General features: G+C 41.2%; 3 protein-coding genes across 3 annotated transcripts in view; 1 reads left to right on the forward strand and 2 right to left on the reverse strand.

Annotated features, from left to right (window-relative positions):
* Positions 1-2,089: 2,089 nt before the first annotated feature.
* Positions 2,090-47,543, reverse strand: LOC134334804 (chloride channel protein 2-like). The gene is made up of 23 exons (XM_063017266.1): positions 47,406-47,543; positions 30,262-30,415; positions 24,255-24,386; positions 23,539-23,667; positions 22,032-22,165; positions 21,658-21,735; positions 19,026-19,104; positions 18,584-18,709; positions 18,066-18,150; positions 16,714-16,815; positions 16,531-16,615; positions 16,006-16,161; positions 15,443-15,512; positions 15,242-15,352; positions 14,513-14,726; positions 14,037-14,170; positions 13,309-13,490; positions 13,119-13,227; positions 11,855-11,919; positions 9,498-9,533; positions 8,809-8,913; positions 7,322-7,408; positions 2,090-5,996 (listed from the first exon to the last, which is right to left on the reverse strand). The coding sequence occupies exons 1-23, from the start codon at positions 47,454-47,456 to the stop codon at positions 5,802-5,804; spliced, it is 2,619 nt and encodes an 872-aa protein (XP_062873336.1). The 5' UTR covers positions 47,457-47,543; the 3' UTR covers positions 2,090-5,801.
* An 8,622-nt stretch (positions 47,544-56,165) lies between these two features.
* On the reverse strand, positions 56,166-63,408 carry alp3 (alkaline phosphatase 3). The gene is made up of 11 exons (XM_063016526.1): positions 63,342-63,408; positions 62,770-62,886; positions 62,325-62,440; positions 62,067-62,241; positions 61,804-61,976; positions 60,920-61,060; positions 60,748-60,817; positions 59,626-59,760; positions 58,792-58,983; positions 57,419-57,535; positions 56,166-56,573 (listed from the first exon to the last, which is right to left on the reverse strand). Exons 1-11 carry the CDS (start codon positions 63,406-63,408, stop codon positions 56,302-56,304), a joined length of 1,575 nt encoding a protein of 524 aa, XP_062872596.1. The 3' UTR covers positions 56,166-56,301.
* Positions 63,409-68,504: 5,096 nt separating this feature from the next.
* Positions 68,505-72,089, forward strand: part of LOC134334287 (chloride channel protein 2-like) — a 15,664-nt gene continuing 12,079 nt past the window's right edge. The window contains exons 1-5 of the mRNA XM_063016527.1: positions 68,505-68,558; positions 70,340-70,451; positions 70,992-71,123; positions 71,646-71,774; positions 71,856-71,989. Coding sequence (XP_062872597.1) covers positions 68,505-68,558; positions 70,340-70,451; positions 70,992-71,123; positions 71,646-71,774; positions 71,856-71,989 — 561 coding nt within the window. The remainder of the gene's footprint in view (positions 68,559-70,339; positions 70,452-70,991; positions 71,124-71,645; positions 71,775-71,855; positions 71,990-72,089) is intronic.

Below are 72,089 nucleotides of genomic sequence, written 5' to 3' on the forward strand. Positions count from 1 at the left end.
AATCAATTCTGATATAATTTTCTTTATTTGCTTAATATTTAATAACACCGTGTCCACGCACTGAGTCGGTCATCTTCTAGACCTTCATCAGTGGTCACTGGACGCTGCCCACGGGGCGCTGTTGGCTGGATATATTTGGTTGGTGGACTATTCTCAGTCCAGCAGTGACAGTGAGGTGTTTAAAAACTCCATCAGCGCTGCCGTGTCTGATCCACTCATACCAGCACAACACACACTAACACACCACCACCATGTCAGTGTCACTGCAGTGCTGAGAATCATCCACCACCTAAATAATACCTGCTCTGTGGGGGTCCTGACCATTGAAGAACAGGGTGAAAGGGGGTAACAAAGTATGCAGAGAAACAGACGGACTACAGTCAGTAATTGTAGAACTACAAAGTGCTTCTATATGGTAAGTGGAGCTGATAAAATGGACAGTGAGTGTAGAAACAAGGAGGTGGTTTTAATGTTATGGCTGATCGGTGTAAATGGCCAGCAGCTCAGAATCACCAGCTGTAGTCAATCATGCTTATTAATGATGAATTAGGAGCTTATGCATTGAAGTTAAATGATATTACAGCTCGTTCTACAGCATCACATCAGACCTAAACATCACATCAGCATCACATCAGACCTAAAGTCATGTAATTGGACAACGGTTCAGAAGAATTAGGCTGTTTAAATGACCTCGGGTTCAGATCTGAGAGTTCAGACTAGGTGTAAAAACCATGTGAAACAAAGTCAGAATCAGACTAAAGAATCAGGTAATGATCTGATAATTCAGGTGAGTTAGATGAGCCAAATGTCTTTGTTTCTCCAGGACTGACGTCTAAAGAGAGTTAAATGAAATTTGGGTTCGTCCAAGATGACCAAAACCTTTCTGACCTTTACAGTCTGGTCTGAAGAGCAAATAATTACATTTATTCTGATCTTTTAACTTTGGTGGCCTTTAAAGTCAGAGTCTGAAATAAAAATCAATTCTGATATACATTTCTCTATTTCCAGATTAATGTACCTGTTCTACACTGGAAATATCCAGATATTGAAGTTCTTAATAAATATTTTGTTCTTTAAATCGTTTTATTACAGAATAAGATTATTATAAACGGTTCTGAACTTTTAGTTCTACTAACTGGGTGTGGGAATTTGTGCCATGTTCTTCTGACTCCTCATTACTGGTAATAAGTGACCACAATTGGTGACTTCTGTGTCTGTGTAAGACTATTATAGATTATCTGGTGATTCTTGGATTTAATCTGACCACAGTTTTGATTCTACTTTTCCTCCCAACCTTGTAGTAGTCGAACTAGTTGTGTTTATATGGGCACAGAGAAATCCCAGTCTATAGTCAAAGTTAGAAGACATTACAGAACCTTCTACAACACAGCATTAATCATTTCAATTGCTGTGTGTATATTTTTGACCCAAAGCATTTTCAAATACCCCACAATCAACTTACACAGTCATGTGAAAAAGTTAGGACACCGCGTGAGAACCTTTGTCTTTTTGAACATATTTAAACATATGGACATTTAAGCTTCATTTGAACAGTACAGAGAGATGGAGCTTAAAAAAACTAAACAAATAAAACATAAAAAATTACTTTTAAACTCAAGTTGTAAATGATATTGAACAAAAATGGAAATTGTTTGTGAGGAAAAAGTTAGCACACCCTGTGTTCTAATAGCTGGTATCTCCCCCTTTGGCTGAAATAACCTCAATTAGACGTTTCCTATAACCATCTACCATCTCTGACATCAACTGGGAGAAAGTTTTTCCCACTCCTCCATGCAGAATTTCTTCAGCTGTGTGAGGTTTGAGGGGTTTCTTGCATGCACAGCCCGTTTCAAATCACCCCACAGCATCTCAACAGGATTAAGATCCGGGCTACATGAAATATGTACATGTTCCTCAGAAAGTGATGGACGCTTCATTCTCGCTTTCTGTCCACTCACAGCTTTGCAACCTCATATACTGAGTCAATCCTGACCAATCAGAAGCATGCGTGTGCAGCACGACCCGCCCACAATGCGGAAAACAGACATAAAAGAAGAAGACAGAAAAATCCCAGTAAACCCAGTAAAGCTTCTGTTAAATTATCTTTATTTTTCTCCCTGATATAAAACAACCGTTCAGTTCTCTGAGGAACAGATCACGTCTTCCTCTCCATCCGCACTCCTTCCCTGAAGTGACGTTCACCTGCTGACGGCGTGTAGTTCAGTTTCTTTACAAAAATAACATCGGAGTGGAAGCGCGTTTACACACACACGACATTAAAAACCAAAAAACGTTTCTTGTTATTGCACAGATTCATTATTTTATATCCTAACGACATTAAGAACAAAAATAAACTCCTATTGTTCTGCTCAATCAGCTTTTTCTTAATGATTGTTAATAAATATACATTTATAATCCAAACTAATGGTGACAAACGTCAAAAATAAAATAAAAAATACAGTCATTTATTCTGAGTTTTGTTGTTAGGTGATTGAAGCCTGGAGTCGATTTTGTAAAGAAATAATAAAAAATTTGCAGTTCTTTTAAGGTGAATTTACACCGATCAGCCATACACCTTACGGTCACAGCTGGACTGAGAAAAGTCCACCAACCAAAAACATATCCAGCCAACAGAGCCCCGTGGGCAGCGCCCTGTGACCATTGATGAAGGTCTAGAAGATGACCGACTCAAACACCAGCCATTGATGCGCGATCGACTTTACATCTACAAGGTGGACAGTGAGTGGACACGGTGTTTAAAAACTCCAGCAGCGCTGCTGTGTCTGATCCACTCACACCAGCACAACACACACTAACACTCCACCACCATGTCAGTGTCACTGCAGTGCTGAGAATGATCCACCACCTAAATAATACCTGCTCTGTGGTGGTCCTGTGGGAGTCCTGACCATTGAAGAACAGGGTGAAAGCAGGTTAAAAAAAAGACAAGCAGAAAAACAAATGGACTACAGTCAGTAATTGTAGAACTACAAAGTGCTTTTATATAGTAAGTGGCGCCGCCTATTTTATTTGTTATATATTTAGTTTTTAAATGTTGTTTATTCATTCATTTAATTTTTGGCACAGAATCGACTCCATAACTGAAGTAAAAAAAAGTAGAAAGTGTTAACGAGACGCGCAGGCTTGACGAATTGCATTCAATGAACTATACAGACAAAATCTGTGCTTCTATTGGTCAGAATAAACCATGTGACCATGCGCATTTCTGCAGCACTTGTCAAAAGGCAATTGATGTCAAAATACTCCCATAAAATGTTCAACAGTCCAAAAAAACCCAACACATTTTACAACGGAAAGAACAAAACACGACGATCGCTTTGATCTGAAGGTAATTCCAGTGCTGATTGGTTAAATGATAAATATATTACAATAACAAAAATACAAGCCCCGCCCACTTTCCATAGCCGAGCAGCTGATCAATGAGAACTTACTGATGAGAGATGAAACGACAGAGTCAGATCAATACTGAATCAAATCAATCGATTCGATATTAAAATAAAAAATCAAGAGATGATAAAGCCCCAACGATTTTAAAATCATTACATTCTTTTTATTTATCGAGCTGTCGAACAGGGATCATGATGAAAGAATAATAAAATTAAAAGTGCTGATTAAGTTTAGAACATAAATACTGCTCACAGAGCTCGAACTTTATCTCAGATTGTTAGAGAACCGCATCCTTAAATCAAGGGTATCAAAAAAAGGTTCCTTGAGATCTTCACTGATTTTGGAGAGTTTAGTTCCAAATCAGACGTCGGAGTAGTCAGTAGGAGGTGAAAGAGTGAGGGAAAAGACCAGGAAAGACCTGAATTTATTTAATAAACATACAAAAACGGAACATACTGAGAAAACTGGATCCTTTGAATGTTCAAATCTTCAATAAAGTTTCAATAAAATAATGGGTGAAGGAAAATGAGCCCCACAGAGTGAAGATCAAGAGCGTAATCACAACATACGATATTTAAATACGCTTAAGACGTTTCCCCAATTTCCTGACATAAACACACGTTCCAATCACTAGATTTGTGTAACTGTAGGAACCGTCTAGGAACCGAATGCTTTAGAATGGCAGGAACCCTCGTAGATTTGGTTCCACCCTAATGGTTTCACCCGCAAGAAAAGCAAACCGATATATTCAATATTACAAAGATCAATCTGTGTTCAGTCTACATCCTATGTTGGAGGATGCCTATGGGTAAAAGCTCTGTGAATACTTGATACGATCATCTAGAAGTCAAAAAGTTTCATAAATAAATAAAATATATTAATAAATAAACAAAAACCAGAACTAAAGTCCTGATCTGAACTCTCGATCTGCATCCTGTGATTGGACCCAAAGCTGTTAGTTCAGACGCAAAGATGAAATAAAAGCATGAAACATTCTGCATAAAAAACACCAACAGAAAAAAGATAAGAAGAAAATTATTTCTATGAATAAATAAATCATTTAATGAGATGTTTACACTGCAAAACTAAACGTCTTAGCAAGTGAAGACGGAACTAATATCTACACAGTTTGGCCAAAAGAATGTGGACAAAACCCAAAAACAAGCGCATTTACCTGGAGTTACTCCCCTCCAAATAAATTAGGAAGATAAAGGGGGAACATCCGTCAGTAAAATAGTTTTTATCTTTATTATAATCAGCAAAAATTGTCTGGAACTTCTGATATAAAATACGCTAGTGCACCAGAGCTGGGATTTCAAACACGTCGTATCGAATCTCAGCTCTGCCATCCGGCTGGGCTGGGCGGCCACTTGATCAACGATTGTCTGTTGTTCAAGGATGGGAAAGCCAGACCAGGGTTCCTCATAACTGGTGCAATTACGACCTCTGCTGGCTGATTGAGAGTTGAGGAATAATGCTGATCAGGGTGTGGCTCTCCGTACACAAAGCTGATCCGCATATGAACTCGCCTGGTGCAGGTGAAAAGAGGCAGTCGGTACTGCTCACGTGTCGGAGGGGGCGTGTGTCAGTTCGCTCTTCTCAATCAGAAGTGGAGAGTCGTTTCGGTAGAGGTGAAGCGTAATGCAATCAGGGTAGTCGGATACGACTAGATTAGGGGAGGAAATTGGGGAAAAAAAAGGTCAATATTTATGATGTTTGTACTTGTGGGCGGGGCTACGTCAGTTCCAGACACAAACGTTAATAAATATAATGACTAAAAAAATATATAAAACATAAACAGTGCCTCTTATAATGAATTCCTTCCAGAATTTGGAATCGTTTCATTTCTTCCCACTTGCTAAGAATTTATTTATTTATTTATTTATTTATTTATTATTTTGCAGTGCATGAATCTGATTGGTTAGTGGTTAGTGCTCGAGAGACCACATGATCAGTGTTAACGAATAAATTATTTCATTTACATTTCCTAGTTCCAGAAAAATATACACGTGCACGTTGGGGTGATTTCTTAAAAATAAAATACGATAAAAAATCGTAATCATTTTGTTTTGGATGCGAACGTCAGGAAGACTGAGTGTGTCTCTCTCCAAAACAAAACGAAACACTGGGACGCGAGCGCAGATTTAATCCGTCAAGGTTCTAAAAAGTCCCTAGCGTTAGCGTCAGTAGATCCCTTTAAAAAAACCGTCAAGGTTCGGAATCTTCGAGGAGAGTCGAAATCTCCTCACCTTCTCATACGAGGAAAAGAAGTCAGTGCAGAAAGGGCGGGGCAGGGCGTGGCGGGGCACCACAGTCGTCAGGACTGCCCAGGAAACCCGGGAACGTCGGAATCGGAATATTTTTCGTAGAAAAACGTTTCCCTTCGTGTTCCGTCACTGGGACTTTTCGTCGGAGTCGGAGGGATGCTGGTCCCCCGGGAGCGTGAGGTTGGTGTGGCGGCTCCACAGTTTGTGCACCTCGGTCACATCGGCGTCGCTGCTGCTGGTGCCGCTGTCCCTGAAGCTGGCCAGCGGGGGGCGCACCTTCACCCCCTTCACCGTCACAGAGCCCTCGATGGCCTTACGTAGCTGCAACGCGAGAAGAGCTTCGTTAGCGTTTACACAAGCAACCAACAGAGTTCCAAAAAACTGGGAACACCACTGTTCTTTTTCTGTGACTGAGTGATAGGAGCACTGCATGGCCAAAAGTCTATGGACACTGTGGTATTTCAAGTGGTTGTTACGATGTTGTTATGGTATCCCAGGTGGTTGTTAGGGTGTTGCTTGGTGCATGCTGTGGTATTTTGGGTGGTTGTTAGTGTGTTGCTACAATGTTGTTATGGTATCCCAGGTGGTTGTTAGGGTGTCACTACAATGTTGTTATGGTATCCCAGGTGGTTGTTACAGTATTGTTACAATGTTGTTATGGTATCCCAGGTGGTTGTTAGGGTGTCACTACAATGTTGTTATGGTATCCCAGGTGGTTGTTACAGTATTGTTACAATGTTGTTATGGTATCCCAGGTGGTTGTTAGGGTGTCACTACAATGTTGTTATGGTATCCCAGGTGGTTGTTACAGTATTGTTACAATGTTGTTATGGTATCCCAGGTGGTTGTTAGGGTGTCACTACAATGTTGTTATGGTATCCCAGGTGGTTGTTAGGGTGTCACTACAATGTTGTTATGGTATCCCAGGTGGTTGTTACAGTATTGTTACAATGTTGTTATGGTATTCCAGGTGGTTGTTAGGGTGTCACTACAATGTTGTTATGGTATCCCAGGTGGTTGTTACAGTATTGTTACAATGTTGTTATGGTATTCCAGGTGGTTGTTAGGGTGTCACTACAATGTTGTTATGGTATCCCAGGTGGTTGTTACGGTATTGTTACAGGTGGTAAGTAGGGTTTTTTGGTTTGGTTTGGGTTTTAACGCCATTATAAGCTCTATATTTAGAGCCATCTCTATGGCGTGCCATTTTTATCTTTTTCAGAGGGTAAGTAGGGAGTTACTACAATGTTGTTATGGTATCCCAGGTGGTTGTTACGGTATTGTTACAGGTGGTAAGTAGGGAGTTACTACAATGTTGTTATGGTATCCCAGGTGGTTGTTAGGGTGTCACTACAATGTTGTTATGGTATCCCAGGTGGTTGTTACAGTATTGTTACAATGTTGTTATGGTATCCCAGGTGGTTGTTAGGGTGTCATTACAATGTTGTTATGGTATCCCAGGTGGTTGTTACGGTATTGTTACAGGTGGTAAGTAGGGAGTTACTACAATGTTGTTATGGTATACCAGGTGGTTGTTAGAGTGTTGCTAATGATGTAAAAATTTTTATTGACAAAAAGCGAATTTCAGTTTGTGAGATTATAAACATATCAAACATTCGTTCAATATAAAGTCAGCAGTGACTCACTTCTCGTAGTGACACGACTCCTATGAGGCGTCCGATGCTGGTGACGTAGGCGTGGTCCAACCCCAGCAGAGAGAAAATGGTGTGTGTCTGAAAATAAAACAAATTGATTTAATTTTTAAATCATATTACAGTTTTTTTACTTAATGCCATAACACACGATTCATCACCCAGAGATGCCAGTCAACGTCCTGACTTAATCACACTGTCACTGTGGCTTCTTTTCTAATGATTTCTATGTTTTTATGGACAAAAAGAGGGCGGGGCTGGGAGTTATATGGTTGCTATGGTATGTATGGTAGCTTTAGGTGGGTGCAATGGTATTATAGGCGGTTGACAGGGTGTTAATCAAGGGTACTCAGGGGTAGGTACAGTAATGGATTGTAATGGTATCCCAGGTGGTTGTTATGGTGTTGCTACAATGTTGTTATGGTATCTCAGGTGGTTGTTAGGTTGTTGCTACAAAGTTGTTATGGTATCCCAGGTGGTTGTTAGGGTGTTGCTACAATGTCGTTATGAATCCCAGGTGGTTGTTAGGGCATTGCTTAGTGCATGCTATAGTATTTCAAGTGGTTGTTACAATGTTGCTACAATGTTGTTATGGTATCTCAGGTGGTTGATAAGGTGTCGCTAATGATTTAAAATTTTTTATTGACAAAAAGAGGGTATTATGGTATTATGGTATCCCAGGTGGTTGTTAGGGTGTTGCTTGGTGCATGCTGTGGTATTTTAGGTGGTTGTTAGGGTGTTGCTACAGCGTTGTTATGGTATCCCAGGTGGTTATTAGGGTGTGGTAAGGCCAGTACAGCTGATACTGTACAGTACATTCAACTTCCTCTCCTGGTATATAAGAAAACAGAGTTTTCAATTAAACCGCCTTACAGAAAACATGCTTCCACTGCTCCAGAGTCCACTGCCAGGATGCTTTAAACCACTTTAGGCAACAGTTGGTGATGTATATGATGATCTAAGACCTGTCTGCAACCTGAACCTCATGGAAACCCGAATCATGAAGCTCCTGAGGAACAGGTCTTGTTCTGATGTTGCTCCCACAGACAGTTTGTAACTCTTGAGTGTTTAACTGTGGAGATTTGGTGTCACTTGCTTTTTTATGCAGCTGTTAGACAGATATATGGCTTAAACAGCTACTAGTTCTAGAAGGGGTGTCCACATACTTTTGGCAACTAGCGTATCCACACACACTCACGACTATTTTTCACTGTCACACACATATACGCAAAAAGAAACCTCATTCCAGTTTGCTCGGGGCAGTGGATGTGTCTAATGAGCTCCATTCATTCCACACACACACACACACACACACACACACACACACACACACACACACACACACACACACACACACACACTGTGCACTTTAAAAATTTAGGGCCGAGATTTTTACACACATCATTCACAGCTACACGTGTGTGTGTGTGTGTGTGTGTGTGTGTGTGTGTGAGTGACCGAGTGAGTGTCCGGTAACCCACCTTGTGCAGCGAGGTGCGTTCCACCAGCTGAAAAGGGGCGGGGTCTATCTTACAGTTGTTGAAGTTGACCTGCTCGTCAAGCTGTTGCTCCTCCCACTCCGCGATCTGCACAGTTTCATATCAGCGTTAGTTTATATTAAATATTATTATTAAACGTTTTACTTTTTTAATGAAGGTCTTGGACTTGGTTTTGGACGATCTGGTTTCTGGCTTTGATGGCCAAAACGTCCCAAATCTGACCCTTGTTACGTGAATGTTCTTAGCTATTACCACAATTCAGTAAAGGAGACACGACCTGTAATTATCCACATATGATAATATACTCTAGGGCCGATAAAACACCTTTGATTGGCTTATATAAATACACACGTGTTCAATACAATTAAATAATTTTTCCTCATATCCCAGCTTCTCTGGAACCTGGGGTCAGAGCACAGGGTCAGCCATTATTTATTTATTTATTAGGACTTTAACGTCATGTTTTACACACTTTGGTTACATTCATGACGAAGGAAACCCACACAGACATGGGGAGAACATGCAAACTTCACGAATCCAGGACATTCTTGCAGTGAGACGACAAGGGCGTTATTATAACTCGCCCTTAGAGCTGAGGTAAAAACAGTTCATTCAACATATATGTGTGTGTGTGTGTGTGTGTATGTGTGTGTGTGTGTGTGTGCATGTACCTCTCTCATGGTCATGTCATCCACAAAGTCTGCATCCTACAGAAACAAACATGTCATGAATACATTAAATACACACACTAACGCACATACACACACATACAAACACACACACATGCACACACATGTACACACACAGTTGATGTGATTAGTGTTTGCTATAATGAAATAAAATTAATAATAAAATTAATAATAATAATAAATGTTCACAATGTTAATAATAGAATTATTACTATTAATATTCATAAGAACAGAATAAATAATAATAATATGGATAATATAAATAATAATAATATAAATAATAGTAATAATAAATAGAAGAAAAGGAATCTAAATAAAATTAATAATAATAATAATAATAAATAGAAGAAAGGGAATCTAAATAAAATTAATAATAATAATAATAATAATAATAATAATAAATAGAAGAAAAGGAATCTAAATAAAATTAATAATAATAATAATAATAATAATAATAAATAGAAGAAAGGGAATCTAAATAAAATTAAGAACTAAAATTAATAATAATAATAATAATAATAATAATAAATAGAAGAAAAGGAATCTAAATAAAATTAATAATAATAATAATAATAATAATAATAATAAAAAGAAGAAAGGGAATCTAAATAAAATTAACTAAGATAATAATAATAATAATTAATAACAACGACAATAATAATAATAATAATAACATAAATAATAATAACAATAATAATAATGATAACATACATAATAATAATAATAATAATAATAATATAATAATAATGATAAAAATAATAAATAGAAGAAAGGGAATCTAAATGAAATTAATCATTAAAATAATAATAATAATAATAATAAGTAGAAGAAAAGAAATTAATAACAAAATAAAAATAAAAATAATAATAATAAATAAGACATGATAATAAGACAATAAATTCAGTTCAGAAACAAAAAACTTCCTCTTTAAATTTCTAAGTGGAATTATTATTATAATAAATACTATTTACTTAAGTAAAAAGTAGAAATGAGCAGCAATAACAATTTTATTACATCTGAATGAATTTTTTGCTGCTGAAAGTTTATGATGCACAAAATAAATAAAATCTTTAAAGCTTTGAATGAACATGAAGCTGCTGAGCTCTAGAGCGCCAGAACTCTAAACGTCAGCAGGAAGCAGAGCATCATGGGAAACTAGAGTTACGTTCTAAACAACCAACAGCCGTGGGGTCATGATGAACAACTCGGCATGCTAACATCAAACTCGCCATCCTGTCCATCGATGCCACATCTGACCTCTGAACCTAAAATCATGTGACTTCAAAAAGCGTGTTTAGGATAAATTGGAACGTCAACTGTGAACCAGGTCTCACCCAACACCAACGTAAGTGTTTCTGAATGAGCACAAATTCCACAGACACTATAAAATCTATTAGAGTAGATAGGGAGGTGGTTTGCAAAGTTATATGGTCAGGTGTCCACATACTTTTGGCCACATCTAATGGTAATAAGAAGAATGTAAACAACATTTCTCTCTCAGCCTCGTTGATTTGACGGGTTTCGTTGGATCGATACAGGCGTCATTATGGTTTATTATCCGGGTGTCGATGGTGGGAGCACGTCGTTCCCCTGCAGCTGATTTTGGGGATGAAAAATGGGTGGAAAAAGTGAAAAGAAAAGTTTCTTTTTTAATAAAAAATGGGACAGAAATAACCGGACAAATTCTAAATAAAAAAGGCTCCTAGTGCTGGGATCCAGGGTTCGAATCCCCAGCCGTGCTATCGACCGGTCAGGGAGGACTCTGGACTCTTCTTTTCACCGACCAGTGGTGGATTCCTACACAGAGTCATAACACTGACTGGTGAACAAGCTATACTGAAGTATATCTCTACGCTCTTGACCCCATTTGACCTTCCCTCCCTCCAAGACTCGAACCCAGGTCTTAGAGTTGTGTGCTAGCATAACTGCACTGTGCCCAACGATTTTGAATAAGCCAGAGAAAGTAGGTTTACTGATGAGCCAAAACATTAGAACCACCTAACAAAACTCAGAAGTCAGAGGTCAGCAGGAGGCTCGATGGAGGAGGCGCTCAGGATTAGGCATGGAGACGATGGTCGGGTGCGGTCGGGTGATGGTTTGGTCACGGTTACGGTTCTTACCGCCACCGATATCCTCACACGTTTGGGGTTCCTGTACTGAGGAGCCACCGAGTTCCCCACGTTATTCATCTTCCACAAGAAAACAAGAGTGAACGTCAACACACCCCAAAAAAACACCCGACCGACTCACAATCAGAACTGGACGGCATCATTGCAGCAGCGTGTGTATTTTTTTTATCCACTGGTCGGTGTGTAGGTGGACGTGAACAGTTTCCCTACCTCTGAAGCTTCGATGTCTGGATGGGCGCAGAAGAGACTCTTTAAGGCCATCCCCGAATCTGGACCTGGTCAAGAAGAACAAGAACAGTGTATGAAGAATCTGTGGGTGGATTAAGTGGGGTCACCGTTTTTTACGGTGGATCCCAGCTCACCACCAATGAGACCTTGAATCCTGAGTTCCAATTCTGACAGTGCAACCAGCCGGGGTTTCAACAGATATAACAAAAGGCCAGATGGACTAAAACCTCCTTACTGTTTTAGTCTTACAACAGTGACCCCTACTGTCTGGCTGAGATGTCAAGATGACCACACACATTATTTGATGAAATAAAGGTCACATCAGCCAATCAGACACTGACTTTCGTTCATTCAGCCACCAGCTCTCTTCCAAAACTGTCTAATCCACCGATAAGAATCTATTTCCCCCTAAGAGACACAAACGCCCTGTCATACTATTCCTTTCCCTCCCTTTTTAAGCGCGTTCAATTGCCCGATTGCGTCATGCTTCCTCTCCACCAATGCCGATCCCCGCTCTGATCGAGGAGAACGAAGCTAACCCACGCCCCCTCCGACACGTGGGCAGCAGCCGTATGCATTTTATCACCTACACTTTGATGAGACACACCCTGAGAGCACTCTTTTCTCATCTCTGTGCAGGCGCCATCAGTCAGCCAGCAGTAGTCGTAATTGCACCAGTCATGGGAGAGAGACCCCATCCGGCTTAGTCCCGCCCATATCTGAACAACAGGCCAATAGTCGTTCATGTGGCTGCTCAGCCTTAGCCGGTAGGCAGAGCTGAGATTCGATACGATTCGATGTATTTGAGATCCCAGCTTTTCAGCAGCAGGGACAGGTAGTCTGATCAGGACTGGTCAGCAAAACAGCCTCATGGTATAATACTACCACCAGCATGCTTTACCGTGCGCATCCTTCTCAATCTGCTGCTATTAATAGTTAACAGTTTATCTGCTGCCTTTCTTTTATTTTTAAGAGGGTTTAAAAAGGCTTAGTCTGATCAGGACTGGTCAGCAAAACGAATTCAGGGTGTAACACTACCACCAGCATGCTTTACAGTGCGCATCCTTTTCAGTCTGCCTGCAATTAATAGTTAAAAGTTTATCTGCTGCCTTTAGTTTTTTGTTCTTTACTTTCTTTTATTTTTAAGAAGGTTTAAGAAGGTTTAAGAAGGTTTTTCAGCAGCAGGGACACGTAGTCTGATCAGGATCATCAGTGAAAAAAAAGTGTGTGTGTGTGTGTGTATTACTGGATGCTATGTGGTAGCTCCTCTCGGTCGACTGTCTCTTCAGCGCAGGTTTTAGCGGTTTGGGCGAGGCCGAGCGTGACGGACTGAACGTCGATTCCTCCGTCGAGATCTGAAATGCGGAGACACGTTCACAAACCCGACCTCCACCGTTTCAGTCATATCTAGCGTTTACGTCTGAACCGTCACCGACCTGGAAGCGAACCTCGTGGTTGACTTTATGACCCGAGTCCTCGTCGCTGGGCGTGTTGGCGTGCTTCCTCTCCATCTGGGCCTGCTGACGGAGGTACTCGAGTCTCCGCGGCCGGCCGAGCTGAGTGGACAAGATCGCCTGCAACTGAGCGCGCTCGATCGAGCCCAGCAAGATCATCGAATCTGGAAAATCACAAATAAATAAAATAATATGATTCCTTTTTTTAATTTTTTTTATTTTACTACCGATTTATCCTGGTCAGGGTTGCAGTGGGTCCGATTTCCCAAGAATACCCCGGACAGGACGCCAATCCATCGACTAAGACCTGAACCCAGATCTCAGAGTCTCAGGGCTGCTGCAACATAACAGACCGCTGCAGTGTGTTACTGCATTGGGCCAGTGTTTCCGGGGAAGTCGGACCCACCACGACCCTTACCAGGATAGAGCTGTGGTGTAATATGACAATGAAGTGACCAAAAATAAATAAAGGCAGATTAGAAATACTGATGAGGCAAAACATTAGAACCACCCAGCAAACCGGAGCTCCCGGAGGAAACCCACACAGACACGGGGAGAACATGCGAACCACACAGAAAGGACCCGGACTGCCCCACCTGGGAATCGAACCCAGGACCTTCTTGCTGTGACAGTGCTACCCACCGAGCCCAACTTTTCTTTTGCCTAGTGTGTGTGTGTGTGTGTGTGTGTGTGTGTGTGTGTGTGTGTACCCGAGGACTCCACCAGAGCCAGCGTTTTGAGCCGTTCTGTCAGCAGGACGTCGTGAAGGTCTCTGTAGGTACAGTTGAGCGTGATGTACCTCACGTCCCGCACCATGATGTCCTCCACCCGGATGTTGTACTTCCTACAAACGCAGAGAGAAATACAGACGGTCAAAAGTATATAGACACCCGATGATGAGCTTGTTGGACGTCCCATTACGAAAGCGTTCATAATGTTTTACTACTCAGTCTAAAGAGATGATGCCAGGGGTCTGTGTGGGCCCCTGGAGTCTTTCCACACCTCTCTACATGTGCGATCTCTCTACATAGACGCATTTACATCATCCTACACTCTCCCGAGAAGAAGGCATGTCTAAATTCTTAGATCCCTTATTAGAATCCTCTCTACTGAGGCAGTAAGCAGCTCACTAGGTGTTCACACGGACCCTGTGTGTTTACCGACCTCGTGAGGGGTGTGTACTCACTCGTGGTGTCCCCATCCCAGCTCCGGTAGATACGGCAGTTTTTTGATGCGAATGATGGAGTCGTAGATGGACGGCTGGAGACTCTGAGCCACGGCGTTGGCCAGGATCACCGCGATCATGATGGGTAAGATGTGGCTGATCTGACCGGTCAGCTCGAACACGATGACTGCCGTGGATACGGTGTGTGTGACCGCCCCGGACAGCGCCGCTGCACCTACACACACACGAACACACACAGAACATGCCAGATTCCTTAAATACCGCAGATACATCATCAGATCCGAACGTACGTGTTCCAGCATGACTATGCAGAGTAAGGTCCACTAAGACAGGTGTTGCTGAGTCTGATGTTCTGCAAAAATCCCCGACCTTAACCCTGTAAATAACATTGGGATGAATTTGTACGCAGATCAGTGGCTGACCTTACAAATACTCTTAAACCAGAATGGGCACAAATTCCCACAGACACATGAGTGAAAAGTCTTTCCAGACAAAAAGGGGCTGTTTTTACTACATAATATGAAGCATCATTTCGGAATGAGATGTGCAACAAGCTTATGGACAGGCGTCCACATACTTTTGGCATGTTAGGTCTGTTTGAAACCCTAGTGATCTCTCTACACAGACGCATTTTACGTCATCCTATGCTCCCGAGAAGAAGGCATGGCCCGAGGCTAGCTGGCTCTGCCTTATGAGTTCCATGTCTTATCACGCGGGTGTGTTCCTTACCCACTACGGCGTACCCTCCCGGTACGATGGAGTACACCACACCGTCGGAATGGATGCCCTCAGGAAACCACGCCGCCATGCTCTCGCCCACCAGGCGCCCGAAAGCTGCACCTGAAGGCCAGGTAAACTCAGGTGAGCTGTGCTAAACATGCTGAAGAGTTATGAACATGATTGGCATGGGAGTAACACAGAGGTGCTTACCGATGACAAAGACGGGCATGAAGGCACCACAGGGGACCGGGATGGTGGTGGCTAAAGCCGACATCCAAAACTACACACACACACACACAGAGAGAGCTTAGTTATGCTATTATGACTCAAAAAAAGTGAATCCTAGCAGTCATGTTCCAAAAACACACAGCCGAGTGAAGGCTGGAACGTCAGTGACTTCATAGTAATGCGCACGGTGCAGGATGTGATGTAAATAGAAGTATATATATATATATATATATATATATGGATCTGATGAGTCAGGTGTCCAGATCATTTCGGCCACACAGGGCAGCAGTCCCCATGGTGACACTGACGACATCACTTCCTGCACGGCTACAGGTTTCGGTCGGATTTGGCACAGGTTGCCAAGGTGACATGCAGATGCAGGTTGGTACAAGCAGATGTAAGCGCACACACACGCACAGAGCCAAACTATCCATATTTATATGCACAAGTAGAAGTACCAAGACTGGCATGGAACACTTGTTTATTAACAAGGGTGTGTTCGATTTCGGCCTCAGATGTATAAGAAACGACGGGGTGGAACCTACCTTCATCACGATGAAGATGACGAGCGTGATGAAGACGTTGACCTGCGGGTGTTTCCAGGCAGCGGCGTGCCCGATGTACTCGAACTCCTCGGCGATGCCCTGCTTGGCCCACGTCCGGTTATCCAGCAGCGTCACCAGGGATTCCTTCTGGGTCAACTGGAGATGATAAAACACCACAGTTATTGTTGAAGTGGAACAGTCGACCCTTTTGGTACTGTCCCTGTTTGGATATGCTCGATTCCTTTATGTCTAGTGGATACAGGGGGCTGTGCAGGTGGTGCAGAGGGCTGTACAGGTGTTCTGGGAAAGGTGCAGGTGTTATAGGGGGCTGTGCAGGTGGTACAGGGGGAGGTGCAGGTGGTACAGGGGGAGGTACAGGTGGTACAGGGGGCTGTGCAGGTGTTCCGGGGGAGGTGCAGGTGGTACAGGGGGCTGTGGGGGTGGTACAGGGGGAGGTACAGGTGGTACAGGGGGCTGTGGGGGTGGTACAGGGGGAGGTGCAGGTGGTGAAATGTGGTTTGTTACCTGTCCTGCCATAAACTGTCCAAATCCAGGTGGAAAGGTCAAGGTGGAGATCAGGAGGGTGACAAGAGCAGGATACAGGAGACGCCTACACACACACACACACACACACACACACAAAGAAAATTAAATACACACAAAATCAGATAACACACACACACACACACACACACCACACACACTCACTTCTTCATGAGGAACTTGTTGATGGTCTTCTGCTTCCTGATGAACTGGACGATCAGTCGATTCAGATACACGAAGAGGGCACCACCGAACCCGCTCGCTATCCTGCATGAACCAGGAACATCAACCCAGATTAAAGAAACAAACTCCAAAAACAATCACAGAACTGAAACTGTCCACAGTCAAGCAGGTTTTACATCGCTGAGGGCTTTGAGGCTTCCATAAGAAGCTGCTGCTTCAAAATCATCTTTAAGCTGGACTGAAGTTTACTGCACACCAGCTTTTAAGCAGAGCACTGTACAACGCTTGCTTGACTGTGGACAGTTAGACCCATATTTCAACCGCTTCTAATTCATTGAAGATCTGTTTCCTTTCATTTTTACAGGGTGCTGCAGGGGGGTGTGCAGGTGGCTCAGGGTGCTGTGCAGGTGTTCCGGGGGGTGTGCAGGTGGTACAGGGGGGTGTGCAGGTGTTCTGGAAGATAGCAGGTGGTAAAGGGGGAGGTGCATGTGGTACAGGGTGTGTGCAGGTGTTACGGGGTATGTGCAGGTGGTACAGGGGGGTGTGCAGGTGGCTCAGGGTGCTGTGCAGGTGGCTTAGGGTGCTGCGCAGGTGTTCTGGAAGAGTGCAGGTGGTACAGGGGGCTGCGCAGGTGTTCTGGAAGGAACAGGTGTTACGGGGGGCTGTGCAGGTGTTACAGGGGGGCTGTGCAGGTGTTACGGGGTATGTGCAGGTGGTAAAGGGGGGTGTGCAGGTGTTCTGGAAGGAGCAGGTGTTACGGGGGGCTGTGCAGGTGTTACAGGGGGGCTGTGCAGGTGCAGTCAAACTAGCCCTATTTACATCATACATCCAAAAGTATGTGGACACCAGATCATGAGCTGATTGGACGACCACTTTCAATTTTGAAGTGTGTCTGTGGGAATTTTTGTCCATTTAGTCGGAAGATCATATGTGTGGTCAGGCACTGATGTCACGTGAGAAGGCCTGGCTTGCAATCGGCATTCTAATTCCTCTCAGAGATGTTTAATAGGGATAGGACTGGTGTACAAATACTTCTGGCCATGTAGTGTACATAGACGCAAAGAAGTTAGACTTTAATTAACTATTAACAAAGAAGCTAATAGAAGTTTCCAGCGTATGCTAATTTCTTATGAATATTTATTAGCATCTGAGCAAAGTGTTTATAAATAATTGGACAGATTATAAAACAGAGACATTATGAAAGCTTCATGTTCTTCACAGTAATGGGGTAGCAGAGTGCCTGTTCCACCTTTGGGGAAGATACTTTCAATGGTTCCACACACACACACGCACACACACACACACACACACATTTACCCACACGCACAACTTACCCAATAACGGCGAATGCTGGAAGTTCCTGCAGGTCGAAGGGAAAGTCGAGGCGGAATCGAGTCTTGAAGAGAGCGGTTATCGTTTCTACACACACACACACACACACACACACACACACACACACACCCCATATTAATGTTCTGTTACAAGAGACTGTTACAAGGGACTGTGCTGGTGCTACAGAAGGCTGTGCAGGTGGTACAGGGGAGGTGCAGGTGGTACAGAAGGCTGTGCAAGTGCTACAGGGGGAGGTGCAGGGCTACCCACTGCACCCCCGTGCTGAAAACAGTTTTGTACTTGATGTTCTTCCCTGTCTCTGACCTAAAACTTCTCCTCAGAGGGATCCAGCGTCTGTTTGAATCAAAGTGAGAAACTCGAGGCACTTCGGAGAATAACGTTAACTTAAATCCGTCTGTCCTGCTGCTGCAAATCTTGTTAATTTTTAAATGTAATGTTTATTTAATATTCATTACTCGTGTCTCCATAAAATACAAATATAGAGGAGGAACACACCCACCTTCATCACGGTTCCACACTGCCAGCACCCTGAAGATGAAGGCACTGAAGGTAGCGGCGAAGAATCCACGCCAGTAGTTCCTCACAGCGAAGAAGGTGGAGGTAACCTCGATACTGAACAGAACACCTGAGCACACACACACACACACACACACACACACACACACACACACACACACACACACAGAAAGATAATTTATTTTTATTCCAACATCTGGATTCCAGCATCAAAGATGCTCTACTAGATTCTGATCCGCTGACTGGGGAGGCTGTTGAAATACACTGGACTCACGGTGCAGCTCAAGTGTGGTCATAAATGTAAGCACATGCTCACCAAGACAGTGATGTTCGAACCATGATCGATTCGTGATGGGGTCCAGTGTGTGTCAAGAACACAGTGTGTGTGTGTGTGTGTGTGTGTGTGTGTGTGTGTGTGTGTTCACCTCCGATTGGAGCGGCAAAGCAGCAGCCGACACCCACAGCACAGGCAGCAGCCAACATCTCTATATTCCTCGATTCATTCTGTCCAACACACACACACACACACACTTAATCAGAACTACACAAACTTCAAAGATAATCATCTACACACACACAATAACACACATCTACATACAATTAACACATAACTACACACATATAAACACACACACACGTCTAAACACACACATAACTACACACACACATAACTACACACACACAAGTCTAAACAAACACATAACTACACACACACAATGACACACATCTACATACAATTAACACATAACTACACACATATAAACACACACACGTCTAAACACACACATAACTACACATACACAAGTCTAAACAAACACATAACTACACACATATAAACACACACACGTCTAAACACACACATAACTACACACACACACACACACATACAAGTCTAAACAAACACATAACTACACACACACAATGACACACATCTACATACAATTAACACATAACTACACACATATAAACACACACAAGTCTAAACAAACACATAACTACACACACACACACAAGTCTAAACAAACACATAACTACACACACACACACACACAACTCTAAACAAACACATAACTACACACACACAAGTCTAAACAAACATAACTACACACACACACACGTCTAAACACACACATAACTACACACACAAGTCTAAACAAACACATAACTACACACACAAGTCTAAACACACACATAACTACACACACACACAAGTCTAAACAAACACATAACTACACACACAAGTCTAAACAAACACATAACTACACACACATGTCTAAACAAACACATAACTACACACACAAGTCTAAACACACACATAACTACACACACACACAAGTCTAAACAAACACATAACTACACACACAAGTCTAAACAAACACATAACTACACACACAAGTCTAAACAAACACATAACTACACACACAAGTCTGAACAAACACATAACTACACACACAAGTCTAAACAAACACATAATTACACACATCTACACAACCAATATCAAAACTACACACATCTAAATACACACACACACAACGACACACATCTACACAAACACGATCAAACAGCAAAGAAAACTCATATCAGGAAGTCATTCAAAGATTAATGCACACCTACACACACACACACAACAAACTAAACGACACACACACACCTGGATCTATAATTGAATCCGGAGCTGCTTAATTAAACCAGCAGAACAAAAACAAACAAAAAACAACATAAATACGTAAAAACTGAGAAGCTTTTTGCTGGGTCCAGCTCTACATTTCATTCACTGCACCTTTAAGCTCTTTACTGAATAAAAGGCCTCATTTTTCATGCAACTGTTCACTTTAGTCAAGTGCATGATGGGAAATGTAGTCCCACAGCAGTGTCTTACCTCAGTACCAACCAGGTTAGGATCCTTAGAGAGCAGTAAAGTAAAGAAGAGAGAGACAGAGACCTGATCGTACCAGCTGTAATATCTAACTGTGAAAAAATAATCACACCCACCACTGTGTCTCATTCTCACTTAAATTATACATAAAATAGTCCAATTTAACCTTAAAACTATCTAAAATTGTATTTATTTATTTTAATTATTTAAATAATATATGTTATGTATGTATTTACTGTTTAAATAATCTAATCACATAATACATTTTATTATATAAATACATTGTATAAATTTGTGTTATTTGAGTATTTTATCACCAACTTCATTTTACATTTTTAATTTTCATTCTCATGTTCTACCACTGCTTTATCCTGGTCAGGGTCACAATGGGTCCAGTTTCCGCGGAATCACTGGGCGCAATGCAGTAACACACCCCAGACAGGACACCAATCTATCACGGGCCCTCAGCCGCACCCCCTTTCCAAGACATAGACTATTATGTCTTTATGTTGTCGCCCAACTGTCCGATAGCACCCCTGTGGGTTCAAACCCAAGCACCTTCAACATCATTTAATTCATTATGTGTTTTAAATTTAATTAAAATAAACCAGTAATGCTGAAAATAAATAAATAAATAATAATAAATAATAAACTCTATATTTAAGCACTCATTTCATTTTAAAATTTTAGTAGTAATTTGTAGCTCAATTGCAATTAATTAATTTTTCAAATTACAATTAAATTAAAATTTTTACAAACTACTAACAAGTATTTATTGTATTTTTTATTTTTCATGTAGTCATAGTTGTTGTTTTTATTTAAGTAAGTAAAGTTTTAACTGTTGATCTGATAATTCTTTAAAATAAATAATAATAATAATAATAATAATAATAAGTAATAAACTCTACATTTCAGCTTTCATTTTAAAATGTTATTAGTAATTTGTAGCTCAATTGCAATAATTAATTAATTTTATTTTTAATTTTTGTAATTTTATGTAAAATTTTTACAAACTACTAACAAGTATTTATTATATTTTTATAATATTTTTATATTTGTGTAGTCCTGTGTGTTGTTTTTATTTAAGTGAGTAAAGATTCAAGATATCTTCTTTGAAAAATGAATAAAATAAATAAATAAAAAAAATTTATAAGAAAAAATAATAAATATTTTGTGATTACCTCATAATTTCCCCCGCAGAGCGACATGAACTTACAGAGCAGCGCCGCACACAGACTCGCGATGTGTACGAACGGACCCTGAGGGGTAAACACACACACACACACACACACACACACACACACACACATCAATTTACTCTGAAGGAAAAATGTACAAATCAAAGAAAGTTAAAGAGTTAAAAAACAGACAGGAGTGTGAGGGGGCCTGTTGCCACCGTGACCCTCATCAGGAAAGTGGATGAAGGGTGAGATAGGAGAAACACTGACAGGAACAGAAAGTACACGAGAACGTTTATTATTCATGATGATTCGTTTACAGAGAAGCTTTTGCTCTGATAGGAACAGACAGGACGTGCGTTATGGGAAGCGGGTACCTCTTTGCCCAGTGGCATGCCGCTGCCCAGGGCACAGGTGAGGCCGATCACTTTGGCTACGAAGGTCTTGAGGGTGAGGTATTCCTTCAGCACCACTCCCCTCAGGATGGTCTTCATCTCCGGGATCCCTGAACCTGATTCACACAGAGAGATGCGACGTTAAAGGGTTTGATAATGAATTTAATTTTACAGACAGATAAAACTTTTATATAAACGTATAAACAGCAGGACTGGAAGTTGTCATTTGTGTAAGTGTTCTTTTTCTGTGACTGAATGATAAGTGAGCTCCACACCGTCTGTAATTTAGACTAAAGACGTCTTTCATTACTGTTCTGAGGAGCTAAATATTTTTCTAAATATTTTCCCTTTGTTTTAATACATCTGTTCCTCCTTTTAATGTTTTCTTTATTCCTTTCCTCCCGTCCATCCGTCCTTTCATTCATGCCTTACTTTCTTTTATACCATTAATTCTTACCTGCTTTTATTATTTATTAAATTTTTTCTTTATGCATTCTTTCATTTTCAGGTTCTTTATTTGATAGTTTTTCTATCCTTTTCTTACTTCAATTTCTTCCGTTTCCTTTTGCTCCTTCCTCCCTCCTTCTGCTCCTTTATTCCATTTTCTTTTTTCCTTCCCCTCCCTGTCCTTTTGCTCCTTCCTTCCTTTTCATTCCTTTCATTTCCTTTTCCTTCTACCTACCTTCTGTTCTTCCTTCCTCCTGTTTTCTTTTGCTCCTTTCTTCCTTCCTTCCGTCTCCTCTTCCTCCTTCCTACCTTCTTTCCTTCCTTCAGTTTCCTTTTGCTCCTTCCTTCCTTCCTTTTCTTCCCTCCATTTCTTACTTCGTTACTTTCTACCTTTATTTAGTTTCTTCCTTCAATTCCTTCCTTCTGTATCCATTTGCTCCTTCCTTCATTTCCTTTTCCTTCTCCCTACCTACCTTCCCATTCCTTTTTCCTTCCTACCTTCTCTCCTTCTGTTTCCCTTTGCTCCTTCCTCACTTTGTTACTTCCTTCCTTTAGTTTTGTTTCTTCCTTCAATTCCTTCCTTCTTTTATCCTTAATCAATCCATCAGTCCACCCGTGCAATTATTTCTTTACTTAAAGACGACGTTCTAAACGATAAAACCCCGGTTCTGCTGAAACTCTCCGATGTGAGGCAGCACGCGGTGTTAAGTGTTTACATCCTTCGCATTCTGTTCCTTTTTATTATTCATTACAGATTTTTCATTTTTAATCCGCTGAACTGATGATTAAGCATGAACGGCTGAACAATGGTTGAGGACGTGAACATTGTGTGCTCATCAGAACAGTAGTACAGTCGGATCTCCGGGGATACGAACGTGCCAGCGTCCCCAGTCTTATCTATCAATCATGATTATACAAAAAAAAAACACATCCACGACATTTCACTGCTGTTTTACTCCGTCACAGAAACAAAACAAGCTCGGCTACAGAGATTATTTTATATGTTTGTTTTTAACATCTGGCTGAAACATCAGACTTTTACCAGCCGCTTGTGGAGCTACGATGTGTGTGAAACCAGCAGAGAAGCTGATTAGAACCACAGGATACGTAATCCAGGCCAGATACTGCAGCACCACGTTACTGTCCAGGCCTCCGTACATCCACTTCTGAGCTATAGACACACACACACACACACACAGATTTAAGATAATATAGGCACATTTACATTTCCAGCATTCAAAGAGACAGTATACAGTCTAAGCAATTGAGGGTTAGGGGCCTTGCTCAAGGGCCCAACAGTGGCACCCTGGTAGTGGTGGGGCTTGAACCAGCAACCTTTCGATTACTAGTCCAGTTTCTTAACCACTAGGCTACAACTGCCCACAATCATTGTATCAAAAGCGACTTACAGTAGTGTGACCGTGTTTTGTATAAGCAATTATGGGTTAAGGGACTTGCTTAAGGGCCCAACAGTGGCATCCTGGTAGTGGCTGGGCCTAAACCAGCAAACTTCCGATTACTAGTCAAGTTTCTTAATGGCTAGGCTACAACTGACGGCATTTATCAGACGCTTGTATCCAAAGCAACTTACAGTACTGTGACAATTTACAATCTAAGCAATTGAGGGTCAGGGGCCTTACTCAAGGACCAAAAGTGGCATCCTGGCAGCGGTGGGACATGAACCAGCAACCTTTCGATTACTAGTCCAGTTTCAGCATTTAGCAGACAATTCTCCAGACCAGGTATAATTTATCTCACCTTGTAGGCAGATGGCGATACAGAAGTCCATGATGAAGCTGACGAGGGCCATGACGAGGCCCAGCAGGATGAGGAAGATCCAGTCCTCCCCGACACGAGAGATCAGGAACTTCTGACAGTGTACTGTACAGACTGAAGAACATACAGGACACTACATTACCCACAATGCACTGCCTAGTAGTGATTATGAAGGACTTGAGCACAGACTCAATCCAGGCTGTAAAAACCTCGGGGCTCAGACGCTTCATCTCAAGTAAAAAGATAAATAAATATACATCTAAATTCATACATTAATAATGTTCAGACTGAATAAATCAGCCGGGTGATAAATAATGAATTAAAACGTTATTACAGCATCATCATCCCACAGTTTGGCTAGCTGGAGGGGATTTGGGGCGAGACGCCGGAGATTAGCATCAAATGCAGTTTAAATCAAACGCATCTCACGTAACGCTTCCCCCGTTCAGGTTCAGGTGTAAAACAGATCGGCTCGGATCAGGTGAAGATTTGCAGGGATTAGAACTCATTAGCATGAGGTGAGATTCGGCCCAGACATCCTGATCAAACACAGAAATCAAAACCTGCAGATCGGCGCTGATCAGCATCTGTACGACGTTCATACGGAGCCGAGACGTGACTCACGTCCACCCACCACCCATCTGTGTTCTAGCGGCCCTTCTGTCGGCTGTGTGTGTGTGTGTGTGTGTGTGTGTGTGTAAAATCATCTGTCCACGATTCACCTCACGGCACGTCTTTGGACTGTGGAAGGAAACCGGAGCTCCCGGCAGCCAGGCTTAGTACCCACTAACCGCCGACAGGTTGCTGGGCGGCCAAGACTCATTGATGCAAGAGGGCACGACGGCTGTGGCGTCTGGTCCAGACCAATTTTATTTCTGGCATCAGAACCAGACATCGGAGATCATGAGCATGAGGACGATCATGCACGTGTGTATCGTTCACCCAAGGAAGAGCTGAACCATCAGGACCTGCTGGTAACGTCAAGGGGTATCAGAACAGGTATCAGAAAGGACCTCTACCGCTCCACCTGGGGATCGAACCCAGGACCTTCTTGCTGTGAGGCGACAGGGCGACCCACTGAGCCATCGTGCCGCCCTTAGGTAAAGATAAAGATCTGAAATCACTCAGTGTGGTACCGGGGGGCGCTCACATTTTCTAACCTCTGTAGATCAAATTCTCGTGGTTTTACGCCTGTGTGGGTTTCTTCTCCCGGCGTCTTTCCGCTGGGTACCGTCGGTAACCACGGCAACCTTAACGAGAACTAATTGGTGAGTCAGAGTACACTAGCGCCGACGGGATGGAGCGATGGGTGAAGCGAGGACGAGAGGAAACAACGAGAGGAGCGTTGTTCTGGTAATAACAGTCCACAGACACCTTGGATCATCCGACCATTCCATATCTACAAGATCCATGCGGTATGTGTCCAAAAGTATGTGGACACCCGACCATGAGCTTGTTATCCATCCTATCCCGAAGCTGTCTGCCGTATTTGTGGCTATAACGTTGCATGATGTCGGCATTCCAATTCATTCCAAGAGTGTTCTACAGTTCTACAGTGGTCTCTGTACCCACCAACCGCCGACAGGTGGCTGGACGGCCAAGACTCAATGATGCCAGAGGACGTGACGGCTGTGACGTCTGGTTCAGACCAACAGAAGATCAAACTGTGGGTCAAACTGCAGGTCAGTTTATTCCTGGTGATTCCTTTGTGATGTCAGGAAACGATGTTGCGTGATGTCGGCATTCCAATTCATTCCAAGAGTGTTCTACAGGCTTGAGGTCAGGGCTCTTCACTTTGTGCTTGGAGGAAATGACCTTCCTTAAACTGTTGACACTATTAAAGGTGGAAGCAGGTCATTTACACACCTGTATAAACAACAGTGGGTGTGGTTCCTGAATGATACCTTTCCTTGTACAGAATTCTTTGGGTCTTTTTCTATCCCAACCTTGGCAAACAAGACCACTGTTCCATGTAGTACTTATAAAAGACAGTTGGTCTTATAGATGATCTTAAAACCTTCATTTAATTTAAAGACCATATTAAGCATCTAAGCTGCTGTCTGTATATTTCTGACCCTAAAAAAATCCATTTATTAATTTTATTACTTTTATAAATTTTAACCTTCTATTTATTTCTTGTTTCCTTTTATTATTTATCCAGTTTTTCCTCTGAATTTATTGACTAGTATTTTTATTACTTCTGAACGTTTATCTCTATTCATTATTGATTTTAGCTAGTGTGTATAAGACCTGGTGACGGACTCACTCGGGGCGGGAGGACATACAGATGTTGCGGCAGAATAATTAATGCTGTTATTAATAGCTGCCGTTTTAATTATTGATCAGCGTTAATGAGTCGAGCACCTGTAACGACCTTCATTCTGCTCTAATGGCTTTAATTAAAGTGGCAAAAATCATCATATTTACCCCGAACCGAAAAGAAAAAAGAAAATCTCGAGGGGGGCGAGTGCAGGATGGACGAACAGCCTGAGAAGAGACAAACCATAAAGAAATGGGACAGTGCGTACGACATGAAACAGCTCGAGAGGAAAGTCACTGATTACCGCGACTGTAGGAAGTGAATACAATCCTGGACGTGAGTGGACGTTCCAGCAGCAGGTTGTGGAATTAATAAGTGTGACCAAAACAAATCTTCTGGATTAAAGTCGTGACCTCAGTCCTATAAATAATACAGGAGCTGCACTGAAAGTCATTCAGCTCCACAGAACCAACAGAACCTGGTCGACCTGCGGCGATTCTGACCAGTAAAGAGTCGAGGGTCCAACCAGAGCCGCACCGGAGACAAGGTGATCAGTCAAAGATCATTTAACCAAATATTACATTTACTGTCTGTGTGTATATATATATACACTTGTTGTATGCAATCACTTTGTTGGCATTACACTTCCTCTGTACTGATGCTGATCACCACTGCTGATTGAGAAGAGCGAGACTGCACAAGGTGAGTTTATATGCGGATCAGCTTTGCGTACAGAGAGCCACACCCTGATTAACGCATTATTCCTCGACTCTGGGTGTGCAGTGCCATCAATCAGCCAGCAAAGGTCGTAATTGCATTTATGAGGAGTTAATTAAATAAATGATTTGATTTCGGAAACTAAATTCATAAATGTGATTTTTTACCACAACTGTACCAAGAAATAAAGAACAAAAAAAAAACTCCTGTTCGAAACTCGGCATTGCCACCGGTCGGCTGGGCGCCCTCTAGCGGGCACAATCGGCAGTGCCTGCAGCAGACTCCACTGTGGCCACTGTGTCTGCTAGGGCGGGATGACCGGACTAAAAGTGGGTGGGGTCTTTAAACGCTGTGTAGGGACAATGATTGGCAGATAGAGACAATTCCCAATTGTGAAACTGTTGCAGGAACAGCTGGATTATCACCACACCCACTACAGAGAGAGAGAGCCACACTAAGCTCCATGTAACAACCCCCCCCCCCACACACACACACACATACACATACACACTTGTGCAGGGGTACGGATCAGTCCCAAGATTGCATATCTCCGAGGTGGCAGGAAGAGACCCAGTCTGACCCTCCCTCCCTCTTCTAATGCTGGCGAAAGAGAACTGCACTAGAACTCATCCCCTTCGACACGTACGCTGTTACTGGGCTTCTTCACACCAGCAAGCGGTGGAGCTGTACCACATACAGAGTCACGCTATACTCTACATATGTACATATGTACACACTATATATGTGCAAGGAGGAGAACCCCAAACCCACCATCCCACCGCCGCTTCTGTTTCCTCCATCAAAACCTCTATTTTATTTAGTTTTTACTTAAACTTTAGCGATTCCTTCCTCGTTTTCTCTTCTCCCTTTTGCCAGACCCCCTCACAGCCCCTGCGCCCGTCGTACCCCGTGCTTTATTTTGAGAAACAGCCGGGGGAGAATAAATGGAACGTAGGACGGGAGGATGGATGACAAGAGACGGAGAGAGATGTGGGACGGGAACCTGTAACCATGGTAACCTGCATCAGCACAATGCAGAAACTCTCCTATCCTGTACACACAAGCATTATAATTATTATAAATAATTATTCACATGTAGCACTTCAACACCAACACGTGTTTCCCCTGCTTTAGCCACTCAGCCGTTCAGCTCTGTTTAGGCATTCAGTGTGGTGCACGTCTGCCCCCTTGTGGCCAAACACACATACTGCAGGATGCATTAAAGAATCCGACAGAAGAATCCGTCGCATTTATCAAAGCTTTATTATTCTCTTAGCCATGCCTACACACAACAGAGACGAAAAATAAACAAAAAAGTAAAAAAGCAATACATAAAAAGAGAGAAGAGACAGAAAAAGCTCATTTATATAGTTTAGATTCCTGTACTTCACAGTTTATGCTCCAACATTAATTCCTGACACTAGTTCAGGGGGATTCTTGAAAGATCTGGCATCACACTATCATTTCTACTTTCACAAAACGATATATAATTATAATATAATTATAATATAATATGATTTCACCAACTGGGTCCTGAAGTTGATGTGGGCAGCCTTGGCCTAACAGTTAAGGTGCTTGACTACTGGTCAGAAGGTCACTGCTTTAAGCCCCACCACTGCTGGACCCCTAAGCGAGGCCCTTAACCCTAAATCAATGCACTGTACTTAGTAGGAAGTGTAAGTTGCTTTGGATAAAAGTGTCCGTTTGATGCTATAAATGTCTGGTAACTCCAACTAACCTTTTAATGATGTTAAAATATTATAATATTTATAAAGCCACTAAAATTAAAGCTTAAACAGTTAATATGATTAAAAAATGAGATATTTTAAGCCTTAAGAAGCAGCTAATGTCTAAGTGTGATCTAAAAATCTACAGACATGCTGTTATAAATATATATAATTAAATAAAAACATCCTGGATCGCTCTCTGTGGATGAATATTGGCCTGTAATATTAATATATGATATAAAAATACATTATTCATATATAAAAAATAAAGATTATAGAGATGAGAGTACTGCTGGTGCTAAGTAGTCTGTTAAGCCGGGTTCGAATCTCAGCGATGCTATCGGCTTGGAAGAGTGTCTACAGAGACACGTATGACCTGGAGCCCTGTCCCTGGTGTTCCTGCCTTGCGAACAGAGTTTTCTGGTTATACCTGACCCGCTGCGACCCTGACCAGGGTGAAGACGTTAATGATAATAAAATGAAATTAAAAAATTACTCTGCAAGCGAACCAGCAGAGAGAAATCACTACAGTACAACTTCTGACCACAAGAGGGCGACACGCACCCATAAAACTCATTCATTCCTTCGCGTTCATTTCATCCTGGTCAGGGTCACGGTGGGTCAGAAAGTCAATGCTTTCCAAATGCTACTGTTCTTTTTCTGTGGCTGAAAGGGTCAGTAATATGCAGACAGCAGTTTAAATGACTAATGTGGTGGTGTAGGAAGTTCATCATGTCGCATAACTGTTTATCATGGACTCCTGATAATGATTAAATAAAGCTAATGACTTCTCTGTGCCCATATAAATAGGGTTAGTTTGGCACACAAAACTCAGTACAGACCTCCCACCGTGAATCGTAGACTTCAAAAGTCAGAAATGTTTCTTAAAGCCTTTTTAAGTGACTTCACAAAAGCATATGGAACAGTGGTCTCATGCCAAGGTCAGAAAGAAAATATGAAGTCATTTTAAGCTAAAGGGAATATTTGTGGACGATCAGACGTCATTCAAGAACCACTGAAAAAGGTCTGACATGAATTAGGAGCTGTTGGAACGTACTAACACTGACACTGTCCACAGTCGAGCAAGCTTCACGTCGCTCCAGGTTGCTGTGCAAAAACGTTCTGGAGGATTTTTGAGGTCAGACGGAGTTATTTGGTGGTAGTATCAGACTCTAGGACTCTCTAAACCTCAGCTGTACCCAGAACATATTAAAGACCCCTATACCAGGTTCTTGGACTGTACGAGGGACCCTCTGATTTGGGTCAGCGTGGGTACCAAACTCACTTCTGCACTTGGCGCAGCGGCTCTTCTCGTACTCGAGGAGGTCGAGCGATCTGCTCCGTTCGGTCACCAGTCGTCTGTACGCCGCCTCCTCCCTCAGCCGAGCTGCTTCTTCTTTAGCGTACACACCCAGATCCTGTGTGTAGCGCCCATACATCTACAACACAACGACACAGCAGGTTACACACACGCTCACACGTTACACACACACTCACACACACTCGTATTTATTATCTACACGTGTGTTCGATGGAGGAAGGAGACGTTTCCTAAAGGTCCAAGCAGTTCATGGGCAACTCCCAAATCCAGCAGCCCATGCCAGTTTATCTCCCCAGGATAACAATCAGTGTGTGTGTGTGTGTGTGTGTGTGTGTGTGTGTGTGTGTGCGGGTAATGCTGACTTGGTGTTTTTCCAGCCGTATTGCTCTGCTAAGCACGACGCTCGCAGCCAAGTGAGCAAAGGTCGAGGGGTATTTATGATATTACTGTACTATCGTCTATTGTACTCGCATACACACCCGGGCACACACACACACACTCACACACACACACACCCAGGCACACACACACACACCCAGGCGCACACACACACACTCACTCACTCACTCACTCACTCACTCACTCACTCACTCACTCACTCACTCACTCACTCACTCACTCACTCACTCACTCACTCACTCACTCACTCACTCACTCACTCACACACTATATGACAGGCTTGGAATTTCACTTATTTCTTCAACTGTTTTTTTCTCTTGATTTGAAAGCATTGAAACAAATACATGGAACAGTCGTCTGACATCAAAATTACAAAAAAACCAAACTGTACACCACCATTAAAAAGCTCTGCCATTTAGTAACAGTTTCTGGAACAGCTACCACTGTCCAAACTCTCTCTGTTTTTTATTATTATTATATTTTAATATTATAATTTGTACTATTATTATTGATATTATTATCATTATTATTATTAGCATTAGTATTGTTATTATTATTATTATTACTACTATTATTATTATCAATATTATTATTATTTACATTATTATTACTATTATTATTATTATTATTATTATTGATATCACTATTATTATTACTAATATTATCATTATTATTATTATTATTATTACTATAATTATTACTAATATTATTATTATTACTATCATTATTAATAATATTATTATTATTATTATTATCATTATTATTATTATTATTATTATCATTATCACTATTATAATTATAATTACAATTATTATCATTATCATCATGATCATCATGATCATCATCATCATCATCATCATCATCATCATCATCATCATTATTATTACATGTTCTCCACAGGAAACAAACTTCTGCACATTTAATGTTGATGCGCAAATACAATGTGCAGAATCTCTAAAACTTTGTACTTAATGTTGTTTGTTTCTTTTCAATACGGCAGGAAAATTCCGTATTTAAGTTTGTTCCCAGTAAAGAATGTGTTTTTGGTTGGTTTTATTTAAGTGTAAAATGGTTTGTGTGGGTGAGAACCTGAACCCTGACTGTAACTGAGGACCAGTGTTCACTACAGCGCCGGTCATTAATCACCACCGGACACAAACACTCACTGACGGTGAATCAGTCCAGCGCACAAGCCATCGAGACGAGAAAAGGTTTAAAAATAGAGCTGAAACAGTAACAGTGAGGACAGGAGGTAAAATACAGCCAGATGAATACAGAGTGAAGGATGAGGGTTAGAAGGAAACGCTTTGGCACTCTCGCCAGCTTGCCATGCCAACTGAGGGCCAACCGAGGGCCAACCGAGGGCCTCACCGAGTGACCGAGTAACAGAAAACGAGCGTATCGGGGACAGACGAGCGTGGACTGATCAGCTCTGAAAAGAACAGAGACAGAACAGAAAGAACCGGACTGAAGGAAAAAGAAATATTGCAGCCCAACACGATCAGGACAAAGACTGAAGGTTTTTTGGAGGGGGTGTGTGGGGGGGGGGGTATCGCTCCCATCCCGCTCTTTTGTTTCTCTCTTCCTACTCGGTGTGAAACCCAGATCCTCAGATGCTGTGATGAATTAGCCTTTTAATTCCACTGCTGACATCTCACCCAGCACCCGAACATCTCAACGCTGCACTGTGTGTAATACCGCGTCTGACCAGTGGGGGCAGCACAGAGCAACACAGATTAAACTCAATAGATTGTGATTTTAAGATTAAAACGTAGAATTTTGATTGGAATTCTAATCGTTTGTTTATTTTTTAATTAGATTTCAGTCACACAAATCTACACAAAGACCCGCCTCCTTTAATCTACAGCCAATAAACTAAAGCAGATCAAAGAAGGAATGAATAAATTTGGGGGGTACAGGAGGGTGCAGTCAAATTCTCTAACATATACTAAACTGTTCCTATAGAGGATAAGTGCACACACACACACACACACACATTTGTACACACATTTATATATATATATGATATGTACACACACTTAAACTCTCACACACATATTTACAGTCACGTGCACACACACTCATAAACACATGCTCATATTTAGTCAAACACACACACACTCATTCACACTCACTTATTTTTACATATACACACATACGCGTATTTATACTCACATGCACACACACTTACAGACTCATACACACACACACACACACACACTTATACATATGCCCACACATTTACACTCTCTCCCACATAGTTACACGGTCACATGCACACACACACACACACTCATAAACACATGCTCATACTTACACACATACACACTCACACATTTGTACACACACACACACGCATATTAACACTCACATTGACACACACTCATAAACACACACTCACATATGCACACACATTTACACACTCATATTTAAACTCACACACACACATTTACAAATTTACTCACATACACATACTCTTAGAAACAAATACACACACACATTTAGACACTCACATGCACACACACTCGCACACATTTAAACACACATTTTTTCATACACACATACACACACATTTTACATATGCACACACACACTCGTACACACACTCATATTTACACATTTACACACTTACAACAAGTGTATACACACACACACACATTTACATACATACACTCACACACATCTTTACACTCTCACATGCACACACACTCAAGCACACACACACACAACTAAATATAAAATTTGATAGTGTGTGTGTGTGTGTTTGAGCGCAATTGGGTTATATTCTCACACACACATTTACTCACGCATACACACACATTTACACTCTCACAAGCACACACACACATTTACACACACAACACACAACTAAGTATAAAAATCTGATATATTTTAGTCTATTATTTTAAAATAGTGTGTGTGTGTGTGTGCGTGTGTGTGAGATTGGGTTATGTTTACACAGACTTACACACACATTTATACATATGCACACACATTTAAACACAGTTACATTACACACACACACACACACACACACACACACACACACACACACAACCTCCCGACGGTATAGATGTAGAAAGCACCTGAGGGCCCGCCGTTCCACAAATGCAAACATGGCAGACTTCTGTGTTACCTAACCAACACCATTTAAGGGTCAATACGTTTGTGTGTGTTGTTTACTTCTAGCCACCTCTGGACTAAAACTCTCCCTGAAACTGAAGTGACCGCCAGTGACCGGACGCTGCAGCGAGTCCTCCAGACGGAGAACAAACCCAATCGTACTGGAGTGTGTGTTTGTGTCCTGGTGTGACTGGTACTGTACAGTTTGTCCTGAGAAACTTCACACACAGCTGTAACAATACAGAGTGTGTGAGAGATACGAGCCTGTCAAGGTCACTAACAGGTCATTAGTGGAAGCCGGAAAACGATTTTAACGAGTTCTGATGAGGACCGAGGACTTCTGAATCCACTTAACGGCCACTTTATTAGGTACGGCTGTGTCGTACATACACCTACTATATGGACGCACTTTGCTGGTATACAATCACTGACTGTAGCCCCTCTGTTTCTAAAGGGACTCCTGCAGGACCCCATAATTGTTTGTACTGTACTCGGTCAGATTTGCGAGTTGCTTTGGATGCACACGTCTGCTACAAATGCGACTGCTCATTTTAAATGCAACACCTACCATATAGATGCACTTCGTAGGTATACAAGTACTGACTGTAGCCCCTCTGCCCCTACAGAAACTCCTACGGGACCCCGTAATTGTTTGGATTGTACTTGATCACATGTGTAAGCTGCTTTGGATAAAAGCGTCTGCTAAGTGCTGTAAATGTGAATGCTCAGTTCATATGCAACACCTACTATATAGATGCACTTTGTAAGTATACAATTACTAACTGTAGCCCGTCTGTTGCCCTGAAAGAGACCCCTATAGGAAACACACTGAAAAGACGATGTCCGAGCGCTGCATTGACACTAACATGATAACAACGTGGTAGTGTGTTGTTCTGGTATAATATATGAGTATAGCAGGTGCAGCAGTGTTGTTGGGATCTTCCTGATCACTGGGCATTAAAACTAAAGTGTTTAAAATCCCAACAACACTGCTACACTCATATATTATACCAGAACAACACACACTACTACGTCATTATCACTGTGTCATTCCAGCGCTCAGACATCGTCTTGTTTAGCGTGGGTCCTATAGATGAACTACAGTTAGTAATTGTATACCCAGCAAAGTGCAATAATATAGTAGGTGTTGCGTATGAAATGAGCATTCGCATTTATAGCATTTAGCTGACGCCCTTATCCAAAGCAACTCACAAATCTGACAGAGTGCAGTCCGAACGATTAGGGGATGAGGTCCTTGGTCGAGGGCCCAACTAGGTTAACATGGTAGTGGAGGTATTTGAACCAGCAGCCTTCTGATTAGAAGCCCAATACCTTAAGCGTTGAGTGGGTATGGTAATAATACACAGTCTGCATTCTGATTCATTTATTACTTTTCTTCCAGCAAACGAGGTGACCAGACAGTAGGGGTCGCTGTTGCATCCGATCGTTCCTTCCATTTTTCTTCCAAATTCACGTCCATATATTTTTTACCCAAAAGATCTTCAAAATCCCACAATAAACCTAAAAGAGAATTAAATTCCATGTTTTTTGTGTGTATAAATGCAGAAAGAGTTGAGCTGTATGTAAACGTTTGGGCTCCGCTTGAGGTACGAGCGGCGAGAAGAAGTGAGGAGATGAAACTGGATCAGTGTGGGACGTTCAGATCACAGCGAGAGAAAAAACAGCCGTCAGCTCTCCACCCACCGAGAGAGAAACAAACCCGTGTCAGTGAGAGCGCAGCCTTTACGCAACATCCACACATCACCATACATCATTCTGTCTGAGTGTGTGTGTGTGTGTTTCCCACTGAAAGAGAAACAAAGCTAAATCACGAGCTCAACCGTCATACAACATCTACTCATCACCATACATTGTTCTGTTATTGTGTGTGTGTGTGTGTGTGTGTGTGTATATAATCATACCCACACAAATATATATACACATATACTCACACACACCTACTCTCACACGACACACACACATACTGTATATGCCCACACCTACTTTCACACACAACACACACACATATATACACACACACACACATGTACACACACACATATGTATATATAATCATACACACACAAATATATACACACATATACTCACACACACACAACACACACACCTACTCTCACACGACACACACACACACACACACACACACATACAGTATATACAGTGCACATATATATATACATTTACACACACACATATACACACACACACACACATATACACATAAATATATACACACCTACTTTAACACTCTCTTTTACAAAACACACACATATATGTACATGTGTATTACACACATATACACACACACATGTATTTACAGAAATACACACACACACACACACACACACACACACATCTCTTTCATGTCGGATTTTGGATGATGAATATTTGATTAGTCCTGACCCCTGTACACACACACACACACACACACACACACACACACACACACACACACACACTCAGAGCCTCCAGATTTAGCAGCAGGAAGTTTTGTGTTAGTAATATTTTAACCATGAGGATTTTGAAGGTGTAAAGCCACACGTTTGAATCACTTCCTGTTCGATTCATCATGAGCTGCACTTAAATAAGGGGGGGGGAGATGAACCCTGACTGAATTTTGGTTCGTGTCTCGGGAACTTTCTGCTGTAAACAGTCTGTGAGCAGGTGCAGCAGGTCAGAAGATCAGAGGAACACAGCGAGTCCTCGTGTGTTCGTGTCCTGGACGTTCTCACAGCAAAGTGGGAAAAACAAATCGGGACGTTCACTTCCTGCTCCGAAAAAACAACAAACGCTCTTTATTTTAGTGAAAATATATAAAAAAATACTACAGCTTGTATTTCTTTGATCAGATGGTCCTTTGAATGGATGAACAGGCACAAATACCTACACACGCACTCCGAAATCATGTGGAAAGCATTTCAGGAGGAGTGGAGGCTGTCGCAACTTCATATTACCGTCCACGATTGATGATGATGAGTCTAACACAGTGGCAACACTTTAGGAAAGGGCCATTTCTGCGTCCCATGTGGGGTACAGAAACCCCAGACGTGTTTTAATTAGGTGCTACGTGCCCATCACACCCATTTTTACCCTAAATTCCCCAGAAGTAATCTCACGGACGTCTGTGGGACCTCGTTTGCTCTAAAGTTTGTACACCCCCTGATCAAATCCCATATTTTATTAACACATCCCCTAAAAAAGGGCGCTGGGGTGGAGCACCACTGAGATGTGATCCGGGATCAAATTACAGCCGTGCTATCGGCCGGTCGGGCGTCTACACAGACGTGATTGGCTACGTCATTGTATTCCTGAATTGTGGCCAGTGCTTACTGGTGGAACCGGACACACCACGATTAATAAAAGTCAAAAAATGAAATGAAAGTCTCTGTTGATCTTTGGCATGTTCTCATTTTGGATATACTCAATTCCCCTTGAGCATTCTGGCGACCTCTACTGGCTTCTCACAGAGTCTCAGCCTGTCCTGAGGACCGCGCTACTCCTTAGCCACTAGGGGGTGCTGTTGCGCCACGGAGGTGCTTCAGTGGCCTGCACAGAACCCTGAACACCTTTGGGGTGAATCGGAATGTCGACTGCACGCCTGGCACAAATACCCACGCACAGTCCGAAATCTTGATGATTATCACGTGTTTCAGGTGCACACATTGCTTGCAGTTGCATGAAACAAATATATAAGAGTCCAACACTGTGGCAACACTTTAGGGAAGGGCCTTTTCTGCTCCGGGAATGACATCCAGCGTCCCGTGTGGACAAAGCGAGGATCTTAAAGACGTGGTTCGACAAGTGTGGCGTGAAGAAACTTTATAATCAGGCGTCCACATACTTTTGGACACGCTTTGTCGCTTTAAGATCTCAATCGAAAAGAAAAGCTTTTATTTCTTTACAGAGCCGCAGGAGGACATTTAAGGTGTACAAATGAATTGTGTTAGGAGTATTTAAGGTGGAAGGGACTGTGAGGTCTGGGCCTTATTAAAAACAACGGATAATAGGTGTAAACATGCGGATCCGGACGTTTGCACCTGCGAGCGCGAGAGCAGAACAGAGACCCGATTCATCCCATTCATCGTTATTCCCGTGAGTCAGTCCGAGCTTCCCGCTCACAAAAAGCGCTCCGAGAAAACACACGTAACGTCATGATGTCGGGATTAAGAAAGACGAGAGGTGTACGGGCCGCTGACGTCGTCCTCGATGATGATGAAGGTGATGATGAAGAAGATGATGATGAAAAGCAGGAGCGCAGCTGGACTGGATCAAGCCGAGAGGACGTCAGCGGCGAGTTGATCCCGAACAGTAGCTCTTATTCAACCGGCTCCAAAAACACGGAGGCGTTTATACCGTGGCCCGTTTCAGCAGCTGCACGTTAAAGAGGTGGAAACGAACCAGCGCTGGTGGAGCCGAGTCACACTGACACACACACACACACACACACACACACACACACACACACACACACACACACACAGCGGTGCGGAATCGCCTGAATATTGCTTACAGTCATAAATGAAAAACAATTATTGACAAAAAGCTTTTCTGGATATTTACAAACATTTGTATGAGTGATGCCGAATATGTAAATGAGTCTGTGTTCTATTTATTCAGGGGCCTTGCTCAGGGGCCCAACAGTAGCAACTTGGTGATGATGGGACTTGAACCAGTAACCTTTTTGTTATTAGTCCACTACCTTAACCGCTAGGCTACAACTTTTATCCAGTACTTTGACAGTATATTGTGTAAGCAGTTAAGGGTTTAGGGAGTCTGTGTGGGAGTCTGTGTTCTATTTATTCAGGGGCCTTGCTCAGGGGCCCAACTGTAGCAAATTGGTGGTGGTGGGGCGTGAACTGGCAACCTTGTGAATACAAACCGGAACCTTAACCGCGGAGCTAGCACTGTCCGAACTCCAAACATACTCAATCATCCACAAAATATAAAAAAAATGCCTCCTCTGCTGCTGACTTCTCTGTGCCCGTATAAACAGTGGCCAAAAGTATGTGGACACCCGGCACATCAGCCCTTAGATGTGGAGAAACCTCAGCCCCAACCTGAGCACCTATGGGACGAATTGGAACTTGATACACAAGGCGCCAAGTATTCTTAGTCCGACACAAGTGAAGTGGGCACAAATTCCCACAGACACAACACAAAAGCATCACCTCTAAAATGGGCACAAGTTCCCACAGACACACTCCAGAAATCTCAAATGGGCACAAGTTCCCGCAGACACACTCCAGAATCTCCAGCAGAGGCTGGAACGGTTCTGGAATGGCCGGGTGCTCCCGCCGCCCCCTCGTCGGCCCACGGTGGGCCCACCGTTTGAGTGGGCGCAGCGTGGGACCCACACCGGACCCACCGGGCTGGTTGCCATGGTTACATTTGAACCTGGTTACGCAATGCCGAGTGTGAGAGAGAACAATCAGATCGCAGACGTGTTTATACGGGAACGGACGGTCGCGGTGGTGCGGCGGGTAACATTTCAAAATGATCTACCTGGTACAGGTAGAGGACACACACACACACACACACACACACACACACAATCAGGAATGCTTCTTATCCGCGACTAATCTGATTAGACTGTAAACACTGAAGTCACCTTCAAACAATACAAACAGAGACGTTCCGATACAGCCCGGGTCAAAAGTTTACATACACGCGCTACAGGAACAACCTCAGCAAGCTCGAGGATTTCTGCACCTCTGCTTTTCCTCTGACTGAGACTAAACCTTTGGGGTCAATATCTCTGGGGTTAATACTACCACCACCATGCTTCAGAGCAGCTAGTAAAGTATAAGTGTGGATAGACTTTTCACTTCGAGTTTCAGCACGTCCTGATTTTACAGCCAAATAAATACTAACAAGAACTAATGCTAAACATAAGGTTAAGGGCCTTGCTCAAGGGCCCAACAGTGGAACCTGGTAGTGATGGGACTTGAACCAGTGACCTTCTGATTATTAGTCCAGTACATTAACCACTAGGCTACAACTTTTATTCAAAGTGGCATTCAGTACTGTGACAGTCTACTGTCTAAGCAATTAAGGGTTAAGGGCCTTGCTCAAGGGCCCAACAGTGGCAATGTGGTAGTGATGGGGCTTGAACAAGCAACCTTTTGATTGCTAGTCTGTAATCTTATCCTAACTGCTAAATTACAACTTTTATCCAGAGCCACTTACAGTACTGTGACAGTATACAGTCTAACAAACATCATTTAAAAAAAGTCTCCTGTGCTGCTGACTTCTCTGTGCCCGTATAAACAGTGCTGGTTTGACTGTGCTGATTAGAAAGTACATGGAACAGTGGTCTCAGTTTCAGCACGTCCTAATTTCACAGCCAAATAAAAGCAAACGCGGATAACGTTAACAGAGCCGCCGCAAAACACGCGCGTGTACTAGAACGTCCTGGACTTTTTGCGCCCACTGTTCCTCGCTGTAATTGGCGGCTTTTAAGGTCAGAACATCCTGAAGTTCACTGACTGAAGCAGTAACACCTACAAGTCGTCACCTGTAGATCCTGCAAGTGCTCACAAGTCCGAGTCTGTAAACAGATACAGAACGTACGACTGCACGAGCCGATAAACCCCGAGTCAACAGAGCGGGTCGGCCGTGTCACTTCAGAGGGAAAAAATAATAATTCTATTCTTATAGATTTAACTTGTACAGGTTCTAGTTTTAGAGCTTCAACTTGTACTGGTTCTAGTTTTAGAGCTTCAACTTGTACTGGTTCTAGTTTTAGAGCTTCAACTTGTACAGGTTCTAGTTTTAGAGCTTCAACTTGTACTGGTTCTAGTTTTAGAGCTTCAACTTGTACTGGTTCTAGTTTTAGAGCTTCAACTTGTACTGGCTCTAGTTTTAGAGCTTCAACTTGTACAGGTTCTAGTTTTAAAGCTTCAACTTGTACAGGTTCTAGTTTTAGAGCTTCAACTTGTACAGGTTCTAGTTTTAAAGCTTCAACTTGTACAGGTTCTAGTTTTAGAGCTTCAACTTGTACAGGTTCTAGTTTTAGAGCTTCAACTTGTACTGGTTCTAGTTTTAGAGCTTCAACTTGTACTGGTTCTAGTTTTAGAGCTTCAACTTGTACAGGTTCTAGTTCTAAAGCTTTAACTTGTACAGGTTCTGGTTCTAAAGCTTTAACTTGTACAGGTTTTAGTTTTATAGCTTCAACTTGTACAGGTTCTATTTTTAAAGCTTCAACTTGTACAGGTTCTAGATTAAAGCTTCAACTTGTACAGGTTCTAGATTAAAGCTTAAACTTGTACAGGTTCTAGATTAAAGCTTCAACTTGTACAGGTTCTAGATTAAAGCTTCAACTTGTACAGGTTCTAGTTTTAAAGCTTTAACTTGTACAGGTTTTAGTTTTTGGGCTTCAACTTGTGCAGGATCCAGTTTTAAAGCTTCAACTTCTCATAGCTGCGCTCTTAATAATTCCAGGCTTTTATTAGGTTTTATTTTTAGTCTAAAAACAGTTTTCATTTTAGTTTCTACGCGTCTCCATTTCTTTGGTCTTCAAATTCTTTAAATTCTTTACATTTAAATTTTTAGACTTAATCTATAGACTTAAAAGTTCTTGAAAGGCCTACAATGTTTAAATTTTGAGCTTTAAATGTTTCCAGACTGAAGTCACTTGGCTTAATGATGCAGATTTTTTTTATTTTAGGCTTTTAAACCATGAATGTTTGCATGTCTTTATAATAACAGGGACCCATTTAAGTTAATTTTAAAGTAGAATTAGGAGTTCAGATGATTAGAGTCGAGTCTTCCCCTCAGCTTCAAGTTCCTGATTTTGGTGCAGGAGCTTCATTCTCCAGTATTATCCAGGCCAATTCATCCCTTGGCAGAAGAACACTGCTCCATGTACTTTTGTGTTAGTGCTGATGATCTGGGCCACCGTAGGTAGATCTCAGCCCAGGAATTAGGAGGTCATGGAACAAGATTAAAACGAGGCAGAACTTTCTACACCACCACGCTAATCATCCACACTGTGCTGATTGTTTCCCTCGGTCCACGTGTGTTCATGTTCCAGTCGCAGAAATCAATCAGATCTCAAAACTGAACATGAACCACCTGACTCACAAGCGTATGTGAACTTTTGACCTCTATTGTACTTCTATTGATCTCACCGCATCAATAAATGAATGTTTTTCATTCCGGATTTATTCTTTGGTTTCGGATCAATACTGAGGGGATTGTGTGCCAAAATATGTGTTATTAATTCACCAGATATGAATAGTAGTTACCATGGGTTACCATAGTCATTTTCCACGCCAGCTGACCCTGCACCACATGTTTACACTCCTGTTCTGGAGTGTTTTGGAGTGTGTCTGTGTGAACTTGTGCCCATTTAGTCTATAATTCAGTGTCAAATAGATGTACAAGTGCACACACACACACACACACACACACACACACACTGAAATACATACTGATACACATGCAGAAACGCACGCAGCAACACACAGACACACACATGCATGTGCACACATACAGATACACACGCACAGAGATACACCACAAAAACACAGATGTATACACACAGACACACGCATGCACGTACACACAAATACACACATACACAGAGATACACACACACAGAAACACACACCGACACACCCACAGAAACACATATGCATGCACACACACATGCACATACACACAGACACACAGAGATACACACACACACACACACACACACACACCGACACACCCACAGAAACACATATGCATGCACACACACATGCACATACACACAGACACACACAGAGATACACACACACACACACACACACACACACCGACACACCCACAGAAACACATATGCATGCACACACACATGCACATACACACAGACACACACAGAGATACACACACACACACACACACACACACATACCGACACACCCACAGAAACACATATGCATGCACACACACAGCTACACAAACACACAGATACATATGTACAAATGCAAACACACACACACACACATACAGATAAATATGCACAGACACACACGTTATTCATTAACAGCCTTTTACACACTTATGAACAATAAAATATACAACTCTGTGGAAAACAAATGACAGACAGACACACACACACACACACACACACACACACACACACACACACAGCCAGCATTTCAGTCAAATGTTTAACAAATCACCACCATCTCCTTCTTTACCCAAAACAAATGATGACTAGTTTAATCAGATCTGTAAACACACACAGAGAGGAATCTTACACAGCTACTGTGATAAAACGGGGTCACGTCTCTTTGATCTGTGCGTCCCCTGCAGGAGAACAGGGGTGGATCCTTCACCCTCACGTCCCGAACATCAAACGCCTCCGAGTCAAAATCATGGGAACAAATAACAGCCCGAGAGAACGAGCTGAAAACAGCTCAATTAGCATGCAAAACCTTACAAAACGGTTCAGATTTAGACATACCCCAGGTCAGCACATGCCTTGTCCAACACGTAAGAAATTAATGCATGGAGGAACACACTACACTCTCTGTGTTCCTCCTCCTCTCCCACTGATACCTCAACCAGACAACAGGAGCAAACATGCCCAACTGTGTCTGTACGGTACCCAACCAGGGTGGTAGCACATCAGAGACTCAAACTCTGGTCTTAATGGTGCTGGGCGGGCCTGTCAGAAATATGTGGACTTGTGCTAAGAAGTCACGTCTGTTTCTGAACACCAATAAATGTAGTGGAACTCTGGAATGGAATTCTGGTGGTAATCTGATGGAGTTTCTAGAATTCTGGTGGAATTTCTAGAATTCTGGTGGAAATCTGATAGAAGTTCTAGAATTCTGGTGGAATTCTGGTGGAATACTGGTGGAGGTTCTAAAATTCTGGTGGAATACTGGTGGAACTTCTGTATATTTTTAATAAGGCACAATTAGGATTTTTTTAGGATTCACAAAAAAAGATTAAAGCAATTTACAATCACAAACATCAGAATTCTGAAGGAATTTAAGAATTTTGGTGGAAGTCTAGTGGAATTTAATAATTCTGGTGGAATTACAGAATTCTGGTGGAATTCTGGTGAAATGTCTAGAATTCTGGTGTAGAAGAAAGTTCATGGTTATCAGAATTGGTGGAAGTTCTAGAACTAAAGTGGAATTTTTAGAATTCTGCTGGGTTTTCTAGAATTTAGGTGGAATTTAAGAATTGTGGTGGAACTCTGATGGAATTTCTTGGTGGAATTCAAGAACTCTGGTGGAATTTCTAGAATTCTGGTGGAATTTTGCTGGAATTTCCAGAATTCTGCTGGAATTTCTAGAATTCTGATGGAAATCTGGTGGAATTTAATAATTCTGGTGGAATTCTGGTGAAATGTCTAGAATTCTGGTGTAGAAGAAAGTTCATGGTTATCAGAATTGGTGGAAGTTCTAGAACTAAAGTGGAATTTTTAGAATTCTGCTGGGTTTTCTAGAATTTAGGTGGAATTTAAGAATTGTGGTGGAACTCTGATGGAATTTCTTGGTGGAATTCAAGAACTCTGGTGGAATTTCTAGAATTCTGGTGGAATTTTGCTGGAATTTCCAGAATTCTGCTGGAATTTCTAGAATTCTGATGGAAATCTGGTGGAATTTAATAATTCTGGTGGAATTCTGGTGAAATGTCTAGAATTCTGGTGTAGAAGAAAGTTCATGGTTATCAGAATTACAGCCCAAGTGAAAACAGCTGAGGAACACAAATAAGCACGTATTTGGTGTGATGTCTGTATATTTTTGATTAGAAATGTCCCTTTGGGGATCAATAAAGTAATCAATCAATCAATCAAACCCCAAGGCTTCAATGAAACATGTGTTTTTACACACGTGTCTTTAAACTTTTGACTACGACTAAGGTCCTACCTGAAAATCACGCCATGTTTGTAGTGTAATCTGCAATTTAACATTTTCCACTTGCGTAGCGTTCAAGTGCCTCGTGTTTACAGGTTAATCTGCACTATGAGGCGTCCTAGCAATCCTACGGCAATTCAGTTAGCAATCGCTCAGTCAAAACGTCCAAGATGTGAAAGTAAAGCAGCTAAGAACACGACTCGGGGAACTGAGTTTGGAAACCAACAACCAATTCTGGGTCAAAACACGGACGAGAATTTTCGTATTTGAGACGGTCGCTGGATGTTCTAGGTTTACATTCAACCGTTAGGGTAGCTGTGCTGTGTATCGTAGCTTCATTTATTCTATCGTTCAGTTTATGAGTGTAATTTAATGACTGCTGTAAAATGTGGCTCTTTTTAGTGCCAGTTTTACCAAACTGTGAGCCGTCTATAAATCTGCAGCACTAGTGTTAGGACACACAGTCGCTGTTGTCAGCATTCGCACGAGAAACTGTAGGAGGCTGCAGTGTTCAGCACCATCACTGTACACTGAGAATCCTTTCAACCCACCATCACACACACACACACACACACACACACACACACACACACACACACACACACACACACACACACACACACACAGAGACACTCCAGCTGCAAGACAAAGACACTGAGTGTGTGTGTGTGTGTGTCTCCATCAGGACAAACACAAAAGCTTGTACGCTTACACACACACTCGTGCATTAACACACACACACACCTTTATAATTGTATATGAAATTAATAAATCCTGTACATGGCAGAACTGGCACGTGTTTCTGACCGATTCATACAAATTCAAGAAGCACAAGTGACACTGTCCACAGTCAAGCGTGTTCAGCGTCATCAGCGTGGGCTTAAAAGCTGGACATGAGGAAACTTCATTCATGATTCATTTGCTGAGAATATTATGAAGATATTCACACATACAGCGGCTGAATTTAATCTAAACATACTAACATGTTCAGAACAACAAGATAAAGAGAACAGAACAGATAAGAACAGCACAGATCAGAACAGAACAGATAAGAACAGCACAGATCAGAACAGAACAGAACAGAAGAAACTAAACAGATCAGAACAGAAGAATATGGACACATCAGAACAAGCAGATCAGATCAGAACAGAACAGAACAAACTCAACAGTTTAGAACAAAACAGATCAGCTAAGATCAGATCAGAACAAAAAAAAACAGATCAGAACAGATCAGAACAGATCAGAACAAAACATATAAAAACAAAACAGATCGGAACAAATCAGACCAGAACCAATCAGAACAGATCAGAACAAATGACATAAGATCTAAATAGAACAAACAGAACAAGCCAGAACAAAACAGATTAGAACCACTAAGAACAGATCAGAACAAAACAGATCAGAACAGATCAGAGCAGAACATATCAGATAAGATCAGAACAGATCAGAACTGATCAGAACAGAACCAATCAGAACAAAACATATCAGAACCGATCAGAACAGAACAGATCAGAACAGAACAGAACCAATCAGAACCAAACAGATCAGACCAGAACCAATTGGAAGAAAACAAACAGATCAGAAAAGAACTGATCAGATAAGATCAGATCAGAACAGAATAGAAGAGAGCAAACAGATCAGAACAGAACTGATCAGATAAGATCAGATCAGAACAGAATAGAAGAGAGCAAACAGATCAGAACAGAACTGATCAGATAAGATCAGATCAGAACAGATTAGAAGAGAGCAAAACTGAAGAAAAAGAAATAGAACAAAACAGAACCGTTTAGAACATATCAGAACAAAACAAATCAGAACAGATCGGAACAGATGAGAACAGATGAGAACAAACAGATCAGAACAGAACAGACCAGAACAAAACAGTTTACAACCAATCAGAACAGATCAGAACGGATTTATAACAGAACAAAAAGATCAGAATAGAAAGAATCAAAACAGAACAGATTAGACCAGAAGAGAACAGAACAGATCAGAACAAAACAGATCAGAACAGATCAGAATAGAACAAATCAGAACAGATCAGAATAAAACAGATCAGAACAGATCAGAATAGAACAAATCAGAACAGATCAGAACAAAACAGATCAGAACAGATCAGAACAAAACAGATCAGAACAGATCAGAATAGAACAAATCAGAACAGATCAGAATAAAACCGATCAGAACCAGTCAGAACAGAACATATTAAAACCAGTCAGATCGGGGCAGATTAAAACAGATTAGAACCGATCAGATCAGAATTTATCAGAACAGATCAGATCAGATCAGATCAGTAAAGAGCAGAACAGAAGATCCAGTTATATGCACTTATATTCATGTTGCCTGTTTCATGTCATTTAATGAATAAAGTATAAACACATACAAAATAAATAAATAGGAAAAAGTTTTAAAGCATTAAAGCAATAATTTACTTAAAAGACAAAACGACAAATATTCTAAAGCAAAGAAATAATAAAAGCACAAACATGTAGAAATAAATGAATAAATAAAAGCATGAAAGTAAATCAGAGCTGCTGCAGTTTGGTGTCACTTTACTGCTGAACTTCATTCAGAAAGAAAAATAAAATCAACAGTTTATTACATTAAAATCAAACAAAAATCCTGCAGCAGCAAAACAAACAAACAAACAAACAAACATTAAAGCCTGAAGGTTTTTTCATCATCTCTGTATTCATCACTCACCAGAGTCTGCTCATACTGCAGCGCGCGCTGGTCCGTGCAGTCCCCCGCCATGGCTCGCGCTGTCACCGGCCGAGTTCACCGAGACGCGCGCGCACACACACACTCAAGCCGAGGCTCGAGACCGGAGTGAAAGCGCACCGCGCGTGGGAACCGGTGCAAGTGTGACGTCAAGTCGGTAAGCAGCTCGCGCTCGCGCTTACCGGGACAGAGTGTGCAGCGCGAACTCGGTGTTCAGTCATTTCTACACCGCACACGTTCAGAGCTCAGAGAGTCGGTTCAGCAGAGTCACACTGACTCTGACTCTGAATCATCAACACTCTGATTCACTGGTTCAACAAGTTTGGAAACGAGATTTAAACTTTTAACTATCGCGTTTTTTGTGGTATTTATTAGTTTTTATGTTATTAAAGACTTTCTTTTAGCTGTATTTAGTTTAAATGTGGATTTTTAAGTTCTGTTTCAGGTTCTTCTTGGTTTTAGTTACGAAAAGATATATTGAATATGATGTTTTAGTTTTGTACAGTATAACGTAGATCGTTATTGTAAATTTTTACTTATTAATATTTATTCTATTAAAAAATTATTATATTTTTTAATTTATTAATTAAATGATTTATTATTAAGTTATGTATTTAAATTAAATGATTTACTTTAATTATTTAATTTAAATATTACATTATTTATTAATACATTTAATAAATAATGTAAATAATTTATTACATGTATTATTTATTATATTTAAAAGATTTTTTCTTAATTTAACTCTTGGTTAAAAATAAATGTAGTGTATTATTATTTTGTTATTTATTAACATTTTAGTTTTTATTCATTATAAAAATAAAATTATAAAATAATAATAACTGTAAATGAAATCTCTACTTTCCAGTTCTGCATTTCAGCCTTAGGAATCGAACCAAAGAATCGACTCGATTAAATCCCGTTGTAGGAATCAGAATAAGAGTCGATTCCAAAAGTTTTTGAATCAAACAGGAGTACAAATAGTTCATTTCTCAGCTGATCGGAGACGAAAATCATTGGTTCCTCCAAAATAACAAAACCACCAAGTATTTCAAAATAAAAGCGGAGCTAAAAGTAAAAAATACAAATATATATATAAAAATAATAGATGTAAAAAAAAAACGAATGACATAAAGCATTTTTTCTGAGAAAATGAGAAAACATAACTCAGGTTTGTAACCTGAAGGTTTTTTGCTTCCCCAGAGTGCATTGATATTCTTAACTTAGTTTGGTTATATATATATATATATATATATATATATATGTATATATATATATATATATATATATATATATATATATATATATATATATATACACTGTATATATATATACAGTACAGTGTATCACAAAAGTGAGTACACCCCTCACATTTCTGCAGATATTTAAGTATATCTTTTCATGGGACAACACTGACAAAATGACACTTTGACACAATGAAAAGTAGTCTGTGTGCAGCTTATATAACAGTGTACATTTATTCTTCCCTCAAAATAACTCAATATACAGCCATTAATGTCTAAACCACCGGCAACAAAAGTGAGTACACCCCTAAGAGACTACACCCCTAAATGTCCAAATTGAGCACTGCTTGTCATTTTCCCTCCAAAATGTCATGTGACTCGTTAGTGTTACTAGGTCTCAGGTGTGCATAGGGAGCAGGTGTGTTCAATTTAGTAGTACAGCTCTCACACTCTCTCATACTGGTCACTGAAAGTTCCAACATGGCACCTCATGGCAAAGAACTCTCTGAGGATCTTAAGAGACGAATTGTTGCGCTACATGAAGATGGCCAAGGCTACAAGAAGATTGCCAACACCCTGAAACTGAGCTGCAGCACAGTGGCCAAGATCATCCAGCGTTTTAAAAGAGCAGGGTCCACTCAGAACAGACCTCGCGTCGGTCGTCCAAAGAAGCTGAGTGCACGTGCTCAGCGTCACATCCAACTGCTGTCTTTGAAAGATAGGCGCAGGAGTGCTGTCAGCATTGCTGCAGAGATTAAAAAAGTGGGGGGTCAGCCTGTCAGTGCTCAGACCATACGCCGCACACTACATCAAATTGGTCTGCATGGCTGTCACCCCAGAAGGAAGCCTCTTCTGAAGTCTCTACACAAGAAAGCCTGCAAACAGTTTGCTGAAGACATGTCAACAAAGGACATGGATTACTGGAACCATGTCCTATGGTCTGATGAGACCAAGATTAATTTGTTTGGTTCAGATGGTCTCAAGCATGTGTGGCGGCAATCAGGTGAGGAGTACAAAGATAAGTGTGTCATGCCTACAGTCAAGCATGGTGGTGGGAATGCCATGGTCTGGGGCTGCATGAGTGCAGCAGGTGTTGGGGAGTTACATTTCATTGAGGGACACATGAACTCCAATATGTACTGTGAAATACTGAAGCAGAGCATGATCCCCTCCCTCCGGAAACTGGGTCGCAGGGCAGTGTTCCAGCATGATAATGACCCCAAACACACCTCTAAGACGACCACTGCTTTATTGAAGAGGCTGAAGGTAAAGGTGATGGACTGGCCAAGCATGTCTCCAGACCTAAACCCAATAGAACATCTTTGGGGCATCCTCAAGCGGAAGGTGGAGGAGCGCAAAGTCTCGAATATCCGCCAGCTCTGTGATGTCGTCATGGAGGAGTGGAAAAGCATTCCAGTGGCAACCTGTGAAGCTCTGGTAAACTCCATGCCCAGGAGAGTTAAGGCAGTTCTGGGAAATAATGGTGGCCACACAAAATATTGACACTTCAGGAACTTTCACTAAGGGGTGTACTCACTTTTGTTGCCGGTGGTTTAGACATTAATGGCTGTATATTGAGTTATTTTGAGGGAAGAATAAATTTACACTATTATATAAGCTGCACACAGACTACTTTTCATTGTGTCAAAGTGTCATTTTGTCAGTGTTGTCCCATGAAAAGATATACTTAAATATCTGCAGAAATGTGAGGGGTGTACTCACTTTTGTGATACACTGTATATATATATATATATATATATTTTTTTTTTTTTTTTTTTTTTTTTTTTTTTTAGTTAAAAAAGTTAAAAGTCTGATTACATTTACAATAAACAAACAATATAAGATAAGATTAATTAGTTTTTTTCTGCAATTTGAGTTTTATGGTGTCTCCTTACAGCAAGAAGGTCCTGGGTTCGATTCCCAGGCAGGGCGGTCCGGGTCCTTTCTGTGTGGAGTTTTCATGTTCTCCCCGTGTCTGCGTGGGTTTCCTCCAGGAGCTCCGGTTTCCTCCCACAGTCCAAAAACATTCAGTCAGGACACTGAATTGCCCTATAGGTAAATGTAAATGTGTGTGTGTGTGTGTGTGTCTGCCCTGCGATGGACTGCACCCGTCCAGGGTGTTACTGTGTGCCTTGCGCCCATTAAAAAGCTGGGATAGGTTCCAGCACTATATACCAGCACTATATACGATATATATATATGTTTCCAGTGTGCTGTTTTTTTATTATTAATAATATTTATGGTAATGCATTTTTTATTAAAACTATGAATAAAGTTTCTTTGTTCTAAATGCTTATGTAATATTTATTATTACTCTGAAACAGTGCGTGTTCTTTAGTCCTAAACCCTCCTGTGGAGCAGATAGGGAATGTTTATTGCAGATCTACATCTAGAGAAGTGAAATCTCACAGTTCACACTTAGCCGAAGGTTCCACAGGTCATCAGGATATTGCTTTATTACAGCACTTTATCATCGGCTGGAAACGATCGGTCATGCTGTTGTTTGATGTTTTTGCTTTGATAATTTTTGTTGGGCTTCTGTCCCAATACTTCAAGTTACACTTGAATAAAAATGAGAACTGACCCAAGCAATTGTTTAAATCTCACCCACATCCAACCCTGCACGCCTCGTACACTTTCAGATTTTCAGTATACATTTGTAATATGCAATATACCCAAAAGTATGTGGACGTTTCTTTTAATTATCGAGCTCAGGTGTGAACAGGTCGATCTGCTCAGACACAAAACTGCTTGTATTTGTAGCACGACGTCTAATAGGACACACACACGGGCTCTGTTCTCTCCTGACTGGACTTTTGGAAGTCAGACCTTTGGATCGGACGTAGAGACATTTTGAAGTTTAAGTTTTCAGCTTGAATTCACTTCCTGATGACGCCACCGCTCACCCTGCGTGACCTTTTTTTCTGTGTGAGGATTAACCGAGCTCCGGAGAGGAACTAGAGAACGAAGACGCACGACGTTCATTCCTTCTCGAGTCTCCGGGAGTCAGACTCGGACTTCGGGATTTACAAAAGCATATCTAGAGATTGTTTCAAAAAAGTCAAAAGGTCAAAAGGTTACATACACTTGTTTAGGGTGTGTTTGGAGTCTCGGAGTATAAAATCTATTTTTTGTGACTTTTTCAATCAAAAGTGTTCATAAATTTGGGTTTTATTTATAAGAGTATATGACAAAATCACACGGTTCATTATCAGTTGCTTCTGGTAGAGATCTACTCAGATCTTCGACCCACTCTGCCCGGCAGAATCAGTTAAGCCACATTTAAGGTGTTCGAAATAGATTTGCTATTTAGTCCAGTCCACATATTTTTGATACTTTAATACACACATTCTAAAAGCTTCATCAAAACCTGATTATTAATCCCAAAACCAGTTCGGATGTGTTTTAAATCACTGTTCTGCTGGAACATCCAACTGTGTCCAAGATTAAAGACACATAATCCGTTATTTTGTCCACTGGCAGCAAAACAGCACCAGAGTGCAATACTACCGCCACCATGCTTTACAGCAGATGCTCCTAGGTATTTTCTCTTCATAATAACAGCGGGGCGGTGGCCTGAGCAGCTCCAGCAGGGCTGAAATTTATTTGAGATTTGAGATTAAACACAAACACGGATGAATACTTGGGGTCACCAGACACAATATGCCGGTCTGAGGTAGGATGAAGTGGAGGATCGCCACCTCCAGTTGAGTGCTAGGATGAGTGGTTCTCTTTAAGAATCCGTTGCTGGTTGGTGTAGGGTCAGTGGTACGGCGGATGAGGTGTTTGCTAGACTGTGGCCCACAGAGAGATCAGCAAATGGGAACTGAATATTTAGGGATGCTCCCAAAATGCTTCTCCTGGACCATAAACAGGATACAAGTGGTCACAGAGAGGTTCACAAATATGACTTGATGTTATTGGTTTTAAACAAACACGAGTGCACTTTGCATAGCTTCATGATCCAGTCTTTCCCCCTCAGGTGATGTAGTTACACCAAAGTGTACAAACCTGAATGACACCAACACATCAGCACCACAACCAGAACAGGTTTCGACTAATTCTGTTCCTTTGTTCTGGATCCGAGACAAAATCCACAGTGGTTTTAGGATGTCAGTGATTTCTGAGGGTTTGTTGTGGGTTTTCTGAAAGCCTGCTGGGTCAGAAATATACAGACACCAGCTTTATAGCTGTTATAGAGTGTGTGTTATAGAGTGTGTGTTATGGAGTGTGTGTTATAGAGTGTATGTTATGGAGTGTATGTTATAGATTGCATGTTATGGAGTGTGTTAATGTGTGTTATAGAGTGTGTGTTATAGAGTGTATGTTATGGAGTGTGTGTTATAGAGTGTGTGTTATAGAGTGTGTGTTATGGAATGTGTGTTATAGAGTGTATGTTATGGAGTGTATGTTATAGATTGCATGTTATGGAGTGTGTTAATGTGTGTTATAGAGTATATGTTATAAAGTGTGTGTTATAGAGTGTATGTTATAGAGTGTATGTTTTAGAGTGTGCTATAGATTGTGTTATAGAATGTGTGTTATAGAGTTTATGTTATGAGTGTGTGTTATGGGGTGTGTTATAGAATGTGTTGTAGAATGTATGTTAGAGTGTATGTTTGGGACTGTTATAGATTGTGTTATAGAATGTGTTTTTAAAATGTGTGTTGTAGTGTGTGTGGTGTAGAGGGTTGTTATAGAGTGTATGTTATAGAGTTTGTGTTTCAAAATGTGTGTTATAGAATGTGTGTTATAGAGTGTGTGTTATAGAATATGTTATAGAATGTGTGTTGTAGTGTGTGTGTTATAAAGTGTGTTATAGAGTGTGTGTTATAAAGTCTGTTATAGAGTATATGTTATAAAGTGTGTTATAGAGTGTATGTTATAAAGTGTGTTATAGAGTGTATGTTATAAAGTGTGTTATAGAGTGTATGTTCTGGAGTGTGTTATAGAGTGTATGTTATAAAGTGTGTGTTATAGAGTGTATGTTATAAAGTGTGTTATAGAGTGTGTGTTATAAAGTGTGTTATAGAGTGTATGTTATAAAGTGTGTTATAGAGTGTGTGTTATAAAGTCTGTTATAGAGTGTATGTTAGAGTGTATGTTTTGGAGTGTGTTATAGAGTGTGTGTTATAAAGTGTGTTATAGAGTGTATGTTATAAAGTGTGTTATAGAGTGTATGTTATAAAGTGTGTTATAGAGTGTGTGTTATAAAGTCTGTTATAGAGTGTATGTTAGAGTGTATGTTTTGGAGTGTGTTATAGAGTGTGTGTTATAAAGTGTGTTATAGAGTGTATGTTATAAAGTGTGTTATAGAGTGTATGTTATAAAGTGTGTTATAGAGTGTATGTTATAAAGTGTGTTATAGAGTGTATGTTCTGAAGTGTGTTATAGAGTGTATGTTATAAAGTGTGTGTTATAGAGTGTATGTTATAAAGTGTGTTATAGAGTGTGTGTTATAAAGTGTGTTATAGAGTGTATGTTATAAAGTGTGTTATAGAGTGTGTGTTATAAAGTCTGTTATAGAGTGTATGTTAGAGTGTATGTTTTGGAGTGTGTTATAGAGTGTGTGTTATAAAGTGTGTTATAGAGTGTATGTTATAAAGTGTGTTATAGAGTGTATGTTATAAAGTGTGTTATAGAGTGTATGTTATAAAGTGTGTTATAGAGTGTATGTTCTGGAGTGTGTTATAGAGTGTATGTTATAAAGTGTGTGTTATAGAGTGTATGTTATAAAGTGTGTTATAGAGTGTGTGTTATAAAGTGTGTGTTGTAGAGTATATGTTATAAAGTCTGTTATAGAGTGTGTGTTATGGAGTGTGTGTTATAGAGTGTACGTTATAGAGTGTATGTTATGGAGTGTATGTTATGGAGTGTGTTAATGTGTGTTATAGAGTAAATGTTATAAAGTGTGTGTTATAGAATGTGTGTTATAGAGTGTATGTTATAGCGTGTATGCTATAGTGTGTGTGTTATACATTGCATGTAATACAATGTGTTACAGAGTGTATGTTATGGAGTGTGTGTTATAGAATATGTGTTATATAGTGTGCTGTAGTATGTGTGGTGTAGAGCGTTGTTATAGATCACCAACTTTGAAGATTTATTCGTTGTGGTGTGGACTCCTGATCACTGATAATGATTGATTACAGCTGCTGACCTCTTTCTGGACACTTAAATAGGGCTAGTTTGACTGCACCCATTAGAACCAAGCCACAATCATTAAGTAGGAAAAAATAAAGAAGGACTGTACACGTCTCAAAATCCTGATCACTGAGGAACTGAGGATCTGATCCTAGAATGAAAACCTGGAGTAACACAAACTCGAATGTCTTTGAACCAGAGTTGATCATTTTCCATAGGGGTACGTTTGAAACTCTGTGTGTTGACACAACACGTGGAATAGTTCTGGATTGTTGCTGATGTCCTCAGGTTTATGATTCCAACGTTTACCCTCTAAATACTTTCAGCTGATAGAAACACCGACCTGAACACCAGTCAAAAGTTTACATACACCTATAGAGACGGGTACAGAGGAAGCCAAAAGTCTGAGACCGCTAGTGGAAAAGCTTCTATTTTGCTTCGATTTTTCTTTTTCATTCCAAATCCTATAAAAATCCTACAATTAGCAAAATAATTCGATTGTAAATGTATTAATGAGCTTCCTAAGAGCTCAAATCCACCTGCTCAAGGTTCTGATCATCTACTACAATCCAAAGGATGAGACTCAAGGATGAGACACATCGGTATCCAGTATGTGTGAAGGAACATACCTTCATTTATTCATTCTTAACAACAGCTTTATCTTGATCATGACCGTGGTGGGTCCAGAGCTTACCCAGAAACACTGGACTCAGGGCAGGAATACACACTTAACATGGAGCCAATCGTCCACATGCATCACCTCTTCATTTATTCTGATTTGTTTTGTCCGGTGAATTTCAATCCAGATTTAAGCACCTTAGGCTGGTGGTGATGTAAAGCTTGCTTGACTGTGGACAGTGACACATGTTCTAACATCTTCTAATATGTGGCAGAACTGTTGTGTGGTGGTTCTTGTATTACATCTGACCATCTGAAAAAATCTCTTGTTAGCATTAGGGGCCAGTTTAAGTTTGTTTGTCCTGACCTTGGTAAAAGAACTACTCTTCCATGCACTTGGCAGATACAAACAATGAGCTCTGGACCCACCACGGCCACAATCAAGATAAAGCTGGAGCCCAAAGTTGCTTCAGAAGTGCCTCAAATTGACATATTTGACTAATGAGAAATGCCACAAATAAACAACATTAAATAAATAAAAGTTTTTGTTGCTGTCTGTATATTTCTGACCCCTTAGATGTATGAAAAAATTATAATAAACTTATAAAATAACTTAAATTTGCTTTAAATTTGTCTTAAATTTGTCTTTTCTTGGATGAAGAGGTGAGATCGGTGTTCCAAGCATGTCCATTGCTGGTGTATGTAAACTTTTCTATTTAACACATGATTTCAGGAATTATTCTTTATTTTTATGGTATTTTATTTTATTTACATCAAAATAACTCTTTTTTTATTGTCTCTGTTATGAAAGCGCTTCACATTGTGACTCAATTCATTAATAAAATATATTAAATTAATAAATCAAAGTTCGGTCAGTACAGGATCACCATGGTCACAGCACTCAGCAGTACAGGAAGCATCGAGCGGAAGGGCGTGTCGGGGGCGGAGCTCCGGCTAGAGGCGCAGTGATTCTGATTGGCTCCCACACAGGAAGCGTAGGCCATGGCGTGAGCCAGGTAGCTCTGCTCGTTAACGCCCTGGAACAGATGAGCCATCGGACCCTGAGCTAACACGGCTACGTCCTCGCCGCCGTGGGTCTCCGAGTCCAGAGGAGCCGCCGCCTGCTGCACGTAGTCCTTATCTTCTGTAGAGGAACCATCGGGACAACATCAGTTCATGCCACAAATGTGCAAAAACACAGGCAGAAAGGGGGGCAATTACTTTTTCACACTCTGCAAATCTCAGTCAGTTAGACGTGTTAACTGTTAGACTGTTTGTTTAGGGGTGTCTGTGGCGTAACTGGTAGTGTAGGTGTCTCACAGCTGCAGAGTCCCGGAGACCTGGGATCAAACCTCCAGTCAGTGTCTGTACGAAGTCTGGATTCCTTCAGGAACTTCAGCTGTAATGTGTTCTGGTGTGTGTGTGTGTGTTGTAGAGCGTGTGTTAAGGAGTGTGTTATAGAATGTATGTTACAGAATGAGTGTGTATTATGGAGTGTGTGTTATAGATTGCATGCTATAGAGTGTTATAGCTTTGTATGTTATGAGTGTGTGTTATAGATTATATGTTGATATATGTATATGTAGAATGTGTGTCATAAAATGCATGATATAGTGTGTGTGTGTTATAAAGTGTGAGTTTTAAGGTGTGTGTTATGAAGTACATATTATTGGAGTGTGTTATAGATTACATGTTATAAAGTGTGTGTTATATAATGTATGTTATGATTGTGTTATAGATTGCATGTCATAGAATGCATGTTATAGTGTGTATGTGTGTGTGTGTGTGTTATAGTGTGCTGTAGATTGCATCTTATAATTTCCTTCGGGATCAATAAAGTATCTATCTATCTATCTATCTATTTATAGAGTGTTACAGAGTGTGTATTATGGATTGCATGTTATAAATTGCCTGTTATAGATTGCATGTTATAGAAAGTGTGTATTATATAGAGTGTGTATTTATAGACGCGATGTGAGTGGAACGTACTGGTGTTGACTAGGCGGATGTCGGGTCGTTTGTTGTTGATGATTTTGTGGCCGGGACCGTTACCGTACATCAGTGTGGTGTAGGGAAGCATGTCGAGCCCAAACACCGGAGACTTTCCTACAAACACCAAAAACATTAAAACATCGAAAACATCGAAAGAAACCAAACAAACATCAGAACTGGTTTATTAAACTGCAGCGTTTATCTGCTCGTTATAAAACTGCTACGTTATGACCCCTCACCCCCTCACTGACCAAAAGATTCTACATCACCACTATGTACCCAGTATCATCATAATACTATTATCTTTCAGACTCAGTTCATCATATAACCCTCTACAGCACCACCCAGTGGTCAAAGCGCTCCAGACACCCCTCTAAAAAAATTACTCAAGAGCTAAAATCTAAAATAAAAACAATTTTAGTTAAAGAAATTCAAAACAAAATCAAAATAATAATAAAAAATATATATTTTTAATTTTAAAATGTATAATAAAACTACAGCTGAACAAATTGCAGAAATATTGTACATAAAATGTAGACTTTAAACTTTAAAATTATTATATTAATTTTAAATAATAACTTTTTTAATAATAAAACAATATTTTAAAATACTATTTATAAATGTATAAATGTATATATTTTATATTTAAATATTGATATTTAATATTTATATTTAAATAATAGTTACACATTTTAAATAATAACTTTTTAATAATAAAACAATATTTTTAAATAATATTTATAAATGTATCCCTTTTCATATTTAAATATTGATATTTTTTACTTATATTTAAATATTTATAATAAATAATATTTATACATTTTAAATAATTACTTTTTAATAATAAAACAATGTTTATAAATAATATTTATGAATGTATAAATATTTATATTTTTATTTCATATTTATATTTAAATAATATTTATACATTTTAAATAATAACTTTTTAGCAATAAAGCAATTTCAATATTTCAAAACAAAACAATATCATTTATATCATTTTTTATTTTTTATTTAATCATGTTTAATAAATCTAAAGCAGATCATATCCAGAATATTAATCCCTAAAAAAAAACACTATGGAATGTGAAGGACGAAGGACTAAACTAAGATAAGGACTAGACTATGACTAACTGTAACAAGGACTACACAAAGACTAGGGCTAAACTACAGCTACACTACAACAAGGACTAGGCTACGGCTATGACTAAACTATGGCTTCAACAGCCCTCAAACAAGGACTTATACACACAGGGTAATAATGAGAACACATGGAACAGTCGTGGATCAGCACTAAAGTTAAATAAATGACAAAAATCGTAGGTAAATAATATTAAAATAAAGTACTTTTACGTTTCCGTACACTTTACCCAGAATGCTGTTCCCCCTGAACGGGTACCCGTTGAAGGACAGCGAGTGGGAGTGGTCAGCGGTAACGATGGTCAGCGTCTCTTCCTCATTGGTCAGTTCCAGCGCCCGTGCGACGGCGTTGTCGAGGGCGACAGCTTCATGCAGTGCCATAGAGGCGCGACTGGCGTGGTGACCCTGATCGATACGCCCGCCTGTACCCACAACAGACAGACGGTCACAGGCAAAAGTTTGTGCACCCCGAGTCATTCATTCATTCACTGTCTGTTTTACCATCCATTTATCCTGGTCAGGGTCGCGGTGGGTGTAATTCATTAGGAAAATGACTGGCACCCCTGATAGGTCGCCAGTCCATCACAGGGCACACACACACACACACACACACACACACACACACACACACACACACTTAGGACAATTTCTAGTATCTCCAGTTACCCTGACATGTCTTTGAACTGTGGGAGAAAACTGGAGCTTCCGAAGGAAACCCACACAGGGAGAACATGCAAACTCCACACAGAAAGGACTCTAGCCGCCAGGCTGGGGAATCAAACCCAGGACCTACCGTCTGACATACCCCACATTTTGGAATACCGGACAGGGCAGTGGTAGCTTAGCGTATAAAGTACAGGGCTGATAATCAACAACACTGTACCTAATGCCAAGCATGATGCTCGTAGTACTGAACTGACAGAGTAGAGTTTTATTAATCATAAATTAATCAGTGATTGACTGTCATGATTGATTGGATTGATGAACTGTTGATTGATTATTATTTATTATTATTATTTATCATTATTATTATTATTATTATTATTTATTATTTGATTATTTACCCTCCACGAGTAGAAAAAATCCTCTGGGGTTCCTCTGTAGGATGCGGATGGCCTTCTCTGTGGTCTCGATGATGGACGGATCCATGAGGGGGTCTCGCTCCACCTCGTACCTCATGTCACCGGGTTCGAACAGAGCTGGAGGGGACGAGAAACAGAATCCGAAAGTCCCGGTCCGTCACTGAATACGTTTAATGTGTGCGCTGTACGGCCAGAAGTATGTGGACGCCTTGTGGGGCATCTCATTGTAAAACCAGGGACATTATGATGTAATTTTGCCCCGCCCCTTTGCAGCTATCACAGCCTCCACTCATATAGAAGAGCCTTCTACAAGATTTTGTACTGTGACTGTATGGATTTGTGCCTGTTCCATCAAAATATCACTTGTGAGGTGAGTACAGGCCAAACTCGCCATACCAGGTTTTAACCTGGCTGTGTGTAAAAGGGCGTGGTCATGCTGGAACAGGAAACACTGTTTAAACACCTGTAAGCAACGGGCGTGGCTGAAGCACCTGAACTCAATATTTAGGAGGGCTGTGTACAAACACACACGCATACACACTAAGCTACACACACATACCCACCCACCCTCAAACACACACGCATACACACTTAGCTACACACACATACCCACCCACCCTCAAACACACACGCATACACACTTAGCTACACACACATACCCACCCACCCTCAAATACACACGCATACACACTTAGCTACACACACATATCCACACACCCCCAAACACACACCTACCCCCAAACATACACACACCTCACTACACACACATATCCACAAACCTACCCCCAAACACACACACACACACACAAACCTAGCTACACACACATACTCACACACCTACTCCCAAACACACACACACACACACACACACATACAAACCTAGCTACACACACATACTCACACACCTACTCCCAAACACACACACACACATAAAAACCTAGCTACACACACATACTCACACACCTACTCCCAAACACACACACACACACACACACACACACACACAAACCTAGCTACACACACATACTCACACACCTACTCTCAAACACACACACACACACACACACACACACACACACACACAAACGTTTTATTTGGACTCACCCATCAGGTAATCGGTCTTCTCAGGATCCACCGCATCAAACTCTGTTTTATTCCACACATAACGAGCCACCTACAGCAAACACAGTCATGATTCAACATCCTCATGTCTTGCTTATCCTCAGTAGGCATTTATCCTGGTCAGGGTCACGGTGGATACAAAGCCCACTATCACCTTTCCCTCCTTCATCCGGATCCACTCGTCTATCAGGTTCCGTTTGTCCCCTCTGGTTCCGGCTGAGCTCGGGTCTGTGGGGTACTCGGGGTCGGCTGTGCCTTTAGGGGTCATATACTTACGCCCACCGCCGATAATGACCTACACACACACACACACACACACACACACACACACACATACACACACACACACACATTATTACCATAAATTCTGTAATTAAACCCTGACTCTAAACCTAAACGCTAAACCTTAATCCGACCCTAAACCTCAAACCTAACCCTGAACTTAACTTTGACCTTAACTAAACCCCGAACCTTAACCCTAAACCTAAACACTAAACCTTAATCTTACCCTAAACCCAAAAACCTAATTGTTAATCCTAAACCCCAAATCTAACCCTTAACCTAACCCTAAACCCCAAACCTAACTCTTAATCCTAAACCCCAAATCTAACCCTTAACCTAACCCTAAACCCCAAACCTTAACTAAACCCGATTATTAGCCCTAAACCTAAACACTAAACCTTAATCCTAGCCTAAACCCCAAATCTAAGCCTAAACCCTACACCGAAATCTAACCCTAAACTCTAATATTAAACCCTAAACCCCAAACCTAAGCCTAAACCATAAACCTAATTCTTAATCCAAACCTAACCCTAATACCTAATCTTTACCTAAACCCTAATCCAAAACCTTAACTTGACCCTGAACCTTAACCCTAAACACTCAACCATAATCTAACCCAAAACCCTCAACCACAAACCCTAACTATAATAACATTTAGCATAGCCTTAAACCTAAACGCTAAACCTAAACGCTAGACCTTTATCTAACCCTAAACCTAACCCTAAACCCTAAACCCCAGCCCACACACACACTTACGTCGATGTCGGTGTTGGTGATGAGTTGTGCTGCGATGTCGATGCAGCCATCACGTTTGGCGGCTGCGGGCATGTCGGCGTCGCCGTACCACTTCCTGCTGACAGAGTGGGCGTAAGATCCTGCTGGAGTGGCGTGCTGCACCCGGGTCGTGGTGACTATACCTACTGACTTCCCTACACACACACACACACACACACACATTTATACACACACATATATACAAACATATAAATGTGTCTGTGTGTGTGTATGTGTGTGTGTACCTGCATCTTTAGCCCACTTTAGGATGGACGTGACCTCGTTGCCTTTCTGTGAGCGACACACTCCGTTGCGGGCGGCTGCGCTCACACCCACCACGTTCAGGTTGCTCTTTACACCGCACAGGTACGCCGTGGCTGTAGCCGCACTGTCGGGGATCTGGAAATCCACTGTGTACACCTACACACACACACACACACACACACATTGAGACATGCACTAGGAATTGGAAACAGGCAGCTAAAGTGTGTGTGTGTTCGTACCTTAGCAAGACCAACGTAAGGAAAGGTGTCCATGGTCATGATGGTCTCCTCCCCTGTTCGATTCTGCAGTTGACCCTTCAGGATGCGGGCGGCTGTAATTGTGGTGATACCCATTCCTACACACACACACACACACACACACACACACACACACACACACACACAAACATGTGATCAGTTGAATGTAATCAAACCCTAAACCCTAGTGGAGATGTGCTCAGACAGGTGACTGTGTGTATGCAGGCATGTATTTGGTCTCAGTGTGAACACCTTTGCTCAGACTGGTGATTGTGTGTGTGCAGGCATGTATTTGGTGGTGGAGCACAGGTTTAAACCCTCTGGTTCGGAACATCATGCTGTTTGTGATCGAGTGATGTGTTGAGTTTAGAATCACTGTGAGCGCTCGGCTGTAACAGCCAGAGTTTAATAAGAAGTTCCGTCTCACCGTCACCCAGGAACAGCTCGACATTTTTAGCCACATTGTTGTTGAGTTTCCTGCCGAGAGCCGATCTTAGCGTCTCCTGAGCCTGAGATCTCCAAAAATCTGGGTTCTCCTCTTCAACTGAGAAAAATAAATAACTACAGTTTAATAAATCAATCATTTAAATACTGATAAACCGCAACAGAATTTCAACTGTGTGTGAAGTGACTGTATTTATATAAAATAAAGATAAACTTTATTTATTGTATTATTTTAATATATTGTACTTTTTTTGGGCGGCATAATGAAGCAGTGAGTATCACTGGGTTTGATTCCCAGGTTGAGTAGTCTGGGTGGAGTTTGCATGGGTTTCCTCCGGGAGCTCCGGTTTCCTCCCACAGTACAAAGACGTGCATTGAAGATGCTAAATTGTCCACGACTGTGTTTTACATTAAAAACATGAACTGATGAATCTTGTGTAAGCAGTAACTACGCGTCCTGTCCTGTCATGAATGTAACCAAAGTGTGTAAAACATGACGTTAAAATCCTAATAAATAAATAAATTACGCTGCTGTGTTTGAGATAAAGGACTTACCGGGCGCACCGGATACACACACTGCGGTCAGGAATAAAGAAAACACCAGAACCTTCAACCCGTCCATCGTGTAGAACAGATCAGACTGTTAGAGAGAGAAGAAAAATCACTCTCGTTTAAACACGAGAGATTAAAAACGACCTCCGAACCTGCAGAGATGAACAAAGTTCAGAGAGATTTTCATACATTCATTTATTGTCTGTTTATCTGGGTCCGATTCACCGTTTGAAAGGCAGGAAACATTTCGGACAGGTTGCCAGTCCATCACAGGGTGAACACACAAACACACTCACGCTTGTCTTTGGACTGTAAGTGGAAACCCATGTGAACACGGGGAGAACATGCAAAATCCAGACAGAAAGGACCCGGACCGCTCCACCTAATAATCAAACCCAGGACCTTCTTGCTGTGAAGCGACTGCGCTACCCACTGAGCCACCGAGGAAGCAGATAATTATAAAGTTTGTGATGCTGTTGCACCAAAATGGTTCATGAATATTTAATTTCATTCCCATCATTGCTCTGTCAGGTCCGGTTACACCAGAAACACGCTGGACAGGGAGCCTCCCTCCCTCCTTCCCTCCCTCAGACACAGCCGATCATGTCTGTCTAGACGCCTGGCTGGACGATGGAACAGCTGATGCTGGAGCCCAGATCTCTGTGATGGTCGGCTAGCGTGACAGATCGCCGAGCCAAACCAACTCAGTCCACCAGAACATTTGCACTGGAGGTGTATTGACTACTGGAACTGAAAAGGACCTTCCCTAAACTGTTGCTGTCATGTCATTTCTTTTATATAATTGATTTATTACACCTGTAAGCAACTGTCGTGGCTGAAACATGTGAATTTAATAGTTAGAAGTGTAATTTGCACCCAGTAACTGAAGCATTTGGTAATGTTAAATGTTAAATGTTAAATGTAATGGAACTGGGATCACTGGTGCTTGAACCTTGGTAGTCGTCTCTGTAACGATGACAATGGGTATAATGGGTATAAGAACTGGAAACGTTGGCTCTGTATTTGAAACCTTTAGTTTTTTTAATGGAGACAACTGGTCTCGGAACTGGAACTGGAACTCTGGAAGTTCTGGAACTGGAAGGTTTGGTAATCTAGTGGTTTTAGAAACAGGCTTTTGGTACAAGAACTGGACCGCTTGAGATTTCTGGTACTTTAAAGGTTGCTGAACTGGTAGTTGATGGTTTTCCGAAGTCAGAAATAAATAATTTAGATAAAAACACAAACACAGTGATGCACCAACATCAGAACAAGATAAATTTTCTCAGTGACGCCTGAAGTCGAAGCGTTCACAGATTTCAATAACAGTCGTGTTTTACAGCTTGACGTGAGCGTTCCTGAAGGTCACTTCATATCTAATGTTCTGCACTTGGAGGAAACATCACACCACCTCTAATCTCCACTAATGATAATAAACCCTCATTAATCAGTAATGAGACTTTCCATCATTTTTACGAGCCGTTTTATGACACGTTACAGCAGCTTATTAATCAGATCTCATCAGGGGATCATGGACGAGGGCAGGACGGTGGGGTCAAAGAGGAAGAGGTGTGAAAAATGAATGTTTATTAATATCTTGTGTTCAGTTTTACTGTACAGTCTCTGTAACCTAGAGTCTGCAGTAAAATCGTGGAGCTACTTCGCCATCTAGCGGTTATTTAATATTAACTCACATTCACACCATTCAGAGACGAATCTTTTCTAAATAAATACATAAATTTAACAAATTATTACAGAAATATCAGTAATTCAGTGCTTGGATGGCATTAAACTAACATGCACAGTTGACCTGGCACAGTTGGCTGTGTCTGAGGGAGGAAAGGTTGACAGATTTTCTCTTTATCAGTATTAACCCCTTTGTTTATTATTTAGTCGAACCCCCTTTTGTCTGCTGTTACTGCCAGTAGTCGTTTTGGATATTTTAAAACATTCTGCAGTTTATGCCATATGTATGCTGGACAGTTTTTGCCATAGTGATAGACCACACAAAGATACAGTGGATTCAGAAAGTATTCGCCCCCTTGACCCTTTGCTCAGTTTATCGTGATGTTGGTTTTATTTTTAATATCTACTAAATCACATACATTTTGCTTGTATTTTATTTTTATCAGATGCCTAATCCTGGTCAGGGTCACGGTGGGTTTGGTTCCACTGGGTAACATTAAACACAAGGCAGGAACACATCGCAGGGCTTCAGCCATCTCTCCCCTGCTCAGATATCCACAATGATGCCTGTGTAGACACCCGGCTGGCGTCTAGTGTTATAGGACTAGTGTAATAGAGCAGTGGTAGCTTAGTGGTTAAGGTTCTGTACGAGTAATCAGAAGGTAGCTGGTTCAAGCCCCAACTTCAGAAGACATGGTACTGCGGGGAAGTTGGTTTCATATTCGAATATTCGGATTTCTTTCTTCAATAGCTTTTAAAAGATGCGTCCAAAAAGGCTCATTTGTGTAACTGCTCATTGTTGGCAATCAAGACAATCAACTACATCTCAGTTTACTACAGTAATAGATGCTTTTCACAATGTAAACAATACATTACTACTTTCACTGTGCCGTAACCGCTACAGGAGCTCAGGGAGAGTCTAAACACTCACATAACACAGAAACAGCAGCAGATAGAGATCACAAGGGTTCGAGCACTAAAACCATGTATTTGTTTTAGGAAATACTTTTAATAGCTTTTTAACAGCTCATCGCTTTAAATTATGATAGAATAAATAAACAGGCTTTACACAATATTTACACCTCTCAGACTACATGTTATTAGATTATTGTTGTGAGGTTTTTGAGGTTTTTTTAAAATGAAATCGTTTCAGTGGCTTTTGAATAAATGTTCTAAAAAATAAGTTAATCAAATGGAACCAACATGACATACTGTACATCAGCTCTTAAACTGGCAACTTAATTACTGCCTTATTAAGCTGACAAAATTTAATAATAAAAAAATGAATACTTTTCAAACAATTCTTCAAAACACTCAACAACAAGTTGAACTTAATCAGTTGTAAGTCAGAAGACAAACTACACCTGCTATACTGACATTGTCACTGTTTATTACAAAATTTTTATGAGTTTTATGAAATAATTTCAATAGGTTTTAAAATATTCATCATATTGCTCTAAAACAAGTTGTATTCTATCAAGTGTAACCCACATTACATACTACAACTCTTATACTGACACTGTCACCCTTTATTACATAGTAAATACAGATTTTTATTAAATACCTGTATATTCAATAACTTTTAAACCAGTGGTCATATTGCTCCAAAACAAGTTATATTTTATCAAGAGTAACTCACATTACATACTACACCTCTTATATTGATACTGTCACCAATTATACAACTTGTTTTGGAGCAATATGACAACTGGTTTAAAAGTTTTTGAATATATTTAATAAAAATCTGTTTTTATTATGTAATAAAGGGTAAAAGTGTCAGTATAATAGGTGTATTAATAGGTGTATTAATAGGTGTATTAATAGGTGTATTAATCCTCACTGCTTTTGCAGCTGTGACCTCTGCTGGTTGGTCGAGGCGCTGCACGGAGGCGGTGAATAACGGAGATCAGTGCGTGACTGTACGCGATACTGATCCCTCATGCTGTTGGCTACTGTGTTAGGTGCAGCTCATACAATTGGATATGAGAGGGAATTGGATATGACTAAATAGGGAGAAAAAGGAAAAATACTGAAATAGAATTTAAAAGGGGGAATAAGCGTATTTACCTTATAAGAGGACTTGATAATCAGTAGATTTGTGAGTATTAGAAATCGCTGGAAACAGCTGGAGGAGAGAAAATGAATCAAGCGTACAATTAAAATGCAAAATCCCGTCCTGTTCAGCGTGATGAAGAATCACTGAGCCGAGAGCGGAGGACCGTGTTGTGTAAATAAACTTTCCAAAGCACCAGCAGCACCCAGCGTTTATTACTGTAACGCCTGCCAGCCTTTCCACGGTCTGACTGCACAGCCCGCGTTTGTTTTTACATGCACCAAAAACACCTCGAACCCAAACCCCGGCCGTGAACGTGGCGTCCGCGTGTGTTTGCTGTTTTACCACCTCTGTTCTTCTGGGAAGCTTCTGGGAAGCGGCCGCATGTATCCAAAGCGACTTACAATTTTTACTGAATACAAGTTGAGTAATTGAGAGTTAAGGGCCTAGATCAGGGGCCCAACAGGGGCAACTTGGCGAATGTGGGGTTAGAACCGGCAACCTTATGATTACTGGTCCAGTACTCTGATTGCTGAAATCCTCACAGACACACTCCAAAATCCTCCGAAAAAGCCATCCAAGAGAATGGCTGGCATTGTAGATACAAAAAAAGGAACAGCGGTAGCCTAGTGGGTGGAGCTTTGGGCTATCAATCGAAAGGTTGAGGGTTCGAATCTTAGCTCTGCCACACAGCCACTGTTGGGTCCTTAAGGAAGGCCCTTAACTCTTACATTACATTCACAGCATTTAGCGGCCGCTTGTATCCAAAGCGACTAACAATTTTGTACTGAACACAATTTGAGCAACTAAGGGTTGATCAGGGGCCCAACAGTGGCGATTTTTGCTGGGGGTTGGGCTTGAACCAGCAACCTTCTGATTACTAGTCCAGCTACTAAGCAACCACCCTCGCCTCTTTTAGACACATAGAGTACATTGTCAGGTTAATTGGAGATACTAATAATGACCCCAAGTGTGTGTGTGTGTGTGTGTGTGTGTGTGTGTACGTGTGTGTGTGTGTGCATTTCCCCCAGTGAATCAGACCCACCAGGACCCTGACCAGGATAAATCAGTGCTAGAAAAGCTGGTGAGTGTTTGATTGTGCAGTGTCTGTGTTGTTTTGTTGTTGTTGAATACAGTTCAGGTGAAGGTGGTGCTCGGTGTGGATCACACACACACACACACACACACACACAAACACACACACACACACACACACACACACACCGTTCAGGCTTTTTCTTGGAGGAAACTAAAATTAGAGTTAGAACTTCTTCGAAAAGGCCGGAGGGAGAATCGTCCCGTACTTTAGTCCCTCCTCACGTCTGACCTGCGGGGTTATAAAACGGACCGAGCTCCGTGTGTTGGACTTCACATCATCATCGTCATCATCACATCGGTTTTATCATCTTTACTCCTTACATCAGGCGGTCATGGATGCTGAGGATCCTGAGGAAAAGATCGCACTTCAGTCTGAGAAGCCCAAGGTGAGGAGTGTGTGTGTGTGTGTGTATGTGTGTGTGTCTGTGTGTGGTTTTATTTCACATGTTTTATCGTTGCTTTATCCTGGTCAGGGTCGCAGTAGGTCACTGGGTGCATCGTAATACTATCATAACACACCTGGACAGGACGCCAATCCGTAGCACAGCCTCGCCCATCCAACCACCTTACACCTAGCCAATTGTGTCTGTATACAGACGCCCGACCGGCCGATAGCACCGCTGGGGATTCGAACCCCCCTGCCACTCGAGCGCCCAACGTCGTTACTCAAATTATTTTCAATTTTAAGACCGTGGTGAGGATTAAATGTGAACACAGTACTGGAATCGACCCTAATTAAAAAATATTAATGCCGGTTCATCGGTTCGAAACTCGGCGTTGCCACCGGTCGGCTTGGCGCCATCTAGCGGGCATAAATGGCAGTGCCTGCAGCAGACACGTCTCAGCTAGGGTGGAATGACCGGACCATGTGGGTGGGGTCTTCAAATGCTGTGTAAGGACCCTGATTAGCAGATAGAGAGGCGAAAAAGGTTTCCGCTAAGGGCTGTGAGTGTGTCAGAGGAGGCGTGAGGAGCGATATACCCACCTCGACTGCAATCAGGGATCCACCAGCAGCAGAAGATAAATTATATATATATAATATATAAATATACGCAGCTGCTAAATGCTGCCAATGTAATGTAAATGTGAGAGTTAAGGGCCTTGTTTAAGGGCCCAACAGTGGCTGCGTGGCAGAGCTAAGATTTGAACCCTCAACCTTCTTTTATTTATATAATAATCCATCATTTATTAGTTTGGCGTGGCCTCTTAATTCCTGCACCAATTAAAAAAAGAACATTAGTCGTTTTACCAAGGTTAAAACCCAAACTACTGTGTCATAATGAGTGGACATATTTCTGGATGTTTTAACCTGGGATGAAAGGTAGGAAACACCCCGGACAAGTCGCCAGTTCCTTGCCACTGTCGCCCTCGGCTTGCTCAATAGGAGTTTTTTTAGGGGTTTTTGGTCTGTTGGTCCTGGATTCTGTAAAGTTGCTTTGAGACAATGTGCATTGTAAAAAGCGCTATATAAATAAATTTGACTTGACGTGACTTGACAGGGCACGTCTGGATGATTGGCCGTAAACCAATGCACCAGGAATAAAAAAAAAAAAAAAAAAAAAAATTTAAAACTGTCACAGAAAATGTCACAGTGAAGATCAGGTAGATCTATTTAAACTTGGGCTGCTTCTTAGAAGAAGAACCCTTCCTACTGTGGGTGTTGTTGCCCTCACAGGGGTCAGACAGCATGACCAAGCATGTTACAGGTCCTACACCACGAAGAACCGAGGAACTGTGGATGGATCAGCTGATTCTCTTCTTTTATTTACACTCTGCTTCCCTGAATTGTTGTCGATGGAGGTGAGTGGAGCTCATATTTCTCAGAAGCGTCACAATACAGGCCTTCAAAAATAGACTCCATACGGCGTGACAAAGATGGCAAAACAAAACGCCAGGGGTCAACACTAGATACGGAAAAAAGACCAATCAGCTCTGTTGATGAGGGTGGAGGTGACATCAGGTCACAAAGGCTGGTCCAGATTCCATTGTGGCGGGTCTCCAGACGCTCTTGAACCGACTGTGATGTATAATTACTCCAGAAGGTCATGGGTCCACCACGTCATGCTTCTGCTGGAGCCCCATTCTCATTAGATTCCTCAACGTCCTCAACTTGAAGCTTTTAGGATCAAGACCTAACGTGTGATGACTTTTTCTTGTCACTTTATAGATCCACGGGTACTACACCGATGATCCGAAAAGTCAGATCCGACTCAGGCAGCGTCTAATGGAGCTGAAACACCCAGAGCAACCTAACAAGAACTGCTCAGACAAGCTCACCAGTGAGTACTGAGTTCCAAACTCTCCAAAATATTTTTATTAGGCTGCTTCAGTATTAAGGCGTCGCTACAGCAGATCTGGTCCACATACCAGACGTCCTATTTCTATTCGGGCTTGGGACCTGCACTGAGAGCGCACTGACAAGTGCACGTCCCAAAAGCTAGGCTGTCTCGGCCACCATCCCACTTCTCAGACATTAGCCACTCATGGACGTTGAGATGCCTGTCTGGCTGATAGCACCGCTGAGAATTGAACCCAGGATCCCCAGATCTCAGCAGTAGAATGCTAACGTATTTTACCACTGCGCCACCCAAGTAAATAAAATAAGTATTACATTATAAATAAAAAAATCCATGCGTATGCAGATATAAAATCTATGTCAGTAAGTACACAAACGATGAAGATGTGTGCCTGAAATCCCTCGTGTACCTGATCTGCTGTAGGTCCACCTTAATCTCAGCAGCTGGATCCAACATCTGAGAGATTTTATCTGCAAATTCACGGTGTAAACGTGGCGGATTGTAACTGTGCTGTTCCTGCAGTGTTCACTCCTCAGTGGAGGAAGTTCTTGATGTGGCGTTTTGGTGAGCAGTGGGTCTTCCTCATCCTGCTGGCAGTCATCCCTGGTTTCCTCAGCTGGGCCATGGATTTTGGCATCGAATTCGGCCTTCAATGTAAGTGTGTGTGTGTGTGTAATAATACTCAACACTGTTGGAATGAATTGGAAAATCAACTGTGAGCCAGGCAAACATATATGCCTGACATGCCTCACAGCTTGTTCACATAATGTTGATTAATATAAAGTAATTACCATTATAATTATTATTATTTTACTACCAGTCTTTCGCTCGCAGTACCACATGCTGCCAGAGGTGTCGCCAAATACCTTAAAAAAACAAATCTACAGCAGCTTTAATACTATAATAAATACTATTATTATAATATTATAACAATATTATTATTTTTATCCAATTATGGTTGGCCATAATGTTAAATAAAAATTTTAAAAAAAGTTTCAATATAATAAAGTGCAATTATTTACAGTACAGCTGCAAGTGCAACTGCAAGACCAGCTCTGTTATAGTCCACAACACCACCTGTACCACCTGTACCAGGGACTGACGGACTGTGTGTGTGTGTGTGTGTGTGTGTGTGTGTGTGTGTGTGTGTGTGTGTGTGTTTCTCTTTGCATGTAGCTACGAGGAATCTGTACGAACTGGCACATGCTAACGTCTTCCTGCAGTACTTGGCCTGGATTTCAGTCCCTGTTGTGCTCATCATCTTCGCTGCTGCTTTTACCTACTTTGTCGGACCACAAGCTGCAGGTGCAACAAAAATTACAATCATTATGCTGTCTGTGTGGTTTATCTTTGTTTTAGTTTAACCACCCACTTCCCCCCGTACAGGATCTGGAATCCCTGAGATAAAGCCCATAGTGAAGGGGTTAAAGGTTCATGATCACCTGAGCTTAAAAACTTTGGTGGCAAAGCTGGTGGGGCTCACCTGTGCACTGGGCAGCGGGATGCCACTGGGTAAAGAGGTAAACACAAATACAAACAATTTACTTTAATTAATACATTTACAGTTTATTATTAAATACACAACACATTTCTTTTGAAATACCTGCATTTGACAGAATG

The sequence above is a fragment of the Trichomycterus rosablanca genome, chromosome 20, assembly GCF_030014385.1.
Source record: "Trichomycterus rosablanca isolate fTriRos1 chromosome 20, fTriRos1.hap1, whole genome shotgun sequence".
NCBI lineage: Eukaryota > Metazoa > Chordata > Actinopteri > Siluriformes > Trichomycteridae > Trichomycterus > Trichomycterus rosablanca.

Coding starts and splice junctions, on each gene's coding strand:
- LOC134334804 (XM_063017266.1), bottom strand. CDS start 47,456: ATGGCGGGGGACTGCACGGACCAGCGCGCGCTGCAGTATGAGCAGACT. Junction 24,387..30,261: donor CCGCTGCGCCAAGTGCAGAA/GTGAGTTTGGTA, acceptor TATGTTCTTCAG/TCTGTACAGTACACTGTCAG. Junction 15,513..16,005: donor TCATCTTCATCGTGATGAAG/GTAGGTTCCACC, acceptor GTGTGTGTGTAG/TTTTGGATGTCGGCTTTAGC.
- alp3 (XM_063016526.1), bottom strand. CDS start 63,408: ATGGACGGGTTGAAGGTTCTGGTGTTTTCTTTATTCCTGACCGCAGTG. Junction 58,984..59,625: donor ATTTTTTCTACTCGTGGAGG/GTAAATAATCAA, acceptor TTGTGGGTACAG/GCGGGCGTATCGATCAGGGT. Junction 57,536..58,791: donor CAGGGGGAACAGCATTCTGG/GTAAAGTGTACG, acceptor TGGTGTTTGTAG/GAAAGTCTCCGGTGTTTGGG.